The sequence below is a fragment of the Danio rerio genome, chromosome 23 (assembly GCF_052040795.2).
Source record: "Danio rerio strain M-AB ecotype USA chromosome 23, GRCz13ab, whole genome shotgun sequence".
NCBI classification, from domain to species: Eukaryota; Metazoa; Chordata; class Actinopteri; order Cypriniformes; family Danionidae; genus Danio; species Danio rerio.
In genome coordinates this window covers 43,783,912-43,856,000 of record NC_141043.1, presented here as the reverse complement: position 1 = coordinate 43,856,000, position 72,089 = coordinate 43,783,912, and the positions used below count along the sequence as shown (strand labels likewise).

Sequence of the window (72,089 nt, the reverse complement as noted above, 5' to 3'; positions counted from 1 at the left end):
GCAATATTCATTCATTCATTCATTCATTTTCTTTTTAGCTTAGTCCCTTTATTAATCTGGACTCGCCACAGTGGAATGAACCACTAACTGATCCAGCATGTTTTACGCAGTGGATGATCTTTTAGCCACAACCCATCACTGGGAAACATCCATACACTCTCATTCACACACGCACCCGGAGGAGAACATGCAAACTCCACACAGAAACGCCAACTGACCCAGCCGAGGCTCGAACCAGCATCCTTCTTGCTGTAAGGCGACAGAACTGAGTGTGTGTGGATGTTTCCCAGAGATGGGTTGCAGCTGGAAGGGCTCTCAGTGAACACCGTTGAATATAATTAGTCCAAAACGTATAATTTTGTACCTGACTTCCTTTAGTGTTCAGATTTTGTTCTATAGGCAAATTTACGAATTGACGGTTTGTAAACATTTAGGATGCGTGCACAGCGAGGTTGCAAAAAAAAAAAAACCGAGAGCGCTAACCTTTACAGTAAGGGAATGATATGCTATGCGGTACAGAGTTTGTTGTTGTTCAAGGAAAGAAGATGGAACTGAACAAGGCCCTACAATCTTCAATCATCAACAAGCAAAACTACTGCATTCTGACAGCGAACGGCACCTGTACAGCAGGGTATGTGAACTTACATTTTTACATTTCTTTCTAAGCTTCAGTGTCGGCAGTTTAATTCACCATAATTAACTATTTTTGCTGAAAATTTTGCTGCAATGAAAAATGAGTAATGTGTATGATTCAGCATAGCGTGAGCTTACCTGATTTAAACTGAGAACTGCAGATTCCAGCATTTTTATTTGGCGTTTTTCATTCAGCTCCCTTATAGCCAAAGATGTCTGCAGTTGGCATTAAAATCAGTGTGGTGTGCAGTAAAATTCGAATTTGGCATCCTACCGCACAACACGACTTGTTAGCTATTGCAACCGTTCTTTTTTTGCAACAGGGAACCCGTGTGACGTCATGTGTGACGTAGGTTGGTAATTCCTCTATTAATGTATTCCTTTTGCATGCCTTTAATGAAAACATGCCTCCTTTGCATATCTAAATATATAACTTAAAAATTGTAACACAGAAAATATTAGTGTGTTGCTTAATGTAATCAGTCAGCTAGCAAAGTATGGTGGTAACTTTTTTTATCCTGTTCACCTGCACCTGTCTCGTCATAATTTGAAACACCATGGCAACAGCTGACAGTCTAAACCAATCAGAGTGTGTGTTTTCAATAGTCCAGCTGTCATCAGCGCAGAAGCCCGTCAGAGTGACTGTCAGATGTGAGTATTGTACACAGGACTCTGCTATATCTGTTGTGAGGACAGTTCTGTGGATATAACTGTGCCATCAGCAACCTCTTTTAACCTGTCTGCGATGCAGCGCTAAATGGAAATGTCTGGAGAGTCTGTCAGTTGAGATATTGACAGGCTTTTTTTTAACCCATTAACTGTCACCCCGACTTTTTGGACATATGCATGACATGACAAGGAGGTTTATGCAAATACCGAACTACTGAAAGTCTTTAAATTGCATGTGTTTTTAAGGCCTGTGATTATCACAACAAATTTAAAACATTTGGGAATGTAGCTTAAAGAAAGAAGACAATACAGTATATTGTTTTACATTTGATTATTCAGTTTCTATAACTGAGGACTGTCTCAGGAAACCAAAGAGATATTTATTTCACTTTTACCTTTGCTCTGTTTTATCTATGCTTGCGAATTTGTTAATAGTACTCACCGGCCACTTTATAAGGTACACCTTACGAAAGTGGCCCAAGAAAATATCCCCCACACCATTACACCACCACCACTAGCCTGAACCGTTGATATAAGGCAGGATGGATCCATGCTTTCATGCTGTTGATGCCAAATTCTGACCCTATCATCTGAATGTTGCAGCAGATATCTAAACTCATCAGAGCAGGCAACGCTTTTCCAATCTTCTATTGTCCAATTTTGGTGAGCCTGTGCGAATTTTAACCTCAGTTTCCTGTTTTTAGCTGATAGGAGTGGCACCCGGTGTGATCTTCTGCTGCTGTAGCCCATCCGCCTCAAGGTTGGACATGTTTAGAGATGCTCTTCTGCATTCCTCAGTGGTAACGAGTGGTTATTTGAGTTACTGTTGCCTTTCTATCAGCTCGAACCAGTCTGGCCATTCTCCTCTAACCTCTGGCATCAACAAGGCACCCATAGAACTGCCGATCACTGGATATGTTTTCTCTTCCGGACCATTCTCTGTAAACCCTAGAGATGGTTGTGCGTAAAAATCCCAGTAGATCAGCAGTTTCTGAAATACTCAGACCAGCCCATCTGGCACAATCAACAATGCCACGTTCAAAGTCACTTAAATCCCCGTTTTTTCCCATTCTGATGCTCGGTTTGAACTGCAGCAGATGGTCCTGGAAGGCCGGTGTCCTGCAGATTTTAGCTCTAATCCTAATCAAACACACCTAAACAAGCTAATCATGGTCTTACTAGGTGTACTTGAAACATCCAGGCAGGTGTGTTGAGGCAAGTTGGAGCTAAACCCTGCAGGGACACTGGCCCTCCAGGACCGAGATTGGTGACCCCTGCTGTAGAATATTAAGTTCTTCCGTGTGTTTTGACCTTAGCCTTTTTGTCCCTGTTTGCCGCCTGCCTTTTGACCTCTCGCCTGATACTTTTGACTACGATTCTGGACTTCCTTTATACATCTGTTTCCGTCTGTGTTAACCATTGCTTGCCTGACTCCGAATAAACCTGTAATGTGGATCCAAACCTCAGTTGTCTCTGTCACTCCCCGTGTTACAAAAATGATTGTGAAGACAACAGCATCTCTTATATTCTTTAAGTAATTCAAAGCATCAATAAAATTAGTTTAAATATTTAGTAACATTTTAAATGTCTACACTGTTTCTGTTTATGAATAAGGAATGCATTATTTAAAAACGAAAGCATGTATTGCATGCATATGAAGAGTGATCATATTTGACAGGCGGCTAATTTTATGCATCTTTTTGTTTATATTTTTCACTCAATGTATCTACACTTATCAAATCTGCATTTTGGAAGGTTATGTTGTCAAATTTGGCATACAAAAATGTGCAGAAATTAGTCTGCAGATTATCATTACAGTTAAACATTCTCTGACAAAATAGCCGTCCTCCTTCAGGAATATGTTGTATGCAAGATCAAAGGCAACCGATGGGCTTTAGCTGTAATTTGGTGCTGATATGCAAATGATAGCAGCGGAATAGATAAAACACGGAAATCCACTGCATGCATGAATAGCAAATACGGTGCATTTACCGAAATAGCTGCAATTTAACAAGCCTCATGTGAAATTGGATATTATCCCTGACAACATGCAGCAGATGAAGTCAGTATAACTCATTTCAAACCCAACCTTCTTTAATATTTACATCTTCTAGAGATGTAATGGCCATAAACACCTTTAAATGCCTTCATGCGTGACAACAAAAATGGTCAGATCCCAGTTTTGTCTTTGAGGGCTTCTGGTTCTAGTTTGTGATATGAAAGTCAGCACTCGATAGTCAAATGTTAATGGAGATAATGGTCAGCGACAGGGGTGGACTGGGACCAAAAATCAGCCCTGGCACTGTAGCCACATTACCACACCGGCACAGCCCCATACACAGACACGCACATTTACTACTTATATTGGTGTACAGATGGTGAAATAATATAAGCACTACCATATTTAATAGATATTTAAACATTTAATGTATGTGAATGGAACAAAAACAGCTCATTTATAACAAATTTATACATGCAATCATTTCATTCATTCATTTTTTTGTTGGCTTAGTCCCTTTATTAATCTGGGATCACCACAGCGGAATGGACTGCCAACTTATCTAGCATATGTTTTACTCAGCAGATGCCCTCTAAGCTGCAACCCACTGGGAAACCCCTACACACACACACACACACACACACAAACATTCATCTACATGCACTACGGACAATTAAGCCTACCCAATTCACCTATAGCACATGTGTTTAGACTTGTCAGGGAAACCAGGAGGAAACCCACGAGAACATGCAAACTCCACACAGAAACACCAACTAACTCAGCCGAGGCTCGAAAAAAACGACCTTCTTGCGCCCCTGCGATGTGCCCTTTCGACACTATTTCAGTTAATTTTATGCATTTGGCAGCGTCTGATTTTAGAGACTTTTTTTTTTTTTGCTTTCTCTGAGCTTTTCAGCACCACCTTTCCTTTTTTACGGTCCATCTCTGACTGTTTATTTGACATTCTTGCCAGATTTTGATTACGCCTGTGTAAAGGGTCAATAAATATGTAATGTGTGCATATATATAAATGATGAAAAAAGGACCCCCCTACAAAAATTTAGCTGATTAAATGGATTTTTTTTTAATACAATAACTATAATGTATTGTTGGGCTAATCCCAAAGTTATTTTTTGTATATCCTGTAGAGGGCGCTTCATGCATAAAAGACAGAGCAGCTCGGGTCAGAGCTCATTAAAGACCATCAGAGCTTGTATTGATTTGTGTCTTTACTTTTCTGCAGGTAAGAGAAATAATAGTTTGCATAAACACTTAAAATGAAGTTAAATGAGTTAGTATGGGTTCGTTACACATGTGAATGCAGATTTCGACAGTCTTGTGTGATTAAATGCTTGTTTTGTGTGATTTTAGTGAACTAGTAATTAACTTGTGTAATCTGTCAACTAATGTGCAAAGAAACATCGCAGTATAAGCAAGTATGTACACAAAATGAGTTTGTGAGTGTGTGTGAAGAGTTTAAAGTGTGAATAATTGTAATTATTGTAAGAAATCGTCGTAAGATGAATGGGTGGTAAAAGTAGCAGTGTTGAGCCAAAATGGCGACCACAGTATGTGTGAGTTAGAGCCAAAATGGTGGCGGCCCATGTGAAACAACGTGAAACAAAAAGGCAGACTAGTTAAAGAAATATTAGCATTGAATTTCATGTTTTTGCTGTTTCCAGTATATAAAATGCTGATAAAATAATCAGTACATATGCCATCGGATCACAAAAATACAAGGACTTTATTATAGAGATGGACATTCAGTTACATAGAGTTTATTGCTCATTTTTTGTTTACAATGGTGACAGCCAAAACTGTTATGTTTCATTTAGTAGGAAAAATGGTTTTGTAATTCCTTTTGAAGAATTCAGAGTTCATTAAAGACCGTCAGAGCTCGTATTGATAGTGATGTGACGTTGTGCGCCGAGGCTTCGAAGCATGTATTAAAAAAACGATACATCTCGCAGTGAAGCAGTGTACCGGAGCTTTATTCGTTTTGCCATCATCACGTGATCAGTGACGTCCGAAGCTTCATTTTCGCCTTTACCCACGTGACTGCTTCGAATTTTGATTCAAAGGTTTAAACACCCTCTTAGTGATGTGTATAGCGAGAGAATTGGCGTCTATTACATACATTTGTTTCAAAGCACTGCACCAGTCCCACACACCAGTAATTAAACTAAACTACAATAGTATTTTTTAGTAAAAAGGTTTTGAACAATACTAAAGTGTATTCACATGGCGTCCTCCTAGAGCACTCGCCTACCAATCAGGAATCGCTGGTTCGATTCCCGCTTGGAGCGGGACTAATTGTGTTATGATAAACTTTTCAATACCTTGGATTTTACTACAATCATCAGTTGTGTAATGTAATATATCTTGTGTAAAAACTACAGTAATTGAGTAATTTGTTTATATTGCTGTTGTTGTATTACTACATGAATGAGTTGGTCAGTTGTGAACATTTGACATTATGGCAACACAGTGCTTTCCCACACTTTCACCAGAAGAGGTCCTCATCGAGCTCTGATTTAGAAAGCTTCGAGTAACGAACCTTTTTCCGATACAATTGAGTCGAGCGCTTCACTGGTTCAGAAAGCTTCATTTCACCATCACTACGTATTGATTTGTGTCTTTACTTCTCTGCAGTTTAAACATTTCACTTACCCGTTTGGGTCTCTTCAGCCGGAGGCGGGTAACACCTGCGTAACCTCTAATTGGATCAGCCCATCTCGAAACCAGCCGATCATTGTCGATTGGGCCAATGCTTAACATTTATTATTATTATTACTAGTATCATCATCATCATCATAATACTCATATCTCAAAAGAGATAAAAGCTGCCTGCATGTAAAACAATACATATAACAATTATATATATTTTTTTTAAATAGCTGACAGGCCCACATTTAAAGAGTGGTCCGGCCCTTCTGGCATTTGCCAGAATTGCCAGATGGCCAGTCCGCCCCTGGTCAGCGAGGTAAAGGAATAGTTCACACAAATATGAAAATTCATACTTCCCCATCATATCGGTTCAAACCCCTGAGACTTTCTTCATCTTCAAAACACATGTTAAGATATTCTGGATAAAATCCAAGAGCTTCCTGATTCTCCACAGACAACACTGCTCCCAACTCATGTATAAAGATAGCAAAAAAATTTGGTGATTGGATCGAAATACGAGGCTCAATAATTAATATCAGAATTAACATTTTTGGGTGAGCTCTTTATTTTCAATTGGCCCATTTAACTCTCCGGCTCCCTTTGATCTCCTGAAAGCCCCCATTCCTGCCTGTCATCTCCTAATGTCCTTTAGATATCATGTGGAGGTCAAAACATGCCCTGTCTATCCTCAACTGTCAGTCAAACACAGGCTATTTCTATTAAATAGCAGGCCTTTGCTCTCAGACATCTCTCCTATTGTACAGTATGTCCATCTTATTAGCATTTGAGATCCAGTGTCTGTCCTTCCCGCAGTTTAAAGGACTCTGGGATGAGTGTCTCCTTTCAAAGGGATGTTTAGTGACCTTTCTCTATTTTAGAAGTCTGAGTAGATATTCCCATGATCAGCTATCACCGCCACAAGCAGTTGTCAATATCAACAACCACTGTAAGTGTGGAAATGTCTCTGGTCATGACTTTTGTCTTCATAAGTCAGAATCAAGTTGCTATGTTTCTATCCAAGATCATAGATGTTAATGTATGCGCATACCTGTAAAATGCACAAACTCACCGGCCACTTTATTAGGTACACCTTACTAGTATCTGCAAACAGAACTGCCTTAATCCTTCATGGAATAGATTTAATAAGCTACTAGAAATGTTCCTCAGAGATTTTGCTCCATATTGACATGATAGCATCACACAGTTGCTGCCTATTTGTCGGCTGCACATCCATGATGTGAATCTCCCGTTCCACCAAATTACCAAAGGTTCCCTATTGGATTGAGATCTGTTGACTGGAGGCCATTTGAGTACAGTGAACTCATTGTCACGCTCAAGAAACCAGTGAGAGATTATTGGCACTTAATGATATGGTGCATCATCCTGCTGGAAGTAGCCATACTCGGGTAGCTCAGGTACTTAAGTACACTAAAAATATACTGAAATACAATTAAGTACAATCTTATTTTTTTGTACTAAATAAAGTAAAAATATATACACTCTAAATGTTCTAGATAAAAGTATACTTTTACTTAAGTAATACTTAAGAAACAACTGTGAAAGTATACTTAATACTACTGATATTGAAATTGATTTTTAGAATATAGCAATAAAGTTGTACTACTTGAAAATATGTTATAAATGTGTTTCTTAAAAGTATAATCTAAATGCATTGTAAAATAGTTCAAAGTTAGCACGCTTTTACATAGTTATTGTAAGTAAAAATTAAATTGAACTTTAAAAAATATATTTGAGTAGAATTTTTAGTGTATAGCAAAATGTACTACCTCAAAAATATTATAAGTGTAATGCTTAAAAGTATAGTTTGAATGCTATAGAATAGTTCAAAGTTAGTTACATGGTTTTCACAAGTATAAATTAAACTGAACTTTTAAAAAAATTATTTATATTATTTATATAGCAATAAAGTGTACTACTTCAAATTACCCTTTCAGGCATTACACACATGTTTGAACACATTTTACAGTATTACCCAGGTGCAGTGGCGTAGCGCAAAATGCAGAGGCCCCCCTGCAGGGATCGCTGACGGGGCCCCCTGATAAAGGGGGGGGGGGGGGATACGTCACACGTCAATTTGCATATCACTGGCGTCATCACGTTCTACCGTTTCTGTTTGTTTAACAGCCTATGGTTAATAAAGGGGTATTTATAATTGCACTACACTTTATATAAGCATGTTTATTTAACTAAATGTATTGCTGTTTGAATACAGTATGTCATTATAGATATGTAGTGAATGTGCAGTAATCTCTCATATGTAATAAACTCAGACAAGTTCAGAAACTGTCACTAATATCTGTGATTGTGAACAAGAAAAGAATAAACGGTCCAATTAAATTGTTAAAATAAAGTAGCAGTACATCGGTTTGACTGTACAAGGGAAATACCTTCACACTGCCTGTGCTAAATCATTTGTCGTCGGTACGCAGAGGGGTGATCTGCTCTCGGGCTGCAGGTGGGAGAGGCTGCTGTATGAGGACTGACTGGGCCGCCTGTCAGTGCTGTGAGGCGGGGGAGGGGCCGGCGGCATCACACGCAGCTCGTTGAGAAGAGTAGGGACGGTACAGTATGGACAAATGACAGTCTAAAAAAAATCTCCAATAACACAAAAAAAAGTCGCTAGATTTGTCGCTAAGGGGGTCTGAAAAGTCGCTAAATCTAGTGACAAAGTCGCTAAGTTGGCAACATTGGCGGCAAGCAATCAGAATGAAGTAGTCCACCGCTTGAGAGGTGTTCAGAGAACACAGACCTGTGAACTTTGGTTCCGACCACAGTTGTTCCCAAGAGTTTGATTATTGCGTTCGCCGGTGGATTTTTAATTATTGAAAATCACGACGACGCGGGGCCCCCTAATCACGCGGGGCCCCGCTACGCCACTGCCCATGTGAAAAAAAGAGTAAAAAGCGTTTTATTTAAGTCTACTTAGTGCAATTTTTACAATACACTTGAAGTGCTCTATTTTCGGCTACTAATGTTGTACTTAATGTGCTGATAGTTCATCTTTAGTAACGCTTAAAGTAAATTTAAGATGTAGTAAATGATCTTGACTGTGCTATTTTGACACATCATTACGTTGAACTAAATTGTACATTAAGATACAACTTTGATATTTAAAAACATATATTTTATAGTACTTTTAATACAACACTAACCATCTTTTATTGCACTTTTAAATATGCTCTCTTAACAAATAAAATGCACTTATAAATTATTTAAAAATATAACAATAGGCTGTAGCTTTGACACGGTGCTCAATTGGTACTAATGGGCACAAAGTGTGCCAAGAAAATATCCCCCACACCATTACACCACCAGCACCACCACCAACCTGAACTGTTGATAAAAGGCAGGAAGGATTCATGCTTTCATGTTGTAGACGCCAAATTCTGACCCCACCATCCGAATGTCAAAGCAGAAATCAACTCATCAGACCAGGCAACACTTTTCCAATGTTTCCAATTTCCTAAGCCTGTACGATTTGTAGCCTCAGTTTCCTGTTCTTAGCTGACAGGAGTGGCACCCGGTGTGGTCTTCTGCTTCTGTAGCCCATCTGCTTCAATGTTGGACATGTTGTGCATTCAGAGATGCTCTTCTGCAGACCTCCGTTGTTACGTGTGGCTATTTGAGTTACTGTTGCCTCTCTATCAGCTGGAACCAGTCCGGCTATTCTCCTCTGACCTCTGGCATCAACAAGGCATTTGTGCCCACAGAACTGCCGCTCACTGGATATTTTCTCTTTTGGTTGTGCGTGAAAATCCCAGTAGATCAGCAGTTTCTGAAATACTCAGACCAGCCCGTCTGGCACCAACAACCATACCACGTTCAAAGTCACTTAAATCACCTTTCTTTCCCATTCTGATGCTCGGTTTGAACTGCAGCAGATTTTCTTGACCATGTCTACATGCCTAAATGCATTGAGTTGCTGCCATGGGATTGGCTGATTAGAAATTTTTGTTAACGACAGGTGTACCTAATAAAGTGGCCGGTGAGTGTAAATCTTCTGTATATATCAGTATTCAATTACATCCTAATAATAGTAAATTATTTTATTTATTTATTTTTTTTATTTGATTAAGATTTTTTTGTGAAACATTCCCATTTTATAAAAATCTTTACATTTACTTCACTCGATTAATTTATTTTATTTATTAATTACTGATTTCTTGGTCAACGTTCCCATTCTGTAAAAACTTTTACATTCCCTTCACTGGATCCACTGTATGTGTCAGTACTCTATTACGCAAACACACTTTCTATTTCACTCTCTGTTGTGTCTCTCTGTTTTATTGGATGTCTATTTCAGTACTGAGTGAGGATGTGCGCGTGTTTGCATATGTGCATGTGTGTGTGACCCTAAACCGCAGGTCAGAGAGGGATGGGGTATCAACGTGAGGAGCACACGTGCCTGACCCACCTGTTCATGCCACAGTCATGCAATGTCCAGCATGCATAATATATCCCCTTCATACTGTCAGTTAACCCACACCCTCAGAGCTCCTGCCACCTTATTATCAGCTATTACAGCGATTAATAACTCTCTGGAGCCTTGTGCCTCTAATTGGCATTTGCCAGCACCTGTGACCATCACTTTCAGATAGAGATTTACAACAGATCTTAGATCAGTTTTTCTGCTAATATGATGTATAATGACATGGTCTCAGCCCACAATTTGGGTTTACAGCATGTTTAATGCCTGTAATTTATGCACACTAAATTTTGAGAATTATTTCCTGCCTATATGCAACATATATACAGTTGAAGTCAATATTATTCACCCTCCTGTGAATATTTTCATATATTTCCCAAATTATGTTTAACAGAGCAAGGAAATTTTCTCAGTATTTCCTATAATATTTTTTCTTCTGGAGAAAATCTTATTTGTTTTATTTCGGCGACAATAAAAGCAGTTTTTAATTTATTAATTGTTATTTTAAGGTAAATATTATATATATATATATATATATATATATATATATATATATATATATGTATTATTTTATATATTATTATAATATTATGTGCAGTTTTTGTTTTCGCAAATCTGCGAGTGGCAGATGTGCGCACTTTTTCAAGTCTCGAATGCTTCTCGCGAGCGTGCACCGTTCGCGCCCGTGCAGTTCTCACGTAAAAAGACGCCAGAGGCTGCTGTCGAGCGGCCGTCTGTCCATCTGACTGACTGACTGAATGACTTCGGCCGACCAAGCCACCCTCCTCCTCCTTCCCTAAACCCAAGTGATGATTAACAAAAGCCGTGCAGAAAAAGAAAAGCCCTCGGCTGATTTGACCGCGTTTTCGAATTTCACTGCATTCTCGCCCTTTTATGAACCCATTTGCTTTATTTTTTCGATTCTGTTTTTTGTCTTACCTGATTTCTGGAACCGCTCTTCCCCGGACTCGAACCCAGTCGTCGCCGCGACCTGCTTCTCTTCCTCCGGACCTCCGCTCCGCCGACAAGATAACACGACAAGATAACTGGACAAACTGATTGTAGCGGGTAAGCCCTCTACACGACGAGCATGAAGAGGAGCGGCGTCACACCGCGCTGTAGCGTTTGCTAAAAAAATAAAATGCAGCCATAAGTACCTCCGGCCACGTAAATTGTGGTCTCCAGAAACATCCACAGGGCTACGTTTTCAGAATGAGCTTGGGTTGACTTTAACATTTCAGTGTTTACGAATAGATTACATCAAAAAGAACATGAGTAATCTTCACAAAATATACGTCATTCCAAAGCTGCAAACCTCAAGCAGCCATTGTAGCTAGCTGTTTTTCAATGGGAAGCTTAAAAAGAATGTATTTGCTAAACATGTGTAAGTTATACAGATCTTATTAGATATGGAGTACATATCATCGTAATAACAGCACACAAATTCATTGCTGTACATCACAGTTTATTCAAAGCAATCTCACTGCAATTCGTAACTTTTTTTATTTAGTGGCTAATTGGTATGCATTCATGTGATCTAGTTTGTACAATTTACTATGATTTTGGGCTAGGGGTGGGGTTGGGTGCCACGCCTCCTTTTTAAAATCGTACATTTTCGTACAACTGAACTCGTACAAATTAGCCACCAAACTGACAAAACTTAAAATCCTTTCGTTTCCTTGTGAGATCAGGCTGGTTTATTAAAGGGGTGGTCCAGAGTGTATTTTTACGGCTTGGTTGTGTTAATGGGGTGCAAAGCAATGTGTGCTCATGCTTCTTTCGTAAAATACATGCTTTATATATATATAAATATATATATATATATATAAATATATATATATATATATATATATATATATATATATATATATATATATATATATATATATATATATATATATATATATATATATATATATTACTTCAATTATATACAGCTACTCAAAGCTACTGTCGTAATTCCTTGTTCGTCCAAAAGCTCGCCCTCAAGAGGCTCTGATTGGTCAGCTAACATAATATACTGAGATTCGCGGATTGGCTCCATGTACCAGGAAGCGTTTCTGCGATAACAACCAGGGCTGGTGCGTCCATAGAGGGTGGCGTTTGCCCCAACGCAATAATTCTGAATACAATTATATATATTTTAAACCCTCAGGTATTTTGAATCTGCCATACTTGGCCCAAAAATGTATGAATGTCAATGCATATTAAAACTGTAATACCCACCCCCCCACCAAAAAAAAAAAAAAAAAAGAAATATATATATATATATATATATATATATATATATATATATATATATATATAAATATAAATATATATATATATATATATATATATATATATATATTTATATATATATATATATATATATATATATATATATATATATATATATATATATATATATATATATATGAATATATTTGTTTTAACTATTTTTCTTCCAGGTGTTTTTTCCATTAGTGACCATTCCATTTTTTTTTTCACCAGAGCAACGTTTCCTGATGACATAACTGCAGTAAAAGTGTCGGTCAGTAATGTGAGGCCTGTAGGTGTAAAAATATATTGCCTGCAGGTGTTTTTGCTGCTGTAATATGTGAATGTGCTTTCGTCAATGAGGAACTTTCAGTCTAAGGGTTTTGTAATGCGCTTCATTAATTCTTTCCACAAGAAGCCTTGTACATTAATCACCATTACTTTAGAATATGAATTTACCCAAATTAGTAAAAGGGCTAGTTTTTATTTGTTGTTCTTTTTTTCAGATGTTATAGGCCAACAAAAAAAAACATAAAAAAAACACAAGACACAAAATACAAATGAATTATATCGGACTAAAAAATAATAATGTTATATATATATATATATATATATATATATATATATATATATATATATATATATATATATATATACAGTATATATATATATATATATATATATATATATATATATATATATATATATATATATATATATATATATATATATATTAATAATATATAATAATAATAATAATATCTTTACAATAAGGTTGTATTAGTAAATGTGAGTTAATCTTTTAGGTATAATATTAGGTATTTACTGACATGAACAAACAATGAAAAATAAAGTACATATATATTTTTTACTTTAGTTAATGGAAATAAAGTTGTTTATTGTTCATGTTAACTGGCAGTGCTTTAAGTAATGTTAACATGCACAAATTTAGATTTTAATAATGCATTAGTAAAGGTTGAACTATGATTAATAAATGCTGTATTGTTTATTATTAGTTCATGTAGCTAATACATTAACTAATCAGAATCAGTTTTATTGTCAAGTGTGCTTTACACACACAAGGATTTGTTTTGGCTACAGAAGCTTTCAGTGTACATAAAGTGACTACTGACAACACAAAATAAATATGAAAAAAGATGATAAACATTAAACAGATGCAGTTAGTCAAGAAATCTAGATGTTGAATTGTATGTACAAATTTGTTATAAATATACAGATTATAAGGTGCTGTGTACAAATGCGAATGTAGAAAGTATTGCATTGTATATTGATATAGGGTGCTGTGTACAAGTGTGTATGGGAAAGGATTGCACGTTTATTGCACAGTAGGGGAATGCATGAGGTAGATGGCCCGAGGAGTGAAACTTTTCCTGTGTTTGGATGTTTTTGTGCTTGGTACTCTGAAGCTCCGACCAGACGGTAACAGTTCGAAGAGGTAGTGTGCTGGGTGCGAGGCGTCCAGAGTGATTTTGCGAGCCCTTTTACTCACTCTGGAAGAGATCTTGAAGTGTAGGAAGGGTAGTGCCAGTGATTTGTTCAGCAGTCCAGACTATTCGCTGTAGTCTACGGAGGTCGTTTTTGGCATTGAGCCGAACCAGATGGTCATTGAAGTGCAGAGGATGGATTGGATGACAGCTGAGAAGAACTGTACAAGCGGCACCCATATTGAAACCATATTGTAAAGTGTGACCAAATATCATTAGAGCACCAAAATATTTAAATCTGGGCTAAACTTCTAATCATGTGGTCAAATTGCAACACATTCAAGTAAAGGATAACACTTTTGGCTGGCAGCCAGCTCTCACATGGTCACCCACTGAAGCAGGGCAGGGCTGTGCCTGGTCAGTACCTGGATGGGAGACCACATGGAAAAACTAGGTTGCTGCCTGAAAGTGGTGTTAGTGAGGCCAGCAGGGGGCGCCAAACCTGCAGTCTGTGTGGGATGCCCCATTACATTGATGGGGACTCTACACTGCTCAGTGAGCGCCGTCTTTTGGATGAAACGTTAAACCGAGGTCTTGACTCTCTGGTCGTTAAAAATCATTTGAAAAAAAGAGTAGGGGTTTCACCCTGGCATCCTGGCCAAATCTGCTCACTGGCTTCTGTCCATCATGGCCTCCTAAAGGCTGATTTATACTTCTGTGTCAAACACCGGCGTATGCTACGGCGTTGAAGCATAGCCCTTCGCCGTGGCCGTCGGCGTCGCTGACGTGCACCTCTCAAAAAATGTAACTACACGTCGCAACAACGCGTAGCGCAAGCTCTGTGATTGGTTGGCTTGGTAGCGCTGATGAGTCCGCGCGAGCGGCGCTAGCCCAATGGAGCGATTGTTTAAAAGTGTGGAGTCCCATGAAGGAGCTCCGGATGGAAAGTTTTGTTTTGTGTTTACCTCACAATTAAAGTTGTTGCACGTCCGCCGGTTCCTGCCTCAAAATGAGCGAGTTTGAGCCACTTGTACATCCCGGAAGTGTTCAGGAAAAGCAAAACAGCTGCGAAGAAACTCGACACAGAGGAACATTTACACCTCACTGCCAACTAGTATTTCGGAAGTGTTAAAGGGTCACGAAACACCAAAACATATTTTTTGAGCTGTTGACAGTCGTATATGTGTTCCACACTGCTAAAAACACTATTAGGACACCTATATTTCACTAAAAAGTGTAAATTGGTTGTTTTTGCGTTATTTCAAGCAAATTCGTACTTCCGGTTTGAAACGAATTTTTGAAGCTGCGTCACGACCATGACATAATAGCCTGTGTTCCAGTGTGTAGACTGGGCGTCTGTGCCAGAGTGTGTCTTATTACGTCTTACAGTGTGATACATTAATGCATGAGTAAGGCTTGGTTCAAACCAATCAGCGCGCTCTATTGTTCAACTTCATTAATATTCATTACTGTCAGAGTGTAGATGGCAGAGACGCCACGTTGTGTTGGCAAAACAAGCGTGAAGTGTTGCTTTTATAGTTTGCTGCAGTTAAGTTTAGTTTTCATTTTCTCTCTGTGAGAGCTCAGACTCACGTGTGGATTAACAGTGTACGCGACGCGCGACAACAATAACTTGCGTGTCCAAGGAGGATTATTGTTTACCTGAGAGCTGTTCTCATCTGCAAACGCTGAGATCCTGATTCGCTTTAGTCTCCTCTTAATGAGGACGCGGCTCTAGTTGCTGGTGATTGTCCTGTCTCTACAGATTTGGTAAGTGAGCGACCAGTGCTCTTTGTTTATTCAGTTCGTATTTTATTCGTATCAAACAAACTATTGCACCGAGCAGAGGTGGGACCAAGTCATTGTTTGGCAAGTCACAAGTAAGTCTCAATTCATTGCCCTCAAGTCCCGAGTCAAGTCCCGAGTCAAGACAGGCAAGTCCCGAGTCAAGTCCCGAGTCAAAGGCAACAAGTCTCAAGTCAAGTCCAAAGTCCTGCAGTTTGATTTTCGAGTCTTTTCGAGTCTTTTTAACAGAAAAATAAAATATATACAGATTAGGTATGGTTGTAAGATCTGTATTAATTAAACAAACCTTTTTTTATGAAAGAACATCGCTCAGATATATAAAAATACAAATGCAATTTTCTGAAAAAGTACTGAACAGTGCTGCGTCTCGTCTCCACAGCATAATGCACAAGAACGAGTTCCACCAAAAAAAGACTCCATTTTGCCTCACATCACACAGAAATTGCAGGTCTACTGCTGTCTAATTCATTAAGTTTAGTTGTGCTATGTTATGTCTTCGGTGATCAACTTGTGATTAACCAAAATTACATAACCTCAATGTGGTAGCAGTAGACCAACTCCTGTATATGCTGCAAAGTTAAATTGAGTGAAATTGGAATTTTGTCAATTGAATCTCGTGTGTGCTAAAGAGATGGAGTTGCAAATCTGTCTAGCAGCAATGTAAAATGGTAGCACATATTGTTAATGAAGTAGGCTACTTCATACAAACAATAAAGTTGTTTTCTTCACATAACGTTGAAGAGCTTTGCTCTCTACCTTGTGTGATGCTCGTGCACGGATTTCCTCTGTTTGTGGACAAAACTGATTGCGAGTTCTCAAATTTTCTCTCGCTCTCAAATATGCACTGCTCACACACAAATTTTCTTGAGCACTCTCAGAGATTATATGCAAACTCACAATTTGTGTCGTGTTCCCTCTTCCTTTCATGCTTTTTGATATGATTCATATTGCTGCACTGTTTAATAACAATAACCAAAATACTAAAATAGACTTACATATTAAATGTTTAATCTAATAAACCATAACATTTTTGGTTGTTTTATATGATGAGATATTTTCAGTTTCAAACACTTAAAGACAGAGAATAGACCAGTGGTGCCCCCCTGAAAATTTGCTTAGGGGGGCCAGAAGAGGCCAGCTACGTCAGTGGCACCAACCAATCCACAATAATTTAGTGGCTGCTATTTATTTATTAAAATATTGCATTGTATTGCATTTATGTAAGTAGATTTAAGTAAATAATGTCAACAGCAAAATCATATCGGGTTGGCCACAGGGGTGGCTAGAGTTTACACAGGGGAAACACCCCTTGTAAAGGGGTTTACACCACTATAAGGCACCTCTGGAATAGATGTTGGATGTAAAGAATACATTTTATTTTAAAAGCATTTAAACAAAAACTAATGCAAGCAGAAATGTAACTGTGATAAAAATAAGGAAACACTTGATAAGGTATTATAGCCTACTGTACTATTCACTCTTCAAATAAATCTCACTATCAATCTCATTTTATCATGGCAGCTAAAATAAAGTAAACTAGTGTCTGCTGGCTTCCACTTTACTGATGAGATTGTGGAGGACATTTTCCATGTCATCCTCTTCATTTTGAGGAAAGCTGTTCCACAGGGCCCCTGAACACGTATATTGGCATGTACTGTGTTTTGAACAGTAGCCTACTACAGTAAAGAACTTCAATTGATCAGTTGTGGTAATACTATAATTGCTATGGTAACACAAGTGTAATATAAACAAATTACCCAGTGCTGTATTATTTTACAATATAGGGTATTTTATACTACAAATCACTACACCTTTACTGTAGTAAAACTACACTTTGTATTATTTTATCTGTTCACTATTGGTAATACTACTGTATTATGAAGCATTAATTAACAAGTCATAAATAATACTAGCCTAAAACATAAGTAAAATACAAGTATACAACAAGTATAATACTCAAAAACACTAGAATTTATTAAAGAATTTACCTTAACCTTTTAGTTTTTTGTGTATTGTTAATAAATAGTAAAGCAAGAAAGAAACCATATTAACATTCTTGGAATAACCCTTCGCTAAGCCTCGCCCTTCTTAGTTACTGTTGCCACGCCTGTCAAGCTTTCATGCCTGGCACATCTATTACAGTGTGTATGCGCTGGTGTCAGACATTCCCAAGGATTTAATTAGTCATTTTTGGCAAACAGGTGAGATATCTGAGAAAGCCAGACAAAAGAGGACTGCAGTATACATTACAGGGGTATATTCACAACATAATAGCAACTGATTAGAAAATAATTTTATCAAAATTGAAGCAAGGTTAGCCTAGCCACCTCATACGCTGAACATTCAACAGCATAGTTCATGCACAGCAGGAGAGGTGAAATTATAAAATAATCTAATAACCTAAGAAACTGATGGATTTGTGCCGAATATTAGCATCATTGACCCATAACAGTGTACAGTACCTATTACTGTCAGCATGTTTGTGTGCTCTTTATCCACTTATATTTATTAAGTGGAAGAAAAAAAATTGAAATGCACATTAAAGTATAAATAACAGAAGTGAACAAATAGATTTTTCCTACCAGCAAATATTAGTGTATGTATTTATATGCGTTACAATAGCGAGGGTTTAAACTAAGCAGTGCTCACAGGGTTCAACGCTAAGGATTTTTTCTACTGGCCCGATCGGGCCAGTGGTTCTGATTTTTACTTGCCCTGCCCAAATTTTCACTGGCCCCACCAAAAAAAAAAAGAAGTTAATCGCTATTTGAATGTGCGTGTGTGTATGTGTCACACACAGTTGATTTCAGAATTATTAGTTCCCCTAAATTATTAGCACCCCTGTTTATTTTTTCCCCAATTTCTATTTAACAGAGAACAGATTTTCTCAGCACATTTCTAAACATAATAGTTTTAATAACTCATTTTTAAAAATGATTTATTTTATCTTTGCAGTGATGTCAGTTAATAATATTAGACTAGATATTCTTCAAGACACTTCTATACAGCTTAAAGTGACATTTAAAGGCTTAACTAGGGTAATTAGGTTAACTAGGCAGGTTAGGGTAATTGGGCTAGTTATTGTATACTGATGGTTTGTTCTGTAGACAGTCTGAAAAACAATTAGCTTAAGAGGCTAATAAATTTTACCTTAAAATGGTTAAAAAATGTTTTTATTCTAGCCAAAATAAAACAAATAAGATTTTGTTCAGAGGAAAAAATATTATCAGACAAAATATCAACATTTCTTTGCTTTGTTAAACATCATTTAGGAAATATTTTAAAAAGAAAAAAACAACAAAAGAGGGCTAATAACTCTGTATATATATTTACGGTAATTTTTAAAATGTTTAAGGAAAACTATTCAGTTCATCAAGGCTATATTTATAAATGTAAAAAACGTGTAATTGTTAAATATTTATTAAAATTTTAAATAACTGCTTTGTTATTGTATTTAGTTTCAAATAAAATAATTCCTCCAGACATTATTGATTTTATAACTATTACCATTAATAAATATAATAATAATTAATATTAGTGATTTCTGAAGGATCATGTGACTGGAGTAATGAAGCTGAAATTTTATCTTTAAAATCACTGGAATAAATGAATAAATTAAATGATAAACTACTTTTGAACAGTTATTTTATAGTGCAACATTTCACAATTTGTATTTATGATGAAATAATTGCAGCCCTGGTGAGAAGAAGAAGCTTGTTTTAACATATTTAATCACACTGACCCCAAACTTTTGTGTATTGTGTATAGAATATTTTATAAGTGAAAATGTGCACTTTAATTTTAACAACCCACAGACATCGTCACCGAATACAAATCGAGGTCAGACTTTCTCATATATACAGAGCCTCATTTCAATTGTCAGGTTTTGTAGAAATCGATCAATTGAATTAATCAATCTATTAAAGAAACGTTGACTTTAATTCTGTATTTTAGGCTTAAATTATAGAGAGACATAGCAGATGAACCGAGACTGCATCAGATCAATGTAAATCTTTCTTTCGAGCTGTCAGTGCGGAAATGAACAAAACAACAGGCCTAATACAACATAGGCCTATTATACGATTAAAATATGGAAAAATTAACAGATAGTAATTTCGGTCAATTTTCCTGACGGATAAACCGAGATCAGGCTGGATAAACAGCTCTCGGTAATATTTCAGCATGCTTTCACTTTCGCATTTACCGGTAAGAATGACATCTCGCCCTGCTCATCATTCCCTCTTCATATAGCCGTATATATGGCTATTACACGATCATGATACACTGTGATATAGCCTGGGTCGTTAGTTCGTTGCATTGTTTTGTTTTCTCGCTACAATCGATCCGCTCAATAGGACAGAGACCGCGTCTTATTCAGGCGATCTTGGACTGATTGATTTGGCGCAGAAGCGAGCGCAACTGCTGAATATATGCCAAAAAAAAAAAAAAAAACGCGCTAACGGGTGAAACGAGACAGATTCCGAAACAAACGTCTATGTGTGAAAGCACCGTAAGATTGTATTTGCACACAATTGACAGACAGTCGCAGCACGCAGCTCTGGCTCGATCTGGCAGGCAAAAAGGCAGCAGCTGGCCCGATCAAGCCAGTAACATTTTGTACACTGGCCCGAGTGTCTCGCACGCTGGCCCCGGGCCATCGGGCAGTCCTTATTGTCGAGCCCTGGCTCATAATATCGAGTGGAAAAAAAGAAAAAGACCGCTGGGAAACATAACCTGCTTTGTTTTGTTTTTATTTTTTTTATAAGAAACACAGTTTAGATCTGTTTAGGATAAGAGGAGTGTGAGTTATTAGCACCTATCACTGAATGTGAATATCGAAAACAAAACCAACTTAGCTTAACTCCTTTACCGCCCCTCACACAGCTTGATCCACGCTGGCATTTCTCCTCTTGGGCTTTGGTTTTGAAAAGGGAAAAAAATCCCACCACCCAGTCCAAACTTTTAGGATAGCGGGTGTCAGATTTTCACAATCCAATTGCGCAACGATTTGGCTTGTTTCCCTCGCTCGAAAGCTTGACAGAGCCTCTGCCCGTAGCTACGATTGGTAAGCCGCAATTGGTGGGTGGCAGTTTTTGGGCGTGGCTTAGCGAAGGGTCAGTTTAACACGAGGATCCCGTGAGAGCAAAAGCACTAAAGGTATGAGACGCCATCGTAAACAAAAGTCAAGCGAACGCAAAGAGACTGAATGCACGAGAGAGAGAGAGAGAGAGAGGTGTATGTTGTATGTGAGAGAGAGAGAGAGAGAGAGAGAGAGCGAGTATTGGCACGCGAGTATTGGCTCGATCTCAAGTTCAAATTCAAATTCTCTCTGCGTTCGCTTGATTTTGTCCACTCCGGCGCCTCATAGTAGTCACGTTGGATACTGTCGAATCAAAACAATCTACCGTGCTTCGATTGGACGTCATGCCGAAAGCGCGCATGCTCACACACACGCGCGCGCGCATGCTGTCACACACACGCGGCATGCTGTCACACACACACACACACACACACACACACACACATAAACGGAGAGAGAGAGAGAGCGGTCCATGTCAACATACTTTTTTATCGTTGGGCTTTTCATGGGAAGCAGCAAGTCTTTACAAGTCAATAGGGGCAAGTCCTAGTCAAAGTCCGAGTCATTTATGTTCAAGTCCAAGTCGAGTTGCAAGTCTTTTTATATTTTGTCAAGTCGAGTCTAAAGTCATCAAATTCATGACTCGAGTCTGACTCGAGTCCAAGTCACATGACTCGAGTCCACACCTCTGGCACCGAGTGTAAACAAGTTAGCACTAACAGTTACAACCAAACTATAACCTCATGTTGGATTGTGTGACCGGAATAACACACGCGGCTTTCTGACGCTACCTGCCGTGTGCATCTAAGTTTCCGGGAAATGCTGAGTTTTTTTTCTCTCATTCGCCGTGCGGTATCAAACATTGCATGAAAAATACACGCTTAGAGCAGTTCCTCGAATCAAATATCACGTTTGTCGGGAGGGACATGAAGGAATTCCCTGAATGAAAGAGCCAAACTGCAGTTAAAGTCCACCATTTAATAATCTGGCAAATAATTTGACTACAGATGTCCATTTAAACACAGTCACATTGTCCGCTGTGGTTGTGTGTTTTGACTCTGAAATTCAGCGCGCCCAAATAGACACTCCCACACCAAGCCTCTTTTCTTCCTCCGACACTCCCCCCTAAACAGAGCTGGACACGCCCACTTTTCTGACTTTTTCCAAAGTAGAGGTGTGAAAACACCCTGCTGAAACGAGGGGGTTTCATGGCCCTTTAATGCAGACCAACAGAGACAGCGCGCAGAAGTATAATTGCACGGCTACGCGCATTGCATGTGCCGTGGGTTACACCGGTCACTTGACGCAGAAGTATAAACCAGGCTTAAGCGTCCCCATATCATAATTGGCTTTATCGCTCTGTTTCCTCTCCACCAATCAGCTGGTGTGTGGTGTGCGGTCTGGCGCTAAAATGGCTGCCGTCGCGTCATCCCGGTGGATGCTATACACTAGTGTTGGATGAGGAGAAAAGTTACTTTTGAAAGTAATGCATTACAAAACTCAGTTACTCCCTCAAGAATAACTAGTTTCACTACTTTTTTAATGGTAAGTAATGTGTTACGTTACTTTTAGGTTAATTGTTTGTATTACTTTAACTTACCTGACTGAGGGTTAATCTCTTTCAGAGCTTGCAGGGATTTATTTTCTTCTTTTTTTTTCTTTTTTATAAAGTGGTGTTTGTTTTGACTTCAAATTCATCGGAGGATGGCAATGATCTCTGTACAGAACTATATTGCATTGTGTATTTAGCTATTAGTGATTGACTTATGATAGTTCATCCAGCTTCATATCCAAACAGGCCATTTTTAGAGCTTTATCAAGTAAAGGCTTCTTTTATATTTAAAATTAGTTAAATGTTTGATTGCTGCAAAGACCTTCGAACTGTCAAGAGTAAAACATTTTTGATATCTCATTTAGTTCAGCCCGACACTAAAATTCTGTTATCACTAATTCACTCTCATGTTTTTGCCCATTTGTTCAAATTATATCTCAGAGATTTATAATACGCATGATAAATAAAAGCTGAAATTAAATCTGTTTGTCTTCTAAATCAAAACCAAATTCTTATTAAACTGCTCAGTTCACATCACACAGTATCTCTTAATGAACAATTTCTGAGTGTTAGGGAAATAAATATTCAACAGAGGAGAAGATTAACAGATCTTTTTTGTTCGGAAGATCAATGTATTTCTTATGGGTTTAGATTTTTCCAAGACTTGAGGGTGAATAAATGATGAGAGAATGCTCCTTTCGTGGTGAACTTACTCTTAAAGATGCAGTTTAGGACAAAGACATCTTGTTTCAAATGTTAATAGCATTAAATAAGTAGGGAGAAATGTGGGAGTTTGAAAGTGTGCAAGTAATCAAGCACAAATAAGTTAAAGGTGCAGTAGGTGATCTTCCACAATGCTAACAGCTTAGCATAAATCTCTGAATCACAGTCCCTCTCCTGTCGTCTAGAGCCATGCCTCCTTAAAGGTTCAGGACACCCTGAAGAACTTTTTTTTTTATATTAACAGATTTGTGTGTGTTGAGCATCAGTTAAGGCAATGTTAGCACCTGTCAGCTTTAATTGTGGGGAAAACTGGATAATTTTGAGCTTTTGTCAGCTAATTTCAGCTTCCGGGTTTAAAATGATTTTTAGGGCGGGATAAAAATCGGCGACGTGGCGCAGAACTGCAAGTGCGATGATAACGCGTCGGTTTCTCATTATTATTCATAGCGGAGTTTTCTTATCCTATGAGAAGAGCCGGCTGCTTAATTATTCATGAGACCTGCCAGACCTGCCAGAGTCAAGTCCGAGCTGTGAGACACAGACCGACAGTTCATGAAGGCTCATATGCGTTTGTTTCCATGATCCACGGGGTTTGTTGCATGTTTTCCCCCGCGATCTTGTCAGGGCCGATCATACAGCAAAGCTGTGTGTGTGCTGCTAGCATTTTTGTCGGGAGAGCAGCACGAGAATTAGAGAATGGCGGATGCTGTCTTTTATCAGGAGTTCGTTCACATTCAGACACATCACTGTGCTGCTGTGTTTGCCTAAATCCTCCAGATTACCAGCAGGGCTAACGGTTAAAATAGACAGGTCAGGAGACCTGCTGCACTGAGTCTGCTGGATACGGGGATTGAGGTAGAAGTCTTTGGTAAGGGTTTACATGAACACATTTATCTTTATAATGATATAAATTGTGGTTATGTGTATATGAAATAACGAATAACAAATGTAGCAGGGCATTAAATTACTGTTAATTTCTTTGCATTTTAACTTTGTGAACTATAAACTCATGCGTCTCCTCACGGTTTGTCTCATTTTGTGAGCTGACTGACAACAACAGTTGTTCGCTCCCCTTCTCCCCTGCTGGCTACGCCCACTCCTGCCCGATGCTCGCGGAGCTCCACGCCCATTAATCATGCATCTTTTGAAAAAATTCTGAAGTAGACTTTAACCGAAAGTGGGAGGTGTCATGGCCCTTTAAACACGAGCACAGCAAAAGAACCCTCTCTTATGTGTTAAAAGCGACTAGTGCTTTTCCGGCGGCGTGCAAGCCAAACTGACATGCTATTTCAGAGCGATTATTAGAGTTGCATGGTAAACAATATAGGGAGAGACTATAGGCGGAATAGCGGTGTTTACTTGTGTTTTGTTGTTAAACTAATTAAAATCTACATTATCTATGCTGTAAAAGGTCCCTTATGAAACTAAAAATAGTCTTATCAATCTTTCATCTGAAGATTTTAGTGGCTGAACAACACTTCTTTGAAGATATAACCCATTTGTAACAACAACATCTACAATTACATTAGCTTTGCGTGAAGCTAAAACAGTTTTAAAACAATACCTGTCTAAGAGAAATCCTTCAGACATGGTGTCATCCTTTCTCCAGCGTGCAAAGGTAACTCCTATATTGATTTAGGTTTTTAAAAGGTTTTGATTCAGCAGGTTTTTACCGATCGCGCATGGTCTCTCTCGTGAACGCACGGCGGTCGGCGGAGCTGTGTACAAAAGGCTGCACAGTTGTTCAAATCTGCAGTTGCTGACAGACAGATTGGGCTACTTATCGGAATTATTATGAGAGATGTCGGCCCGACTCTATTTAATTGGATGAACATTTTTTTGTTTTATGCCTCACCCAAAATATAAAAATACATAAAAATTCATTTAGATCATTTACTTTAATCATTACTATTAGACTGTCAAGAGACTTTCAACCAGCACAACTAAAAATGCTTCTGAAGACAATCACCTACTGCACCTTTAAATAATTAGGTTAGCACTGTTTATTGGCATTTCTATGGGGAATTTTTAAAGTATATGGACACATCAGTAATAACAAAAGATTGATTATAGTGTTCAAATGCTCTTACCGAATTAGTTCATCTAAAAAATTTTAATAATAATATTATAGTACCATAGTAAACTCTCACCCTGACCTGATGCAGGAGAAAAAACTCACAAAATCACATTCATACAGTGCATCCGTATCTCACCATTTTTAAGACACTTGCACTACAATAAAGCTTTTCTTACTTAGAGTTTTTGTCTTGTTTCAATTCCAAATATCAAAAAAAGTCTTAAATGAAGAAGCATTTTCTAGTCAAGTAAAAATAATTGTCTTGTGTTCAGAAACAATGTCAAAATTAAGTGAGTTTTTCCTTAAAACAAGCAAAATAATCAATGGGGTAAGTAAAATAATCTAGATTTCTCTTTGAATACAGATTTGCTTACCCCACTGGCAGATTATTCTGCTTGTTTAAAAAAAAAATTCTAAAAACAAAACAATATTTTTGCTTGTCTAGAAAATGCTTCTTAAGTTTTTAGTTATTTACACTAGAAACAAAACAAAAACTCAGTGTAGTTATTGCATTCTCGGAGTTGCCACTAGGAGTGCTATAGTGGACATTGGCAAGGCAAGTTTATTTATATAGCACATTTCATACACAGTGGCAATTCAAAGTGCTTTTCATAAACAAGAATTAAAGAAACAAGTAAAAAAATAAATAAATAAAAACAAATAATAAAACTGATTAAAAAAAACATAAAAACAGGTAAAATGTGATATAAAAGAATGAACAAGAAGAGAAAAACATGATAGTGCGATCTGTCGGACGCAGCACAGTGCTCATTCAGTAAAGGCACAGCTAAACAGATGTGTTTTCAGTCTTGATTTGAACGTGCCTAATGTTGGAGCACATCTGATCATTTCTGGAAGCTGATTCCAGCAGTGAGGGTCACAGTGGCTGAAGGCAGATTCACCCTGCTTTGACTGAACTCTTGGAATTTCTAGTTTATATGATCCTAATGATCTGAGTGATCTGTTGGGTTTGTATTCAGTGAGCATATCTGTAATGTATTGAGGTCCTAGGCCATTTAGTGATTTATAGACCAGTAATAATACTTTAAAATCTATTCTGAATGTAACTGGGAGCCAGTGTAGAGACCTGAGGACAGGTGTGATGTGACCTGATTTTCTGGTTCTGGTCAGAATTCTGGCTGCAGCATTCTGGATGAGTTGTAACTGTCTGACTGTCTTTTTAGGAAGGCCAGTGAGGAGGCCGTTACAGTAATCCACCCTGCTGCTGATAAAAGCATGAACAAGTTTTTCTAAATCTTCACTGGAAACAAAGCATCTGATTCTTGCAATGTTTTTGAGATGATAGTATGCTGATTTACTGACTGCTTTGACATGACTATTGAAACTCAGATCTCACTCCAGAGTCACACCAAGATTCTTGACCTTATTTTTTGTAATGATCTTTATGATCTTCTTAAATGAATGGCCGTGTTAACAACATTCCCCTGAGTGCTGAGGTTTATTTAACTCAATAGCATGCCAGTATATTTGGTTTGTCTACAACAGGACACACCGTTCTCTTGTGTCTGCCAGGCATTCACTTGTAAATATTTATGCATTACTGGCTAAATAATCACAGGCTCTGGAGATTATGTAACACATTTTTGATTAACTCTATAAATGCATCTTTCACCTCCATGGCATGTGATTTAAACATTTTCCCCTCCAGACAAGGCCTTTCGGCGTCATACTGCCCGAAGCGTTCGTTTTAAAGATAAAATGCAGCCAAACGTACTTCTGGCTACATAATTTGCGATCTCCAAAAATGTATATAGGGCTACATTAATGTATAATGTACGTTACTTGGGAGGCAGAGCGGAGCAGACTGAGGTTCAAGTCCGACAGGGAACACCTTCAGAGGTCGCAGTAGAAGCACCAATCCAACATAGGCTCATTCTGAAAACATAGCCCTATACCTTTTTTTAGATCGCAAATTATGTAGCTCAGTGGTTAGCACTGTCTCCTCACAGCAAGAATGTCATTGGTTCGAGTCCCAGCTGGCATGTCTATCGAGCTTCAGTGCTGTAGATATTGGATCCTTCCTCTGTGTTCTAATGTCCAGATTTTTAGACTCTCCAGCACCAGAATCTGATCATTTATTTTGGATGTAACATCTCTCTTTATTATGTAATGTACTCCAGGAGGAGATGCTTTGCAAGACATCTAAAGGACTTCTTACTGGTCGTCTTTCCTCTCTGACATCACAAGTGTGTTACTGGGCAGCTCTTACACATTCAAGCAGATCTCCATACATGACGCTGACCGAGATGATCTGAGACCAGTGTTCCTTTACTGTGCTTTATATAGCCAAATGGTCGGTGTGCTGTTGTGCAGGATTAGACATCAGTAGTTCACCAATACCTCAGAGACGTCTTTGTGATGTCATGGAGACGGTACAGCTGCCTTGTTATCATTCCTTGTAAGCAGCCATTGCAAAGGGGTTGCCATTGCTATAACTTCAGTGTATCTTAAAGAATAGACTGTTCTACTTGGCAACTGAAAGATCACATGCAAACATCCTCTATAATATCAGCAGGTTTTGGCAAGCATTACTCGGAAAATATTCAGGTTTTCATAGTAATGAAGGTGGAAGTTAAAGAGACATTACACTTTTTTTTTTTTTTTGGAAATTTTTGGCTAATTTTACAAATGCCCTATAGATAAAATGTTGAGTTTTATTATTTTTACTGCATTAAGCTGATATCTGGGTCTGGCAGGAGCACTTTTACCTTAGCTTCCCTACTGAAAAAACAGCTTAAACCAGCCTAGGCTGTTTGGCTGGTTTTAGCTGGTCAACCCGGCTGGTTTTAGAGGGATTTTGGCCACTTCCAAGCTGGTTTACAGCCATTTCCAGTTTGATTTTAGCTGGTCAGGCTGGGTAATGACCAGCTAAAACCAGCTATGTCCAGCTTAAACCAGGATGGACAAGCTGGTTGTAGCTGGTTTTAGGTGGTTATTTACTTCACTACCCTAATGAAAATTTAGAGATATTTTACTCACCTGTTTTTGAGGAAAACATGTCAGGATTAGTTAGACCAGGGATGTCCAGACTTGGTCCTGGAGGGCCGGTGTCCTGCAAAATTTAGTTCCTACCCCAATCAGACACAGCTGGCCTAGCTAATCAAGCTCTTACCAGGCTTTCTAGAAACATTCTTGCTGGTGTGTTGAAGCAAGTTGGAGCTAAGATCTGCAGGACACCAGCCCTCCAGGACAGAGTTTGGACACCCCTGAGTTAGACCTTTAAGTTCAGAGCTGGAAACCAGAGGGACTGCAGTTTGAACCACACAATGTGTGAGTGGTGAACTATCACTGTTGTGCAACAAACAATAATTCCAGATTAATCAAAATAAATCATGGCACATATATTGTGCAGACTTCATATGTGATCCTGGATCACAAATCTTATGTTGGTATGTTTGTGGGAATAGCTAAAAAAAATCCTTGTGTGGGTCAAAAATCATGCGATTATTAAGTAAAGATCATATTCCCTGAAGGTATTTTGTAATTTTCCTACTGTAAGTCTGTCAAAGCTTACTTTTTAGTTATAATATGACTTGCAAAGCACATAATTTGAACATCCTTAAATAAAAAATTCTCAATATATATATATATATATATATATATATATATATATATATATATATATATATATATATATATATATATATATATATATATATTGAGAACCCTGATTACAGATGTTTAATTACTTGTTGATTGGCCAAATATCATATATCACATCAATGCAATGCTTATGTATCTGCTTTCAGATGAAGTAAAGTACTCATTTTTAAAAGATTTGCCCTTCTTGTGGTTTTATGGTCATATATAAACATCTAAAGATCTCATTAAGATACCATAACATGCTTCAAGGGACTCATTATGATGCAGAAAAGCCTTTATTACTCATTTACATGTACAGATTCAGAGTAAGGGAGAAAGAAATGGCCCCTGGACACCATAGTCCCCCCTCAGCCCTCCACTGACGGGTCTAAGATTTCTGGCACCAAAACAACGTCACGCTTCCTATTTCAGGCACAGGTGCAACATTTCAGCAGCGGGTCGAGTGACCGGGAGAGAGAGAGAGCAAAGCTCAGTAAGAGTGGGTTACATTAGGACTCTGAATGAGGAATAGGATGCTTCCTGATAGCTTTTAGTAACATAGGGCAAGAGCGATGTTAATGCTGCTTAACAAGGAGCTAATTAAAGAGAGGCTGTTTTACTGTTGACGTGAAGCACATTATGTTGGTTTTTAGAGAATGATGAAGCGGGAATTGCCACGTTTTAGTTTGAAGAATACATGCTGCATGCCATTGCAACAGTTACTGTGGATGGTTGTGGGAACATGTGGTTAGCGCCGTGTTCAGAGTGGATGCTAACACATTCCCGTCATGTGGTCCAGTCAATAGAAACCAATCCTATGTCTTTATGACTCTCAGGAGACTCCATGAGTCGGCGGATTTGTTGTGTGTCTGTCCACCAGGTGAAAACCAGCTAGCCAGACTGCAAGGAAAAGTAACAGCACACAAAGCAGAAAAGGAAGATTAGCGGTAGCATTAGCAATCAGCGCTAAATCCAGAAAGCAAGATTTCAGATTGGGCTAAATTGTCAAAGCACTTGTGTTTATTATCCAGAGAAAGGGAAAACACAAAGCATCACTTGTTTTGTTGTTGTAAGGATCATATCACAACATTAAATTAACATTCCAAAAGCATTTCGTCGTTATAATATGGTCAAAAGAAATCATATACTTGTCACAGATGTCGAAAGGTTAATTCACTTCATTTGGCGTTTGTTTTTTTACAAGGCTGGAGAATACAGACATGTTCCCGCAAAAAAGAAAAATTACATAGTTACATCCCACGTCAGGCGCAGTCAAATAAGGCTTATAAAAATATCATGAGCCATTATGACTTGTCAATATTATGAAGCACTAATGCAGGACCGAAATGGACAGAACATCAAAACATTTGCACACACCTGTACAGATAATGCATAATAGATAAGGCTCAAGAAGTCGTTGCCATGTATGTTCAAATACATGTTATGCGTGTAGCATACATGCGCACTGTATACGGTTACAAAAATGCCCTACATGACACCGCATGAAATGCACTGTACACAAAGCACTCAGGAAGAATAGAAAAGAAGAATAAAAGAATACAAAACCGAATGAGAAATGGCAGAACGAAATGAAAAGGCAATGAAGGGTTCATAGGCACAGAAGTTCACCAGGTCGGAGAATCTCCACTGGAGTTTCTTTCCAAAGCACTTCAAACAGCGCAGAGTTGAATGAAAACATCGTCCTTTTGAAGTTAAGTAAAACGCCACGGGCCATCCGAGTGGGCTGCAATAAGATTCTTTGAAATCACATTGTGGTGATGCTTCTGTATATATAAAAAAGTCGATTGTGTTCTACAAATGTCAAAGGTTTGTCTCTTCCGTTAAGTGTCCTTTGAAGTGTCCGTTCAAGTGTGTTCTATCCTGGTCGGTCACATGATGATGGTTTCTGTGTGCTGCGAATATGAATTCAAGAACCGTTTGGCTTTCAGGCCAGGGCTTGTGTGAATGATCTTGCATGGTGGGTTGTGTTTAGCCCATCTAGATGGACGGCGCTGATTGGCTGGTCGAGCAGGACGTGAAAAATTGCTACTGCTGTGGACAGGAGACGACTCACGTTGGACCTGGAAGGGAACAAGTTTTAATGTAAGTATCTTCATGGATACATGATCAACAATTAGTTAAGTATATTCGATTTTTGTGTCAACATATTATGCCCTTTTTTATTTGTTGGTTAGTTAGAAAAAACTGAATATGTAGCAGAGAATGGGAAAGAGCACAGTTTCAATCCTGGAGAACACATTACCCTGCAGAGTTGAGTTCTAACCTAGTCAGATCAAGAGGTGTGTCCCAAATCACATTGTTGCTCCCTTTTCTACACTATTTTGTACACTCAAGGCTGATTTATACTTCTGCATCAAGTGCATGCCTTTGGTCTGGCGCAGTCTTCGCGTGGTCTTAAAGCCCTTGGCATGGCTGACGCACACCTCTCAAAAGATGTAACTACACGTCACAAAGTGTACCCTGCTGAAAAAAACAGCTTAAACCAGACTAGGCTGGTTGGGTGGTTTTAGCTGGTCGACCAGGCTTGTTTTAGAGGGGTTTTGGCCATTTCCAGGCTGGTTTACAGCTATTTCCAGCCTGGTCTTAGCTGGTCAGGCTGGGAGATGACCAGCTAAAACCAGCTTGACCAGCCTAGCCAGGCTGGGAGCCCAGCCAAAACTAGCTTAAATGTCCAGCTTAAACAAGGCTGGTCAAGCTGGTTTTAGCTGGTCATTTTCCAGCCTGACCAGCTAAGACCAGGCTGGAAATCAGCCTGGAAATGGTCAAAACCCCTATAAAACCATCCTGGGCGACCAGCTAAAACCAGCCAACCAGCCTAGGCTGGTTTAAGCTGTATTTTTCAGCAGGGTAGTGCAAGCTCTGTGATTGGTCAGCTTGGTAGAGGTGGTGCCGAGAGCTGTGAGCCCGATGACGCAAGAGTATCGAGTCCAATAAAGAAGCTCCAGATGGAAACTTTTGTTTTCTGTTTACCTTATGATTAAAGTTGTTGCTCATCCACCAATTTATACCTCTGAATAAGCAAGTTTTAGCTACTTGTACATTAAGGTAGTGTTCAGAAAAACAAACATCCGTACAACTCAACAAAGAGGAACATAAAAACTCACTTGCACGACTACGAGCAAGGCATGCGCCATGGGTTACGATGATCACTCAACGCAGAAGTATAAATCAGTCTTCAGAAGTGTGGAATAGTGAACATTTCATGAACTTATCACTCACAGTTTTAAGTAGAGGAAGGGGTGGAGCTACTGGGCACTGAGGTTGCATTACTTTGTTTATTTTGGATTGTGCAAACAAAATTCTTCTATGTAAGTGATTATGCTACCTTTTAATGGTGAATGCAGTTGTACTCATCACAGGTACTATTTGGTAGTTTTGTACTTTATTTCACTGATCGGACAAATATTTTCAGGGAAACGGATTAAATTTCTGTTTAGTAAAAAGTTAGTGTTCCAATTGAGATGACACTAAACTCAGAATACTACACCAGGGGTGTTCAACCATGTTCCTGGGAATCTACGCTCCTGCAGAGTTCAGCGGTAATCTTGATCAAGCACTCTTGTCTTTAATTATCAAGTCCTCCTTTAGATCCTGCTTAGTTGTGTTTGGTTGGGGCTTGAGCTAAACTCTGCAAGAAGTTAGATCTCCAGGAACATGGTTGAGCACCCTTGCACTACACAGTTGAATGCTTTAGAGTGCACTTACACTATGATAACTGAACCATGTCCAGGCGTGTTTCTCTTTTCATTTGACAAGTGTGAATGCTCTGAATCGGCGCAGTTCAGCGGGCTGGCCCTGGCCTGGTTGGAAGAGTGTGGTTCAGTTGGGCTTTGGTGCGGTATGCTTGTAGTGTGAGTGCAAAGCGTACCTGATCCTGAAACTGAAGACGCAACGCTACTTTCATAAGGATTTATTAATCATTCTTACTTTTTAATGAACACTAACTGTCATAATTTATTAAAGATGCAAACCCCTCGCTGCACTTAAGCTGCACCTTCAGCCAAACCTTCTAATTTGTACAGCACAAGGATCTTTATGATAATCTATGAGAGTCAAAAGTTGTGGATCTGTTCGGCAAAATATTTGACTGTGTGTTACTGCATCCCAAATGACTTAAACGATATAACTAGAGCAATGTCCACTATGCTAAGCGAGAGCGCGTCTCTTCCTGTTAAACTGAACAGTCGTATTATTGATGAGGCAAGCGTGCTTGGGCTCGGAATGTAAAGATGCAGTGTTAGTGCGGGATTTCAGAGGAAAGTGGAGGGGGGACAACTGCACTTCTGGTTCGGTTCAAGGTAACCATGCCTAGTGCATTGCACCAAACCTGCAATTTAGGTACCATAAAGGTAGGTCATCTTTAATTATTCTTTCTTGCCAGGGTCTCTTACAATGCAAAGCTAAATTAACCCAGTATTGGTGCAGACAAAACTGAAACTTGACTGGTTAACCAGCTAATCTGGCTTAATGGTACAGGCCCTTGGTGTGGTGGAACACTTAACTGAACACTTTGGGAAATTGGTTCTTCAGGACCTTCTTCAGGACATTGGCTTAGAGCATGTGATGTGTTATAATTGCATCATGATTTAGACAAAGATTAATATTGCACTGTAATTTGGTATGTGTGTAGATAATATTTATATGAGCTCTTCACCTGCTTTGTGTCCATTTGCGGGGCGAATGTGGCCTTCTGACTTCTGTTGTTCTCCAATTCCATCATTTCCAGAAGTTGCTCCAAGTTGTCACTTCCCTGTCTCATTCTATCCACACCGATCCCTGCCTGTACCTTACTTAAGTTTTGAGATCCTGCTCTAAGAATGCTCTCCACCATCTGGTATTCAGAAAGTAGATCCTCCCCTTGGAAGCCTGCTTTGTGGGATTTAGACCCTGGAGGTACCTTCTGATAACCCGATTTAAGGTGAGACGGTGATGGGCTTAAGTTATAGGACAGGCCATGCTGTTCAAGAGTACAACCACCCCTCCCACTGTCTCTGTCTCCATTCAGGAGGTTTCTAGAAGGACCAGCTGCCCGAGGCTGCTCCTGGCTGGGCTCCAGTCTTGCTGCCAGTACATCACAGTCTGTGAGGCATTTCTGCACGGGACGTGTGGATACCCGCTTGGGGTCAAACTTGCTCTGGCAAATGGGAGTGTTTGTGTGCCTTGGAGGATCATTGGAGACAACTTTGGTCACAAGGCCATCCTCTATCAGGGTTTTCCCTTCATTCTCCTGCAACATGGCACCAAACTTGCGCAACACAGATGGGCTTTCAGCTTTCTTGTCAAGCAAGAGGCACTTTCTGTCAGGTTGCTGTGGTGATTCTTGGTAAGCGGTTCGAGAGCTTACAGGTGAAGCATCTCTCTTTTTGATTGACAGTTTGGAAGTTTTGGGTGGGAGGTCATTTGATGAAACAGGCTCTTTCCAGCTAACATGGCGGGTTTGGCAGTCATCCCAACTTGATTTCTTGTTCTTCTTGTTCTCAACCTCCTCAAACTCATCCGATATTACACAAGAGGCAGTCCTGGAGTGATAAAACAAGTAGTAGTAGTTATAGATAAGCATCACCAAAAGCAAGAAACACCACAATCATGCGTTTCTTGCAGAGTTTTTGTCTTGTTTCTAGTCCAGGGGTTTTCAAAGTGTGGCGCCCTGGGGGGCGCCAGAGCATGTCAGGGGAGGTGCGGGAAAAAATATTATATAATAAAAATATAATTATTAAGTTTAATTATTATATGTATTTCTTATTATATTTAAACGTTTTAATTAAACAAAGCTAAAAAAATTAACACGTCAAAAATAAGAAAACCTTTTTTACCCAGAAGGCCATAGCTGTGAATTCGCTTCTGTTTGGCAAGCCCGCCAATACAGGTATATGCCTGCTAATACAATGGATCGGTTTCTGAGACCCCCCGATTCAAAGCCTTCAAGTTCAGGGCTTAAACCCAAAAGACGGCGATATGATGATCAGTATTTGAGTTTAGGATTTATGTGGACAGGACCAGCTGATGAACCATGACCTTTATGTGTGGTTTGTCAAGATATTTTGGCTAATGACAGCATGAGACCCGCTAAACTTCGACTGTTTTGACTGGGATGGACAGTTCTTGGATCTGTTCTATTCATATTGAACAATCATCCTAGTTTTAAAAACGTTATATTAAAATACTTCTTATTACTCTGTAAATAATTGCACTTTCAAGCAATAGATGATAAAAGTGAGTTAACAGTCTGACATCTGTCTGTGTCTTTATATATACACATATGTGTGTGTGTGTGTTTGGGAGGAGGGGGGCACCAATGGATAAGTTGTGTCAAAAGGGAGGCCCACTGTCTTAGACTTTGAAAAACCCTGTTGTAGTCCAAATATCTTAAATGAAGAAGGATTTTCTAGACAATTTTAAAATATTGTGTCGTTTTCAGAAATACTAAGTCGAAATTAAGTGAGTTTTTCCTTAAAACAAGCAAGATAATCTGCCAGGGGGGTAAGTGAAATATTCTTATTTGTTCCAAAGGTAATTTTGCTTACCTCCGACTGGCAAATAATTGAGCTTGTTTAAAAAAAAAAAACACTTAATTTTAACTTATTATTACTTAAAACAAAGCATCTGACTCGTCTTGAAAATGCTCAAAATTTAAGATTTTTAGATATTTAGATTAGAAACAAGACCAAGATTCAAATTGGTATTGGATTCGGAGAATGATTTACCTGTTTGTCACAGGACTAGTCTTCATGTTATTTTGATAACTGTTTGTAACTGGATATACCTTGGGGCTCTAAGTGCAAAAAAGAGGGGTTATAATGGTAAGTAAGGTGAATATATATATATATATATATATATATATATATATATATATATATATATATATATATATATATATGCAAGAATATACTCTTGATGCAGAGAGATTGATCAATCGTAAAATACTCACTGCATTTTGAGCCCCATTGTTTCCTAGGGTCTTTCCAAAATACTGGCCCTTTTGGAGGTATCCATTAAGGATTTGTAGGGTGGCATCTTTCCTTGCATAATCGTGACAACTGGCAGGATAATGGCTGTCGTTGCTCATGGAATCAAGCATGTAATTATTGGAGCCATTACAGTAATCACTGGAGTGGTGAAACCCAAGGCTTTGCATAGCTGAAGGATCCGCTCTTACTTCATTGCATCGACGAATCATGAGATTGTTGCTGGGGTGACCATGAGCTTCATGATAGCCATTGGCCTGTTGGCTGTACTGAGAGTTGACTGGTAGCAATGTAATGTCCAGACTTTTGTTGTTTGTGCTGGACTCACTGGCTTCTCTTCTGGCTTTCACTTCATTATACAACTGAAATATAAATACACAATATTAGAGACAAAGCAGTGGGGAAGTGTGATTTCTTTGCTCACCAACATAAAAGAAAAATATCTGTAATGCACAAGTCAGCAAATACAACTTGCATAATCTACTGCATGAATAAACAACATGCGGTTTCTCCATTAGAAAAGGGTCAAACAGAGGGAAGGGGGTTACTTGCCCAGGGGTTAATTCAACCACCAATAGGAACGTACTTGATTGGCCTATTTCAACATGAATGCTTTGGCATTCTGTGTGTTTTAGTGTGTGAGAGAGAGTTTGTGTACGTTCTTGGGTTGTTGACACTTCCCTTTGGGTTTAGTAAACATCTGTCAAAGTCATGATTCCAGATGGAGAGCAAAGCAACTATTATTAAATCCAAGAGATGCAGCCAATTTAGGCAACAGGGGGTCAGGATTCTTTCAGTCAAACGCAATCTTATTTAGCGGCCACTATCAAAACATCAACAACTCTGTGGCCTGTAGTATTTACAAAATTGCATTGATGTTAGATCTGTTTTGGAATATAGACCCATTTTACATCTCCCCTAGAATTAAACAGTCGAGTTTAACCATTGAATACAATTAGATGATCTCTGGGTTTGGCGGTAGATCTTTTAGCTAAGCATAGATCACTGAATTAAATAAGACTATTAGCATCTGAAAGTGCCTGAAAATAGTTGTGAATCATTTCCATGGTTGCAAAATTTTCAACCACTGTTTAACATCATTGTGCCAGTCCTACACCAGCCAACCCGCTTTGAGCTGGGATCGAACCAGCAACTCTCTGCATAGGAGTCGGTTGCTCTAGCAAGTAGGCTAAAGTCCATGGTCTCTAGTGTCTGTCGCTAGTAGGGCTGCTCGATTATGGGAAAAATCATAATCACGATTATTTTGGTCATAATTGTAATCACGATTATTCAAAACGATTATCAGTTGAAGTCAAACATATTCCTCTTCCAGTGAATTTATTTTTATATATAAATATTTCCCAAATGATGTTTAACGGAGGGATTTCTACACAGTATTTCCTATAATATTTTTTTCTTCTTATTTGTTTTGTTTCAGCTAGAATAAAAGCAGGTTTGAATATTTTGAAATCTATTTTAATAGCTCGATATTATTAGCCCCTTTAAGCAATACATATGTTTGATTGTCTGCAGAAGAAACTACTGTTATACAATGACTTGTCTATTTACCCTTATTAAGCCTTTGAATGTCACTTTAAGCTGAATACTTGTATCTTGAAAAACATCTAGTAAAATATAATGTGCTGTCGTCATAGCAAAGATAAAAGAAATCAGTTATTAGAAATGAGTTATTAAATCTGTTATGTTAAAACTGTGCTTTAAGCATCTTCACTGTATTTTCAATTTTATTATTAATTAATAAAAAAACAGTCGGCAGCAGCAGGAATACCGCACCCTGTCATTTTAAGAATAGTGCGGCTCTGATATGGTTTCTCTTTCTCGTGTCTTTTGATTCTCAACTTGTTTCTTTATTACACAAATGAGGGTTAATATGAATAATCACTAAACACTGCGCTCTGACACGTGAGATGTGTGTGTGCTCTGCTGTCCAAGGCTAAGCGCGGCACGCGCGCAAACACACACACAAACGCTATCTGTCCGAGGCTAAGCACGGCGCGCACACACACAACAGCACGTGCTCTTTTGCGCTTTTAAAAATATGAATGATGCGCATCCCGTGCTGCAAAAGTTACATTACAGCACATGCTTTTAGTCATTTTCACGTGGAACTGAGCTTTGCAGAGGCAAAGAGTTTTCACACGTGTACAACTGGAAAGGGGGCAGTATGTGATGGAATAATCGTTTATCTCGATTAATGGTTTTTCATAATCGTTAAAAGCCAAAATCGAAATCGGATTTCGATTAATTGTACAGCCCTAGTCGCTAGAGCACCGTTTCAGGTTCAGAGGAATGGGGTTTATCTGCAAAGCACTTCACTAGCTGGCCTCTGTTACAATCACCCCCCTAAACCTCACTCCCATGTAGTTCATGGCACCAATATAACCCCGCCAGTCTTGCACCACCCAACTCGCCTCGAGCTGAGATTGAACCGGCGACACTCCGCATGGGAGTCGGTTGCTCTAACAAGAAGGCTAAAAACCATGACCTGTAGCATTTGTCAGGTTTAGAGAAGTGAGGTTTACCTGCACAGCACGCCATTAGTTGGCCTCTGTTCCACCAGTTCCACCAGATTCAGCCATTTATCTATCTTTAAAAGGAAAATTATCAACACTCTGGTCATTTTTGAACGAGATGCTAATGGTCTAATCTGATTCAATGATCTATGCTAAGCTAAGCTGATATTGCTCCTGTCAGACCCAGAGATCGTCTGAAAGGATTCAGCAATGGGAAAACTCAGTTGTTTAACTAGTAAAAACAAATGCAGTGTTTATAGTCAATGACATTTTTAAATAAGGACTCTACATATAGAGAAGGATGGAAGTCGATCTTGTCTAGCATCACTGCAGATGAAAGTTTGTCTCACCTCTTCAATCTTCTTCTGCATATCCTGTAGCTGATCTTCCCATTCCTGCATCTCTGAGTCAAAATTGTCAGGCAGGTCAGCTCTCTCTCCACCCCACACGCAAGTCCCAGGCTCCAGCCCACGGTGCAATTCCAATGTGGCCATTCTTTAGCCTATGAGCGCTCAGAAACCTATGCAGCAATTTCTGAAAGGTCACTGGAGTGACCACGTTGGAAAGTCCACCAAGACCTCTATAAAGACAAAAAAAGAGATTCATCACTGAGAAACAGAAACAGAGAGTAGTTCGGTATTTCTGGGGGATTCCACCGTGGCTTTGTAGTTTGTTTTTTCAAGTTAAATCTTATTCTGTTGCATTTCAGATAGACTCGTAGAAGGAAGCAAAATCCCAGCTGTGTGGTCTGGACACCTGCTTTAAAACTCTTGACGCTTTTCTATATGCATTCCTTGTCCTTCAAAGTAGCTCTTACCTGTCAAAATTGTCAGCACGTTCTTTAGACACCAACTTCATTAGACATGCTCAAATTACCTAAAGGGACTTCAGGGATTTTGAAGTCAGTTTTATATCATGTTCAGTCTCCCCAGAGCCTGATCTATCTTAATCAAGGGCACGGTAGGAGTAAACGGTTTCCCCTTGCAAGATTTAAAAACACTTAGTCTAGAGATTTACCATTTCTTTTGGGCTAAGGATGAGGTGAAAGTTCCAAACAGTTGCGGGAAGTTTTACCCGCTTGGGTAAGCTTAAAATAGTAGCATCCTTTCCATGGTAACGTCACTGAGATTTTCTGCAGCACAGCTTTGATTTACGACAGGTATAAGGGAACTTGACACCCAGTTTAAGGCATTGAATTTCCGCAATGAACAGCCAGATGATGTAAGGACGGAGACTATTTATACACCATGCGATATACATCATAAGCTTTAAAACATAAAGGGTTGGTATGTGTTTTCTTTACAACAAGCATGTATTGTTATTGAACACAAATGTAACTGATTAAAATAGTACTATTACCAACGATATTTAAGTGACCGTTCCATCAATTATTCACAAGAGGTAGTAACCTAAATACATAGTGTAAGCTGTAAGGATGTTAAGACTCTTCATGTTAGGAGATCTAATAACGTCAACCCAAGTTAAATATCACAGAAAAGTGAAATACTGTAGCTTCAAAAGAGTTATTAGCAATTATTTCATACTTTAAGAGATTTAAAAGTAGAGGTTTCTGTTCTTGCCTACGTGCTTTCTCAATCCTTACCAGTTAGATCTTATTATTGGTTCCTCCAGAAACTTGCGATGCTCTGAAACAGCTGCTCCAGAACGTACGTATGTTGTTCACGTACAGATTTGTCGCATGTATGAAGATCACTCCTGTTTCAGTACCACCTCCCCTTTGACTGCTCCTGCGTGTAACTGTGGAAAGACCACTGATGTTCGTACCCCACAGCGTGATGTTAAAAATCCTGTGTATTAGATCCTAAATGTTTCCTCTGTCCGGCCCTATGGCCCTGTCCGGAGCTCGGGGGTAAACAACTGTAGTCCTGAGAGGGCCCTGGGGCTTTATAGTCACTAAAGTATTTACCCCTGCGACGTCAGACCTGCCAGGTGTCCGGTGTCATAATGTCAGATTTATTCCAGCATTCATGGTCTCCATGCAGGAGACCGACGTCACTGACATTCTAGGTTAAAATTACAAAGGCAGAAGGAGAGTGTTTACATGTCTATTTTAAAATGCCCAGTTCTCCCCTATCTCTGTCAAACTGCCTTGTTGCTAGTCTGCTTTTAGGGCTTGGCAGATTGTGGTCTTGTGACTCCTTTTCCAGTTGTTTCAACCTCTAATGCCAACAGGCAACTGCGCTATTTGTGACTCTCAAAACACTGTTCATTTTATTTTTAAGATACCACCGACGGAATTAGCAGATACTAAGTGTGCTGTCCGCGGTTCCTAATGGACGCCTCACACTTGTATTTATTTGACGCATGAGGCTGTTGCGCAATAAACAGACGGCCGATGGTTCAGCCCTAATATTGGCCGCTGACTCAAATAGTTTCCGGGCACAATAATGCAGGAAGAAAACAACAAAGCAAAAGCCACTGAGATGGAGAGACTGTGGGACTTGGCACAATATGGCGCAAGTCTCACGCAAGTTTTTATTGCTAGTTTCTGCCGGGCCAGATGTCAAGTTTTACATCCTGAGCCACATTGTTTAATTTGCATTTGCATAGCCTATGGGCATGCTGGTGGTAAAGTCTAGATCGGGTATGCGGCAGGCCGGAAGTGCAATATGCACATTAATAAAGCAGTATTTTTTTATGACACTGTATTACAATAATTAATATTTTTACAGTACTGTGAGGGTTGGGTTTAGGGTTGGGGTGGGGTTAAAGGGTGTTAAAGGTTCAGGACACCCTGGAGAACTTTTTTTTATATATTAACAGATTTGTGTGTGTTGAGCATCAGTTAAGACAATGTTAGCACCTGTCAGCTTTAATTGTGGGGAAAACTGGATAATTTTGAGCTTTTGTCAGCTCATTTCAGCTTCCGGGTTTAAAATGATTTTTGAGGCGGGATCAAAATCGGCGACGTGGCGCAGTACTGCAAGTGCAATGATGACGCGTCGGTTTCTCATTATTATTCATAGCGGAGTTTTCTTATCCTATGAGAAGAGCCGGCTGCTTAATTATTCATGAGAGCACATGCTTTCCGAAGGCAAGACAGACCTGCCAGTTTCAAGCAAGCTGTGAGACACGGAGTCACGGACCCACGGCACGCTGTAGCCGTTCATGAAGGCTCGTATGTGTTTGTTTCCATGATCCACGGGGTTTGTTGCATGTTTTTTCCCCGCGATCTTGTCTGGGCCGATCATACAGCAAAGCTGTGTGTGTGCTGCAAACATTTTTGTCGGGAGAGCAGTGCGAGAATTGGAAAATGGCGGACGTTGACTTTTATCAGGAGTTCGTTCACATTCAGACACATCACTGTGCTGCTGTGTTTGCCTAAATCCTCCAGATTACCAGCAGGGCTAATGGTTAAAATAGGCAGGTCAGGAGACCTGCTGCACTGAGTCTGCATTCAGATCTATAATAGACCCGGGGATTGAGGGAGAATCCTCATTTATATTGTTTACATGAACACACTTATCTTTATAATGATATAAATTATGGTTATGTGTATATAATATTACGAATAACAAATGTTGCAGGGCATTAAATTACTGTTTATTTCTTTGCATTTTAACTTTGTGAACTATAAACTCATGCGTCTCCTCACGGTTTGTGTCTCATTTTGTGAGCTAAGTGTCAACAGCAGTTGTTCTCTCCCCTGCTGGCCACGCCCACTCCTGCCCTATGCTCGCTGAGCTCCACGCCCATTAATCATGCATCTTTTGAAAAAATTCTGAAGTAGACTTAAACTGAAAGTGGGGGTGTCATGGCCCTTTAAAAATACATTTTATTGAGTAATTTAATAGATAACATAACTAATACTCGATACAACAACTGTTTTTAAATTACTGTGACGGTTTGTTTTAGGGTTGGGGTGGGGGTAGACGTTAATAAAATACAACAAATGAGAAATTTAATAACTAATAGAAATAATTCTTGTTAACTTCTGGCCGCAAACGTATCCGCTCTAGCAACAACCCATGCTGGTCTGAAAAAGTGTTTTAAGGCACATTGTTGACATGTTGCTTTTTTATTGACCAACTAAAAGCTTGTCTAAAATGAATTGTACAGTTATTTATTTCTTTTTTTAAAGACTGCTTTAGTGATCGGTGGGTCCATAATAAATAGATTATTATTGTATATATTGCATTTTTTCATTAATTTTCTTTGGTTTAGTCCCTTTAGGGGCCGATTACACTAAACGATTGATTGAACTAACGATTTACGAATCGAACTGAATGATTTACTAATGGCCATGAGCATTTTGCATCCTGCTTATGCGCCCTGCGTGCCTCACGTTTTAACCGCCTGCTGCGCCTCGCGTTTTTGCATGTGTGCACTGTACGCTCACAGTTGAAAAACAGTCAGGGGCGCAACTGCACATTTACTGATGGGTATGCGGCTTCAACTTTTGTGCGGCCCCCTTCAATCCAACTATATTTTATAACAGGCAAGTGATAAAATGTGGAAAATATTTCAATCAACAAATTAAAGATATTTTTTCATAAAGATATCAACATGCTTCAAAAAATACAGTTTCGCAGTTCTGAACACAACTGAAATAGTATGAAGTAGTAAAAGGTATAATTACATTAAGCATGTTAAGTCGCAAAGAAATTCATCTCATACCACCCCAAAATCTTTTCTCAATTTAATTTTCCCTCACTAAATGATTATAGGGCGAGGCAGTGGTGCAGATAGGGATTTGGACATACTACTCTTCTCACATACTGTTTTTAGAAAGAATTATGGAAGTATGCGATTTCGGAAGCAGCCAATACACTTAGATCATTAAAAACTATGAAATATAAGAAACGCAGTGTTCTTTTAGCTGGCAAGTTTCCCTAAACATTCCCTAAAAGAAACCTGCTCTAAAAAATATGATTATTTTTTAGTGTTATCTCCCAAAACAAATATTTGTAATCACAATAAATTGTAATTCAGTGTTTCCACAGATTTTCATTATGGATTTCCATCTGCCAATTACTTAAGAAGGCTCAAATCCGTCTTCTAAGACTGAGATTGAAGATGCCATCAATCTGAATAAACTCATAAATAGCTCTGATGTTCAAACTGCTGATCATCATGGGGCAATATATCCCAACCGCTCTGTGACATGCTTGCAGGCATGAGGAGCACGTTCAGCAGTAGACTGATCCTGCTCTGGTGCAATAGAGAAGGTAATTTGTGCATACTAATATCATGTACAAAATCACTTAAGGTAAAGCTTTGGACTCCATCCACAAGCAAGCCACAGCTGTTCTTTAGCATGTCACATGAATATTTATGTGCAACATTTTGGTTCAGGTTCAAGTTGCAACCTTATATAATCTGTATTCTATATCTGTTGATGCAACATCGTTGTTCTTGAAAATCAGTCCAAGATTCCTGCTTCTTCAGTCCAATGCTAACTTTTTTTTGAAAGTAGGTCCATTTTACAACTCATCTAGAGTTAAACAGTTGTGTTTTACCTTGTTTTAAAATCCATTAAGCCGATCTCCTGCTCTGGCGGGAGCACTTTTAGCCTAATTAGCTAAATTTGCTAAATTAGCATCTCACTCGAAAGATAAAAAAACAACAACACTTTTCATTAGTTACTCACCTTTGCATGCTTCTGACAGGCGGTCATTCCAGCTGATGTGACTGGAATTCTGGCTGATATACCCTAAAATGGTTTCTTAACTGTTCCATTGCAAAATCTTTGGTTGCACAGCAAGCATCATTGTGACTTGTAGCCATAGTTCTGAATAAATGCCTTCTTGGTAATGCCGTTTCCAGAGGTTTAAGGGTCTTGATGTCTTCACAAACGCAGATATTCTGATGTTGTATAGTAGTCTTTAGTTGCAAAAATAAAACTCTTGATAATGTACCTTCCAACGGCAGCCATATATATGTGATTTGGGTAAAACAGTCTCCAGCATTTATGCAGTCTTCTGTGCTTAAGCGTGCTGTCTGTGCTTGGAAAGTGACCATCCTGAGATTCTTCGACCATGGTGACATACACAACATTGACAAACAAACGAAAACAAAGGGCGAAACTATGCTAATGAGTGGAAGGATGGTAATCACAGGACAAAAAAGAGGGTAAAAAGAAATACAAGTTTAAAAATGGTGGCATAAGAGAGCGAGGAGAACAACACTAGGATGAGGATGAATAAAATGATGGGCTGAAACATCTGGGGTGAATAATCGACAGGATTAACAAACATGCATTAAAAAACAAGGGTGCGTGGGAAGACAGGATCAGAAAGAAAGAGAAAAAGGTTCAGACATTATGGCCATTAACATTTTCTATTTGCATAGTTTACAATTCTTGGCAAGTTATAAAACTATTCTGTTACTTTGTTAAATGTTCAAGCAGTCAGGAAATAAACCTTGAAATATGTGGTGCTAGTTTGCAGTGCATTGTAATTTAATTCTCTTTTTAAATGCTGAATTTAAATAAAGGTCTGCATTGTCCATTACCCTGCTAAAAAAATCCAGCTTAAACCAGCCTAGGCTGGTTGGCTGGTTTTAGCTGGTTAACCAGGCTGGTTTTAGAGGGGTTTTGGCCACTTTCAGGCTGGTTTCCAGTCATTTCCACTCTGGTCTTAGCTGGTCAGGCTGGAAAATAACCAGCTAAATCCAGCTAAAACCAGCTTGACCAGCCTGGTTTAAGCTGGACATAGCTGGTTTTGGCTGGGCTCCCAGCCTGCTCGGCTGGTCAAGCTGGTTTTAGCTGGAAATGGCTGGAAACCAGCCTGGAAGTGGCCAAAACCCCTCTAAAACCAGCCTGGTTGACCAGCTAAAACCAGCCAACCAGCCTAGGCTGGTTTCAGCTGGATTTTCCAGCAGGGAAGGCTTTAGGACAGTGGTCTCAGACTCAAATCCTGAAGGACCACATACATATTGAGATTTTAACCAAGGCTCATTCTGAAAATGTAGCCCTGTGGACGTTTCTGGAAACCGTGAAATAAGTCCCGGGAGGTACTTTATTTTTGCAGTTTTTGTTTACGCGAATCAGTGAGAAGCTGTGCTCTTTTTCGCATCTCAAATGCCTCTCACGAGTGCCGTTTGTGCCCGTGCTGTTCCCATGTGAACCCACCAGAGGCTGCTGTTGAATGACCGTCTGTCCAACTGGCTGAATGATTGACTGGGCGACCGGCCAATCGGCTGACCCACCCTCCTCCTTCCCTGAACCCAACCAATTTTACCAATTGACCCACCGCCCACCTGCTTACTTTACTAAACCCAACCAAAAATTTACAAAAGCTGTCCAGAAAAAAAAAGCCCTTGTCTGATTTTTGGTGATTCTTGTCTGATTATTTTTTGGATTCTGTTTTTGTCTTATCTGATATCTGGAAACGCTCTTCCCCGGACTCAAACCCTGATCATCATCGGTGTCGTGGTCAGCTCCTCTCTGCGTCTCAAGTCCGGCAACGTATACGATGAGCTAACTGGATAAACTGGTTGCAGCGGGAAAGCCATCCACATGAAGGTAAGCAGTCAGCCGGTAAGCGCCAAAATGAATGGCGACAAACCGCCCCGTAGCGTTCGCTGTACCTGTATGTACCTTCGGCTACATAATTCTTGGTCTCCAGAAACATTTTCAGAATGAGCCTGAGTTATGAAATTTAGTAACCAGCTCTAACCTGCTGACGTTTCTATAATGATGTCTCTGAAATTTCCCATATGTCTATTAGTAATAAAACAAAGTAGAGACCTACAAACAAAGGACTCTGCTGTGGGTCCATCTTGCGGAAATAATTTTGGACGCCACTACACATGGATGCTCCCTCGAATAGTGCATTATTTAAGGGTATAGGGCCACCTTTGAATAAAGTCTAGTAATCATGAAACCCTGATTAGCTGGATCCGGTGTGTTTAGTTAGGGTTGGAGAAAAATTGTGTAGACCTGTAGCCCTCAAGTAATTGTGTTTGAGACTTCTTTCTTAAACTTCTTTAGGACAGTGGTCCACTTTAGCCCCGGTCACACTGCACTTTTCGCCCAATAGACTTCCATTCATACGCATGTGAACGCAAAGAACCGGAAACGCAAGCTCATGTGACAAGTTTTGCAGTCCGCTGTAGGGCTGCAATTAACGATTATTTTAATAATCGATTAATCGGTTGATAATTTCTTCGATTAATTGATGAATCGGATAAAAAAACCAAACAAACAAGAAGAGCATTCATTTTCAACCCCTTATTCAAAAAAGCTTGCGCATTTGTCTGATATGAATGAATCACATCTGCAAATTATATTTGAATGGATTGTTAGACTCCCTGGTGTGTTTTACAAACTCTAAATGTACTGTTCTGCTAGTAGTTGTGTATATTTACATGTCTAAAACATAAACACTGCATAATTGTGATAATATGACACGTCTTGAGTTTAAATTTTTAAGTTGCCGCTGTAAGCTAACACTAACTGGTCTTGCTTGTCAAGCTGGATAACAAGTAAAACATCAGCACCAGGAACTTTACGGTCCTCACTTCAAAACGGAACAAAAGTAGGATTCTTTAGTGATGCACCCAGCTGTTGAACTCTCTTCCTCTTCAACCCTGTCTATGAGGCACCAAACTCTGTATCAGTGCGCGAGAGAGGCAGAGTGCTTTCACTCTGCTCTTTACTGCCACTAAACTGTTTTTTTGTTTTGTTTTGTTTTTAATAATCAAACGTCCCCATGTCGCGCGACACATTAAGTCGATTATGAAATTTGTTGCCAACGCTTGTAGTAATCGATTTTAATCGATTTAATCCATTCATTGTTCCAGCCCAAGTTCGCTGTGTTGGAAAGTTCTAGCTTGGTGAACTCTGACCTGCAAAATCAAATCACGTGATTGCGTGAGACCAATCAACGATCAAAACATGACCACTCTGGACAGAAATTTAAAATAGGGACCAGATTTTTTAATGTTTAATCATCTTACTTAATCCCAGCCCTTTTCACAACGCCATTCAACAGAAGTACCCAAACTCTAGTGTGACCGTGGCACTTATTGTAGAATTTTGCTCCAACACTAATCAAACACCTTAACATGCTAATCAATGTCTTCAGAATTGCTAGAAAGTGACAGGTAGGTGCATTTGATCCAGGTTGGGCCTAAATACCTGCTGAAATGGGTTGGGAGCCTGTGCTTTAGGAGCTTTCCACCAAAGTTTTATTTTATGAAGCAGAAGTGCCCAATCCTGCTCCAGAAGGACCAATGTCATCCAAATTTTGACTCCAATGGTCAAAAAAATTTAATGTTGCAATAGTGACACCAAAGAAGCATCACACTTGGTTTCCCAAAGAACTTTCGGAAAATAGCTCTGAAGAGAACCATTTTTGTGGGGATAAATTATATAGTTTTTTACTACTAGAAAGACCCTTTTGTGGAATGGAAAAATTATTTGTATGTTAAAGGTTCTTGGAACCACTGATGTCTATAAAGATACTCTTTTTTTAAGAGTAAACCTTGTGAAGTGTGTGAAGAAGTACTTGATTAGCTGTTTCGGTAATTAGGTTTTGAGCTAATTTCTGTTAAACAGTGGTCCTGCAGAAACAATTCTGGACAACCCGGTGTTCTGACGATTTGTCCTACCTTGTCAGATTGTTCTGCCTCCCATTCAAAAAGTAGGTAGCACATTTTGATGACGCAATATGCTACTCATCAGATTTGCTACCAGTGTAAATATTAGTCAATTTGGAGTAGTGCGATATGAAGCTGTAATATTGCCCTAACCTACCTAATCAATAACCCCTACCTCAGAACCATTTAAATAAAGTGTTGCTAGCGTAATCTGATGGGTAGAATAGAATGTCAGGACACCGGCTTTAAAGCGTACCATTAATTTTTGCACACAAACAATACATATTCTTCACATAGACACACAGATTCTTGCCAGACTCACAGATAATGGTTCTTCTGAATCTCTTTCCTCAGGTTTTGGGACTTCCAGCCGGTCTATAAACCCTTGGAGCTCCTTCCTGAAGGTCTTCATTTGAGAGTTGATGCGGAAGAGTAGCTCATGCTCTCTGATCCGACCACCATCATCCTCATCTTCCATACGACCAAAAAGATCGCCGTTAGCCACAAAGACCCGAGCCTCTGCGATGATGTTACTAGTGTCGGCTATAAGACGGTCAATGGTCCGTCCCAATCGCTCTGCCTCAGCACGGATGTCAATCATCTGTTGCCTGTCCCGTATGGAGCGTGAGAGGAGGCGGGCAGATTCAGGAGAATAAAGCGAACGAGTTGGCGTGAGGCACCGAGCATTGCGGACCTCCTCCGAGTCACTTTCTCCTCCAACTGGACCCTCGCGTTTTCGATGGGGAGGGAGGCGAGATGAGGAAGAGTCATCATCACTTCCTCTACGTCCTCCGATTGCAGGACCACCATCACTTTCTGCATCACTGTCACGTGGCGTCACGGCTAGATGAGATGCTAGGTCATATCGTTGCATGTTAGAAAGCAGCACACGGTTCTCATATTGTAGTTGCATCACTTTCCCGCTCAGTTCATTGATCTGCTTCCTTGCCGCCTTCAGCTCCTCCTGCAAGGCCTCAGATTTGGAGCTGTCTCCTCCACCATTATTGGAACCTGTTGCATTACTACCTGAAGCATGCCTTGTACCCTCTTTAAAGCGCAATTTATTCAGCTCACTTGTCACTCTCTTATTCTGTTCCTCTACATCCGCGAGGTTCCTCCTCAGAAGTTCGGCCTCATCCTCCACCAACTGCAGTTGTTGCCTCAGCTCCGACAGCTCTGAACCCTGTTCGCGCCCTATTCCTCCTTCCGCACCGGACAAGCCCCCATTAGAGGATTCATCCCCACGAAGATCATCCAATTCTGCTCTCAGACCACGGTTCTCGACCTCCAGTTCCACAATTTTTCGTCCAAGGATGTTGGCCTCTTCTTCCACCAGCCGCAAGCGGAGTTTCAGTTCTGATTCCCTTGTAGTGGGTGGACCACCAGCTTCCCCCTTTGGATGAGGGCTATCCAAATCCCCATAGAAGGATCGATACTTCTGAAGTTCTTGCTCCAGGCGGTCCTTTTCCTTGTCGATTTTTGCCATTTTCTTTCTCATTAAGGTAGCCTCCTCTTTAATGAAGGCCAGCTGGCATTTCAGGTCCTCACTGTCCTCCTGTTGTGTTGAAGGTATGTGGATGTTAGATTCAGAGACATTTAATAGACATTTAAAAGGTCAATATTTATGCACAGAAACCTGTAACGAATACCATGAAAGTCATTGGTTACAGGTTTCCATTATTCTTTGCAACAGGTTTCAAACAAGGGTGAGTGAATTGTTATTTTTGGGTGAATACAATTTTTGTTGGTTGAAATTTTGTTTTAATACTTTATATATCTTTCCAAATAATGGCATAACCTTGAAACTTCATCACTTTTTAATCGCTTAAAACAAACGACCACATACTGATCAACGTTATTGCATTGTTCTTACCTCTGTAGGAGTCTGGGTCTTCCTCTCAGGCTTTTGTGCATCTTTGCTTCCTCTTCGTTTCTGAGACTGGATACAACAGACATATATCTATGTATACATATATATAGTTATATTAAAGCATATTTAGATGCATTTGTATCCCCCCTACCTCTTTGGCCTTATCTAGCTCAAGTTGCAGGGCCTGTTTGGTGACTTCCACCTCGATAAGTTTCTGTCTCAGCCTTTCGTTTTCATCTTCAGTCTTTGTTCGTTTCTCCTCCACGTTTTCCAGCTCATGGTGGAGTCTCACAGAAACATCTTTGGCAACCTGTGGTTAAATATCATAAATATCATTGTTGTTCTCTTGAGAAAAACACTTAACCTTAGGTTACTCGGGGGAGACTGTAATAAATGCACTGATGCTTTTGGATAAATGACAAGTTAGTAATTAAATGTAAATTCCCTGGGGGACGGATAATTAATCATGAACTATCTCTGAATGCCAGATAAAAACATGGGTACTTGCCTTTAAATCTTGTTCTAAGCTCCTCAGGAGGTCCTCGTCGATTTCTCCGGTCTGCGCATAGCGTAGTCGTTTACGCTCTGCTTTGCGGAGTCGATACTGAAGGATGCGACAGTTCTTATTCGCTCTTTCCAGCTCACGCCGCATTTCATCTAGCTGACACGTGTCTTCCTCGTAGAAGGTGTCGCGCATCTCCTCCATCTCCGTCCGCATCTCTTCAATCGTGCTCTATGAAAAACCAGAGCATGCTTATTAATAAGAATAAAAGATGGGTGGGTGGATGGGTGGAGGGGTTAGTGATATCTTATTGTTTTGCATTATACTGGTGTACAGTTGAAGAAAGAATTATTTGCCCTTGTGAATTATTAGCTCCCCTATTTTTTCCCCCAATTTTTGTTTAATAGAAAGATGTTTAACACTTTTCTAAACATAATAGTTTTAATAATTGTTAAGAACTTTCTAGATATAGTACTTAGCTTAAAGTAACAATTAAAGGCTTAACAAGGTTAACTAGGTTAATTAGGCAAGCCATTGTATGGATTGTTTGTTCTGTAGACCATTAAAAATGATGTGTGTTATCAGTCACCTTTGAGGAAGCATTGCACGTCTTTTTTAATCTATATTGTTTGGTTTGTATTGTTCTGTTGTTGTATGTCTTCTGTTGCTAATGGACTTAGTGTCTGGAAATTAAGTTAAACAATTACAGTAGCACGACTTTATAGTATATAATCACTCGAGTACTGAAAATACACAAAACTATGTTTTTTTGAAACCCAATGTGGTTTTAAATCTCAGAATGAAGAAGAAATCAACATTTTACAGTATTCAATACACCGATAGAGGCTAGATCAATTAGATTTCCATTATAAATATACATTCACCGGCCATTAGGTACTGCTCATTAACACAAATGTCTAATCAGCCAATCACATGCCTGCTGCAACATTCGAATGGTGGGGTCAGAATTTGGCATCAACAACATGAAAGCATGGATCCTTCCTGCCTCATCAACAGTTCAGGCTGCTGGTGCAATGGTGTGGGGGATATTTTCTTGGACAACTTGGGGCCGATTAGTACCAATTGAGCATTGTGTCAACGCGACATCCTACCTGAGTATTGTTGCTGACCACGTCCATTCCTTTATGACAGTTGTACCATCTTCTGATAGCTACTTTCAGCAGGATAACTCACCATGTCATAAAGCACAAATCATCTCAGACTGGTTTCTTGAACATGACAATCAGTTCACTGTACTCAAATGGCCTCCAATAGAGCACCTTTGGATGTGGTGAAACGGGAGATTCACATCATGGATGTGCAGCCGGCAAATCTGCAGCAACTACGTAATGCTATCATGTCATTATGGGCCAAAATCTCTGAGGAATATTTCCAGTACCTTGTTGAATCTATGCCACGAAGGTTTAAGACAGTTCTGAAGGCAAAAGGGGGTTTATCCCGGTACTAGTCAGGTGTACCTAATAAAGTGGCCGGTCCCAAGTCTTATTAAAATACTTGGGACTACTTGAACACAAATAATCTATATATTGCCACACGCATTTGTTTATTGTCCTCATGTTTGAACAATTTATCATCTTTCTTCCATCACTTCTTTTCCTCTGTAATGCAAATACAGTATGTTGTTTATGTGTGATGGCGCCCCTAGAGTCTAGTAGGTATTAAACAGAAATAACATTAGAGTGTGTGATCACAACACCAACATCTTGAGATCTGCTGCTGGAGGCCCTCTGCCCTGCAAAGTGTATTTCCAACCAGCTTCAGCACATCTGCTTGTGTATTTTATATGATCCTGAAAAGCTTGATTAGCTGTTTCAGGGTGAGGGTGTTTGTTTATGGTTGATGCTAAGCTCAGCAGGATAATAGGCATGCAGGAGCAAGGTTGAAAACATTTGGTGTATTTTTTTTTTTATTAAAAAATATATGAAAACGTATACATTTAGGTTCGGGACTTTTTTGTCTCTTGACGATGCATATAAATGATTGTCATTATTAATATTGTTATCACAATAAATACCAGAACATATTGTTATTATATTTTAAGTCCATATAAAAAAAATCCCTTATAAAAATAAAATGTTATTAAAAGCTTATTTTTTTTTAGCTTTCTGCTCTACAATTATTGCAGCTCTAAGAAGAAAATACATTTCCATATTGTTTTAATAAACAGCGCAATATTCCACAAATAACATGTAACGAGTGTTTGCCAAACTCTTGAGGGCGTATTTTGCATATACCAAGGCCATTTTCATAACTGTAGTATGCTTTGTGCTCCAACAGGAACTAAATTGTTACAATATTTTATTTCTAGTATGGTTATGAGCAATTTCAGAAGGAAGCATTTTTTTATGAAAGTCACATGAGCATCTTTCAGTCAAAATATTTTGAGATAATGATGACATCAGAGTATTATTATCAAACCTCTTTACAGGTGACAGGTTTGTTAGTCTGTCTGTCTGTCTGTTTATTTTTCTATTTGTCTATTTATCTATGTCTCCCTTCATCCATCCCTCTATCGATCCATCCATCGATCCATCCATCCAGCTGTCTGTCTGTATGTCTATTTATCTTTCTATTTGTCTATGTATCTATTAATCTGTCTGCCTCTGTCTGTCTGTCTGTCTGTATGGATGGCTGGCAGTTACTTTATTTTTTTTTATCTTTCAGTGTATTTTTCTGTCTATCAATCTGTTTCTGTCTGTCTATCGGTTAATCAATATATTTATTTGTCTGTCTGTCTGTTTATATCTATCTATCTATCTATCTATCTATCTATCTATCTGTCTGTCTGTCTGTCTGTCTGTCTGTCTGTCTGTCTGTTTATCTTTCTATTTGTCTATTTATCTATTGATCTATGTCTGCCTCCATCCATCCATCCAACCGTCTATCTGTCTGTCTGTCTGTCTGTCTGTCTGTCTGTCTGTCTGTCTATCTATCTACACTGTAAAAAATTTGACCTTAAATTCACAGTAAATTACTGGCTAATAATTGCATTACTTTCACAGTAAATTACTGTATGTAAATTCACAGTAAATTATTGTGAGGTAGTTCACAGTAATTTACTGTGGTTTTGTCACATAAAATTATTGTGAAATTACAACCATATATTGTAACTTTACAGTAGATAATAAAGTCCGTTACTGTAATTTCACAGTATTATCTTGTAGAATTAACTATATTTTACTGTGAATTTGCAAAACGATTACTGTGATTTAGCAGTAGGTTGCAGTTTAAATACCTGATTTAACTGTAAAGTTACAGTTATATCCCGGATTACTGTAATTTAACAGTTTGGTGCTGTAAAATTTAAAAGCAATTTTAGGTCACACAAAAATGAAAATTCTATCTTGATTTACTCACCCTCAGGTTGTTCCAGCTCTGTTAAAAACGTTTTTTTTTTGTTAAACACAGGAATAAAAATATCAAATATTCCTCTTTGTGTCCAAACAACCTGAGGATGCGTAAATGACGACAGAATCTTCATTATTGGGTGATCTGAAAAGACTCTAAAATCAAAATAAAAACAAACACACATACATTTTACAGATTTATTTAACAGCTTAATGACATCTGTGTAAACATTTAGAAAACTTTCAAAAGGTGAAGGTGAAGCCTCAAAAAATACTATAAGAACATAAGAACAAAAAAATCTGACATCATATGTAGCATACATATAAAAAGCAGTGCTTCAGAGTGCGCTCTCTCTCTCATTTTATATATATATATATATATATATATATATATATATATATATATATATATATATATATATACACACACATGAGAGAGAGAGAGACAAAACTTCTTGCTAAATTAGGCAGTCGTCTATTCAAGGTCAATAATTTTCCTGATCATTGTACACACTTGCTGGTTGATGTGTCTTCTCTGCTTCTTTGACTTTGTCTGTCTTCCATCTCCAAACTGGTTCCCAAAAAGAACCTATAAGCAAAAGAGCAGACAAACAGTTAGCTTCGTACAACACTACTGGGACACTACTGCTGCACTACAGAGCAAAATTACTGTTAGCTCAGTTTGAACATGCTGACAATACTGTAGCTCAGTCAAACTGCAATCATTTAAACAAAAACATCTGAAAAACATTTCCATCACAAACACACAATCAAGAACAGTCCAACAACAAATAGTGGTTTTAATGACCTAGGCAGAGCATTTTAAAACAGTTGATTTGATTTACACCTTTTGTTTACAGACTATAATCTAATGCTGGGTTCACACTTATTGCAAAGTTAACACATGCATCACAGTACTTGCTCTTGAATACTAGCAGGATGTTTCTTGCATCAAGCTAATTTTTCATGATTTGAATATTAGGAAAATTTTGCAAAAAAAAACTTGATTGAAGTGATACAGCACTTGTGTTGTATTCATTTCAATCAAGTTTTTTGCAAATATTCCAAATATTTTTCAACGTTTTTTGAGTTTCACTTAATTTGTGCTGCCCAGTAAAAAATTCCCACTATTTATGCATTTGCAATGACTTGCATGTAATCCACTCACCTGAATAGGTAACTTCACATATGGTATAAGAGCCCCATCCTTTTAAAGACAGCTTCCCCTCTGGTCTCCAGCACAGACAAGCAAATTGTGTCTGCAACACGGCCCTTTATAACAAGGGGAGTCATGACTTGTGCTCCTATACATTCCTTGTTTAACCCCCCCAAAACAAGCCCTCAGTTACAATATTTATTGTTGACATTACCTTAAATTCCAGAGTGCAAAAGGCATCTTCAGCATACTTCAGTTTCAGACCAGATCCAAAGTCAGTTGTGAAATCCAGGTGAGGTCCCATGACCACTCGACCCTCCGAGTCCAAGGAATAAGACTAAAAGGGGTAAAGAAGGACTAAATTAGAGGTGTTTGTGAATAATTACATTTTTTTGTAGAAACAAAGTTGACATTCCATGCTCTGCCTATTGAAAACCAAGCAAACAAACACACATGCCCAGTAAAATTGCTAATAAAAATAAAAACTATAGTTTAAAAAAATCTTTGTCTAATATTTACTACTACTGGAGGTACTGGTGGAACTTCTGGAAGAAGAAAAAGAGTTTGTACAAGAAACTGCTCACAACAAATCTGTAAAAAACCTGACATTTAAAAATCTAATAAAATGAGGAAGGCATCAACATTACCTTTAATAATCAAGCGAGGGTTGATTGGTAGCATCAGTGTTTCAACATCAATGGCTGTGGCTGCAAAAAAATATGAATATAATAAGATTAGAATAAGACTCAACCTAACACACGCACACACATACTCTCTCTCTCTCTCTCTCTCTCTCTCTCTCTCTCTCTCTCTATATATATATATATATATATATATATATATATATATATATATATATATATATATATATATATAGGTTTAGATTGTGATAATGAATTTAGGTTATATTTGTGTGCTCAGAATTTACACTCACCTCACACTTCAGCTATTATCAGGTACACCTGAACACCAAAAAATAAAATCTACAGTTAGTGACAATATACAATTAGTTCTCATTAGTAAATGTTAGCACTGCATTAACACCAGTGAGAAATATACAATATGTACTGTGTTAGTGTTAGTTTAAAAGAATACAACTGAATTGTATTATAAGCCTCATTTAATAAAACAGTTAAGACTTGTTTCATAATGAGTTTATTTAACTAACTTAACGTTAACGTTACAGTGAAAAAAATTAACGTAACTTACATGATGGTGACTAACCGTAACGTTAACTTAAGTGAAGGCCAGAGCTTACCTTAACTTTAGTCATTTCACCTTTACTTCAGTCTTGTACTGAAACAGAAAATGCAGTTAACAAGAAGTTAATTAAAGAAAATTCCCTTTCTTTTTTCAGGAACTAACGTTAACGTTATGCTAATACCTCAGAAAACACTACAATCACCATCTGGCGTCGTTAATTTCTTGTTTTAAAAAAAGGCGCGCTTAAACCCTGTACGTGCGAGTACAACTGAAGTACTCGGTAAATTCCTGCTAAATGACATGCACTATACAGAAATACACATTTAACGGACAAAAGCCATATTTTAACACTTACCTAGGATGAATCCGTTGGGTGAAGAGTTGACGAGTTGTCTTTGGTGATGGCGCTTGTTTGCGGTTGAGTCGAGTCAGTTCTGTTAAATGAATCGGCTCCTTTAAATGAACAGTAAAGAGTTGAATTCGGCTCCTTTAAGTGAACAGTAAAGAGTCGAATTCGCCTGAAAACGATTCCGTTTTGTATAATATTGTAAGACGCAAACATATAATTCATTAATATTTCATCATATTGCTTGGTTCGTGTACTGCTTGTACACGAATTGCTTGTTGATGACTATGAGCTCATGAACACGTCTGATAAAATTTCTGAATCTGATTCAATGTCACACGAGTCCTGAACCGAAGCAGTGCAAAAGTAATATATTGATTGAAATATAAAGTCAATTATTTTCTTCGCCATTCAAAATATTACATATATCTGATTTCAACAATAAGAATAAAGTTCGTTTGGAGTGTATTAATTGAGAATTATTATTTTTTCCTCCCAGGATTCATTTTGCACCAAGCTGCATTAAGCTGTAATGGTGGATGAGAAGGCACATAATATTATAAATATTGCTTGTAATATGTAATGAAATAAAGTTTTAACACTTTTTCATGCGAGAATGTAGTTCTTCAAAACTCAAATCTGTGGATTGTTAGTAAAGATTGTGTGTAATTTTAAGTGTGTTTTGCCGGTAGCGGAGATCTATGACCTCCAGGCGGTAACGGCGCTCATTACTCATGTATCCGCCGAGAGGCGCCTGTCTTCAGGCTAGACATTGGGACAATTGCCCCGTCTTCGATGGCTCTATATGCGTCCGAAAATGATGTTTTAACTGTTTTTCATGCTAGAATGTAGTTGGTTAAAACTCTAATCTGTGGTTTATTTATATAAATAAATTTATATATATATATATATATATATATATATATATATATATATATATATATATATATATATATATATATATATATATATATATATATATATTTAATTCTAAATTAAAGATTAGTGACCTCCAGGCGATGACAGGTGCCCAATACTCATGAAACCGTCTAAAGCAGACATTTACCCTGACATTGAAATAATTGTTGGCTGTTTAACAGTCTTTGGTTTCATTAATTAATTACTTTTTATTCCAGTTGATTATGTTTTGGCTAAGCACACAGTTATGTTCATTAAATATTATTTCCTATTCTATGTTAACTGTATAAAATTAAATAAAGGTGCAGTACAACCAAAAAGATGTTGGTAACCAAATCGTTTTGGGGGCTATAACATTCTGTTATTATCTGTTAAAAGTTCATTTGTATTAATTTCTACGTTGAATTAAAAAAGGTTTGAATTTCTATAACTAACGTGCAAAAGATATAGCCCTTTTCACAGTAATTTGCTGTAATCATGCTACCTGCCGTAATTTCTCAATAAAATTATGAATACAACATATTACTGTGAATTTTTCAGTTAAATACTGTGAAGGGATACTAATGTAATTTACTGTGAAAAATTACAGTAACTTGTTGTGAAAACCTGGAAATTTTTTACAGTGTATCTATCTATCTATCTTTTCCCCACAATGACGACGTTTTATACAGTTTGCAATTATATCCAAAATAATCCTGTTACACAATAACGGCATGGCTTTCAAACCTTAAGCTCGTCGTTTTCGTCCTCCAGCCTTTCGATCTCCTCCTGCAGGGCTTCATCCTGCTGTGTCATAACCTCTTCGGCCTGCGCTCCCGATCCCGGTTGCGTCTCTCCCGGTGTCTGCCGCTGCATCCTACCGCTTTTCCTCAAGCGCTTGTTAATGTGATATTGGATGAGCTCTGACTGCAAACAGCCTCCGCCCCAGAAGGCCGGTCCGCAGCCCACGTACTCTCCTCCCGCAGCGGCCTGTCCCCCCCTCACGCCACCGGGCGCTCCGTCGAGTTTCTCCGCAGACGAGTCTCTTTTTACGCACGGAAAACGCAGCGCGCGGCGGGTGTCCGGTGGCGGAGCGCGGTCAATCCGCTCCTCGGTTTCCAAAATCGCCTCAGTTTCAGCACCACGAACAGCTGCCGCACCCCTCAGCTTCACCACACGCGTGTCCTGCTCTCCTTCACGTCCTTTAGTGGATTTTGCTCCTGGCTTTGACGCAGTGGATGATGCGGAGCGGCTGCCGCGGGGGTTTAAGGCCGGTTTGGCGGAGGTTTGTCCGGGAGATGGTCGCCTCCTCCCCTCGGTACCATCCGCTGATGATGGTGGAAAATCCGCAGCGCCACTTGCGGCAGAACTCATCATGTCATCATAACAGACCTCCAACAACACTTTAGTGCCATTTACAAAGGGGATAAAGATCAATATCGAATTGAATAATGTAAAAGTACAGTCATTTAAACAGTACGCGAATTATTAATGTAAATATATAAGCATTTGTATCTATTACACCCAAAAGCTCTTTACAATTGTGTCTATTAAGATAAAATAATGTAACTTTATTTATTTTAAATAATATTCAACTAGAAACTGCTGTTGTAGAGGGGAACCCCATTTAAATAGGAGTGTGAAAAGTTAATTTAGAATTCTCTAAAGCTTTTTTTCTACATGAAAACGTTTATTGACATCTATCCCACAGCATTAGGCTTTACCGTAAGTTGTTTATCTGACAAGTTTGGACAGCTATCTCCCTGTATAAATGTAGCATACTAGTATAATGATCACTGTACATCTTTGGTGCAGTTACTGTCATAAAAGCATTAAATATCGCGATGTTTCCTTACCTGTTTTGTGAACTGTTCATGTATTCTCCAGTGTGAGTGAGACCGTCAACTTAATCTCTTTGAGTACCAGGCACTGCTTATGCACACGAGACGCTGAATATTCATGAGGTGACGTCAGAGGGGAAGTGTGAGTAGTAGAGCTGCTCTAAATAATGTAATACATTTAAAGATTGCTGTTTAAAATTAGGATGCGTTTTATGATTTGCATTATTTGCTTTTATGATATTGATGTTTTGTTGTCTTTCAAGTCACAGTTGTATTGTCCCCTTTAAAAGCTGAGGAGGTAGAAGACTGAATGCTGCTGTTTGCTGTTTCACACAGAAATGCAGCGTCATTGCGTCATTCCCCCACACTATTATGCACGAATAGATACTAAAGGTCAGTCAGTTTGTGACACAGAAAGGCAATTATTTAAAGTACCACTTGGAAATATTTATTGCACCTCTGCAAAGAACTTTCTGTAAAAAAATGCTGGGTTCCATACAATTCCTGCGTGTTGTCTCAACACAAATCGCTTAAGTTCACTTAATTGTTTTTAACAAATGTAAGTGTATTGAACATAAAGCAATTAAGCGCCCCCCCTTCCCAGTTAAAAATAGTGTTCTCAATTCATTTTAAATGAGTATTTTGAACAAGCAGCAAAAGTACAGAAAAAAATTATGAAATGTTAATGGTTATACACACACTGTTCAACTACCTATTGCACCACTGTGTCGCCCAGTAGTATATAATTTAATTTAATAATTTATTCCAGTGACTTTAAAGATTTCAATAACTGTTCAACAGTAGTATATATTCATTTCTTCATTTTCTTGTCAGCTTAGTCCCTTTATTAGTCCGGGGTCTCCACAGCGGAATGAACCGCCAACTTATCCAGCACATTTTAATGCAGCGGATGCCCTTCCAGCCGCAACCCATCTCTGGGAACCATCCACACACACATTTAGACACACTCATTACACTACGGACAATATAGCCTACCCAATTCACCTGTACCGCATGTCTTTGAAATCCACGCGAACCCAGGGAGAACATGTAAACTCCACACAGAAACACCAACTGAGCCGAGGATCGAACCAGCGACTTTTTTGCTGTGAGGCGACAGCACTACCTACTGCGCCACTGTGTCGCCCAGTAGTATATAATTTAATTTAATAATTTATTCCAGTGATTTTAAAGATTTTTCAGCTTCATAACCCCAGTCTTCAGAGTCACATGATCGTTCTGAAATCAGTCTAATATTAATTATTATTATTATTAATATTATTGTTGAGATTATTATTGATATTAATATTATTATTATTTATACTATTATTGTTGTTGTTATTAATATTATTGTTATTAATGATGATAATAATAATAATATTGTTGTTATTGTTATTAATATTATTATTGTTGTTTCCTAATACTAATTTGCAGTGGTAATAGTAATAAAAACAATGATGACTGGAGTAATAATTTTATTTGAAATTACATACAATAAGAAAACAGTTATTTAAAATTATAATAAATATTTTACAATTTTATATATATATATATATATATATATATATATATATATATATATATATATATATATATATATATATATATATATATATATATATTTCTAAGCATAATAATTTTAAAAACTCATTTCTAATAACTAATTTATTTTATCTTTGCCATGATGACAGTAAATAATATTTTACTTGATATTTTTCAAGACACTTCTATACAGCTTAAAGTGACATTTAAAGGCTTAATTAGGTTAATTAGGTTAACTAGGCAGGTTAGGGTAATTAGGCAAGTTATTGTATAATGATGGTTTGCTCTGTAGATTATCGAAAAAAAATTTGCTTAAAGGGGCTAATAATTTTGTCCCAAAAATGTTTGTTTTTTTTAAATTAATAACTGCTTTTATTCTAGCTGAAATAAAAAAAATAAGACTTTCTCCAGAAAAAAAAATATTATCAGACATACTGTAAAAATATCCTTGCTCTGTTAAAAATAATTTGGGAAATATAAAAAAAATAAAATAAATAAAAACAAAAGGAGGCTAATAATTCTGACTTCAACTATATATATATATATATATATATATATATATATATATATATATATATATATATATATATATATATATATATATATATATATATATAATTTTTTTTAATTATAAGTTTCTACTTTTACCAAAGCATGCCAGTAAGTAGTGTTGGGTGACCAAAATACCATTAGATCCTTCTCTTACAAAGCGAAGAGGTCAGATTCATAGAAGTGTATCGTGCTTGAGTCCGATTCAGCGCACTCACACTTCTCAAACGATCCGGGAAACGGGCCTGGGCACGGTACAGATGGCATAGTGTGAGTAGGCCCTTATACAAGCTAAACGTATTATTGTTCTTAATTGGAAAAATATAAATAAACCTAGAATAGGAAAGTGGATTACTGAAATGGCATCACATATGTCAATGGAAAAGATCACATACATTGTCAAAAAGAAACAAAATATGTTTGAAGATATCTGGAGACCTTTTAATAACTTCATGAAGTACTATTTTGAATGTTAGCAGTCTACTACAAAAAGAACAAGCTTAGGACTATGGGGAGTATCATATTCTAGACATAGACTCAAGAAACACTCTTTACCTGATTTAAACATATAATTTTTTTTCTCGTTTATTTGTTTATTAATTTTTGAAAGGAATGGGTTGATGTGAGGGAGAATAGGGGATAAAAAGTTAGCTGCGTCTTCATGATTATTATTTTATAATTGTGTAATCTGTTGTGATATGCAATTTGGGAAAAGTAATAAATATATTGTACAAAAAAAATAGTGTTAGGCAAAGTTAGTTTTTAAAGTAACATATTACTTTACATGACTACAAATGTGTTACATTACTTTTAGGACAGGATTCAGGATTGTTATATTTTTAAAGTAACTTTAAGTAAAAAAGTAAATATTCCATTAAATATGTCTTTCACACATACTTTTTTTTTGCAGAGGGGATTTTGAGAATCTCTTTTTATCAGCCAATAAAACATTTATATATAATCAGGCAATTAATGTATAAAAAATGATCTGTAAAAACAATTACTTGACAGTATAAATCTGTTATTTCCTGTTTAAGTGGAAAATAATAGTTTATTTGTATAAAATTGTCATATAAAATATGTATGCAAGCAGTAGTTGAACTATTTTGATCAAATGTGATAAAAGAAATACTTAAAAGTGTATTTTAGGCTATTTTTAGATTTGAAAATCTAAAGAGCTCAAATTTAAAATATAGCATTTTAAATTGAATAAAAGAGAATTATAAATAAAAAGTATTATTATTATTATTTTAATTAATATTATTATTATTATTAAAATTTTTACATTTTAATAATAATACTATAAATAATAATACTATCATAATAAAAACTATGTGTTTTTGCATTTACTGTCTCCTTTACCAATGTTTAGGAAATGTACTGTTAAAAATTTTCATAATTTCTCTTAAAATTTTCACTTTTACATCAAACTCCTCCAGGTTAAACCTTTAAATTTGCCATCAATTTGATTAAGGTATTTCCCTTGTATTCCATTATAAATAAAGAAGTATTATGCAATACTGCCCGGGAACACTAGAGAGAGCTGTCCGCCTTCCACAGTTTTTTTTTTTTTTTTGACAAATGATTCAAGCTTTGCTTTACCTCAGCTCTGTTAAGTTTAAAAGTACAAGCAAATTACTCCAATATCTGCCCACTCTTCTGTTAATTCTACGGTAAGCGTTTGTGCTCAGAAATGTACTTGAGAGTTGTGTACTATGTAGTGTACACTTTAAAAATGTATTCGCGTCGAATTTGCGCTGCTATATACACGAAAACCATACAATGTGGCATTTTGTGTAGACAAAGACGAGCTAATTATCCCATGGAGTGTTTGTAGCGTATTTTATGAGTGGAACAGGCTGAGAGAAAGGTGAAACCACTTTCTGTTAATAGGGCCAGTGGAAATCTCTGGCCTGTGCTCAATCCTCTTACTGACTAACATCCTTGGTCAAGCACTCCAAGAGAAAGGGTTTGTAAAAGTCTGGAGAGGGCAGCTAACTTAGTCAAATAAATGTTTGCTAACACGTTAGTTTGCGTAACAATTTACACCGTTTACCACTAACTTACTACCTGCATTTTATTAAGATATACTGTTTATTTGTATGTATAAAGTATGATCTTGTTTTACATTTCTAATCCAACCCAATACCTAAACCAAAATACTACATTGCTAACTATTAATAAGCAGCTAAATGGTAGTTTATTGAACGTCTTAGCAGGCCTGGATTATAAATTCAGAGGCCCCTGGGCACAATGTCTTGTAGGCCCCATACCTAGTCGCACCCCTATAGTTGAATTAAAAAATGATTAATGTAATATTTGTTAAATACAATTAATCTATAATGTATTGCCCACATTTTTTTAAACAAATGGTAAACAGTACATATATTTCTAGTCTACTAAGAGTATTTAACTCATTTTTAAAGCATTTAAAGCACACTTTGAAAACAAAAATACTAATACAACTAGTGAAAGTTAGAGGATTTTAATATACTTGTTCAAGTTCAAGGAAGCAGAACTAAAATTTAAATTTAAGGGTATTTTTAATTTAATGTATTACTTCTACAAACTTATAATCAGTGTTGGGTAAGCTACTTAGAAAATGTAGCGAGCTAAGCTATTAGCTACTCTACTTAAAACGTAGCTTAACTACACTAAAAGCTACCCTCTGGGAAATGTAGCAAGCTAAGCTAAAAGCTACATGGCAAAAGTAGCTTAGCTACATCTAAGCTATTTTTGCAATTTATATTTTTAAATCGTAGCAACTTAAATCCAAGTCAATCATATCTTAGGGATCAATAAAAACTGCCAATGAAACATATGAGGCATAATAGTTTAGTTTAGTTATTTACTGTAAATAATATGCTGTAACAGAAACACATTATAGTATATAACAGCTAAAACAAAAAGTCTAATGAAAGCAGGTGTTACACATTTAAAATTCTATAGTCATTTACAGTAAAGAGAAATATTTTGACATAAGTGTAACAGGTATGAAAATTATAATTCGCTTCAAGTATAGAATCACACAAAATATGTATTTTATCTAATGTGTTAGTAAGTATACCTGAGGTGTTTGTTAGTGTGTGTCTTTTCCTTTAAATTTCTAAGGGAGCTCACGCTGTTTAATTTCCTGTTTTGCGCCCGCCTCTTCCCTTTCTGCACTGACTGCGCATGGGAGAGGTGGGTGTCTGCTAAGCTCCAATTAATCTTTAATCATCTTTACTTTATAAATAACTTTTAAAGTTAGATTTCATGTTTAAATAATATTTATATGATATTATATAAATAATATTTAATGAGTCCTACTTGTCTTCCTCGTGATAAAGAATAGGCAAAATCTGATATGTAGTTTGGGAAAAAAAGAAGAACGTGTTCATCAGACGGTGGATCCGAACCGGGTTCACGATCAGTCGTGTCAAAAGATGTTACCATGCGCCTTACAAGATACGCCACTCAGACTGCTGTCTGTTGCGCTCTTTAGTTATGTTGTCAAACGGTGTTAAGCGGGAACCGCTTAACTAGTTTGTTCCAGCGAGAGGCGCTACTTGCACTTATCCTAAGTAGACCCCCTACAAGCGGACGGGCCCCTGGGCCTGTGCCCGTAATGCCCATTGATTAATCCGGCCCTGTGTCTTAGTTATTGAAAAAAAGAGTGTGACCAAATGTTTTTTCCTACTAAAGATTAGCTTGTACAGTTAATATATAAGATACAAGTTGGAAGTTCTATATCTTGCCACAATATTCTGGAGTAAATACAAATTTAAGAGATGCTCCGATTGATCCGCCGGAGATGATCTCATTTCATAACCTGATCGTACTTGCCAATCTGGCAGATAACAAGTGTTGGTTTACGAGTTTACAAGCAGAGGAAGACACATTTTAACTTCTTATGCATCAAATATGTTCTCCAAACTGTTTGTTGATTGAGACTCGTTAAATTATTCTTCCATCACTTGCACTGTGATTGCGTTTAGTCATTTTTCTGACCAATTGTTTCAGTTAAAGTTTACTGAATTGAATTGAACTGTTTATTTTCTGTAAAGCTGCCTCTGACATGACATGTCCACAGTAAATGTTTATACGAGACATGTTTGAGGGATTAAATGCAACATCATTTATTCTCTTAGGTAAGAAGAGATCTCCACTTAAGTATCATACTTAGAGGGAAAAAGAGCTTTATACAATGGCAAAGTCATAGCTTGAAGCATCAGAATTGGTACGTGGTATCGGCTGATCACCATGATGAGGAATCGATACTCCGTATCGGCTGCAAAGCAAATTTGTTTAGATTTTTTTTGCACTTAGGTATTTAAAAAAAGGTTTTAAAAAAATAATAAAAATAAAGAAATTATATATATATATATATATATATATATATATATATATATATATATATATATATATATATATATGTAGTCATTACCAATGGTTATAATTAAATATATTATTTAAAGACAATATTATATATCAAAGGCTGTACATTTTGTTTATGCTAAAGTGCTATCATTAAAAATAAATTTTATTAATTGACAAGTTATGTTAGTCCTATATATATATATATATATATATATATATATATATATATATATATATATATATATATATATATATATATATATATATATATATATAGTCTTAGTATAGAGGAATATCAACCTACGTCACATATGAAGTCACGTGGGTCCCAGTTGCAAAAAAAGACCGATTGCAATAGCAAACATGTCGTGTTTTGCAGTAAGATGCCAAAAACGTAACTTTTATATTACAAAACACTGCTTTTAATGTCAACCGCAGACGTCTTTGACTGAAAGGGAGCTGAATGGAGTGAGGACCTAATTAAAAATGCTCGACCCTGCAGTTCTCATGTTATATTAGGTAAGTCCATGTTATGCTAAATCATACACAATACTCGCTTTTGATTGCAGAAATAATTTTAACAAAAACAGGCAAATAAGGTGAAATAAGCTGCGGAAACTGAATGCTGAGAATGAAATGTAATTATGTACGTTCACATACTCTGCCGTACAGGTGTAGTTCGCTGTCAGAATGCAGTTGTTTTGCTTGTTGATGATTAATTACCCAGGCCTTGTTCAGTTCCATCTTCTTTCCTTGTCTTTGGCTAGGCATAATCTCGATAATTTTTGTAGTGCTAATAATTTTTAGCACTACAAAGTTTTGAATCTGGTAATCATGGAACGTTTTTTCTACACACTTCAATGAGATTGTTGTATATTTCGGGCTGGGTGCTTGGCGATTTCGTCTTATCCAATATCCATTGGGAGGGTGCTATGGCAAATGGACCTGTCAGGTAAACGCCGCTCACTTTAACGTTAATTTTGCAGAATAACTGTGCTTATCACTGGGTGACAAGCTGTTATAATACGCTGAAAGCATTATGTAAATAACATGTAATCAATATAACTTATTTCTAAGACAACAACAAACTCTGTACTGCATCAATGTCATTCCCTCGCTGTAAATGCTAGCACACCTATTTGTTTTCTGCAATCTCACTGTGCGCGCATCCTGAATGTTTACAAACAGGTAATTCATTTATTTAATGAAACGCTGCATTAAATTACATTTTCTCCCGCCATGTCTTTAAAATATGAACATTTATTTTACCCCAGTATATTCAATGGAGCTTCTGCGATAGCCTGCCGATTCTGATGGGCGCGTGCAAATAAACGGCTTTTGTCTCGTTTTATGCTTGAGCAACTAAATGAATGCCAAAGTCTATTTAATTGATTGTATTTTATGTATATTACAACATTGATGCTGTAAAAGGAACCGTATAAAATGTAAAAAAGTCACATTAACTCTTCACCGGAAGTTTTATCAGTATTGGAAGAAACACTAGCTCCGCATATACCCTATAGACAGTGTATTTATTGTTTTAGTTTTTATTATTAATAGCTTTTATATTAGTTTTTGGATTTATTTATTCAGTATAATATTATTACAAAGATGTATAATATTTAGGTCCAATCACAATTCTATTTTTGTACCCCTTTCCTTTTCCCTTGGCTCTTAAAACAGAGTGTGAAGGGGAAGAGCTTCAAAATGTGCCCCTAAAAAATGGGACAGCACTACAGCTCCTGCACACCTCACCATACAGTACGTCATCGTGATCTCTTGCTTCATATGAGATCAGACGATCGCGACTGCAGTAGTTATCTGCTGTAGGACATTACTGAAGGCATGTATCATGTTATCATAAAGATATAATGTGGCAATGCGATCGTAACTGTACTGCGCATTTAAGCCATGTTCATATTCATCTATGTAAACACACAAAAACAGCTTTAACATTATTCACCTTATTCTCAGCTGTCGTGCGGGCGCTGCCATTTGAATCTTTTTGTCTCGCGACTTCCGGTCACATTCACTTCCATTCATTTTTTGACGTTAACAACTGCTCGTTACGCTGCTTGATGTTGCAATTTAATATTTTCTTATTATATTATGCTACTTGGTCTGTGTAGTCATGCAAACATTTGTTTGTTGAGCAAGTAGTTTGGCCATTTTCTGCCGTTTATTATTCCTTGTCATTTCTCCCATAGGCGACTGAATCGGAAGTTCTAAGACAATCGCGAAAACAGGCGCACTTCCGCATTTTAGAATAAGGTCAATAGCAGACACTGTAAAAAGCTCATTCCCAGCCACTAGACTTTTCTGATGGTATTCGAATGTCATCGAGTGAAAGAATGTTGTGGGGCAGAAGTTATTATTAGGGATTAGATACTGAAATTTTGCAGTTTTTGTTTATATTTTAGGTTTTTTTTTAAGGCATGACGGTAAAACACGAACGCGGTTATGAATATATTAAAATGTGTTTGTTTGTTGTAAAAATGCATAATAATAATAGAAACTACTATTTGTGGATCTCCGTACTTCCGGTTGCAGCTATGCTGCCGTTGTAGCTGCTGTATTCTGGGAACATTTCTTACCCCTTGGTTTCGAGTGTGGTCCTGAAAAATCTCCTTTCAAAGGGCTATCTACCCCTTCCCTCATTGCCCCTTCCCCTTAGCCCCACACCTTTAAGCTTAAGAGAATTGGGACACCCCTGACCCTTCACAGGAACGCGCAAAACGAGGGGAAAGAGCAAAGGGGTAGAATTGGGATTGGGCCTAGTAACGGCTTACAACATCTTTAATTTGATGAGATGGTTAACTACATTAGTCAGCATGAACTAACAAAGTGATTTATTAATCACTATTTGCACAAATATTTTTTTTAGATCAAAATTTTTGTTACGTTAATTAATGCAACGTGAACTAATATGAATATGAGCATTTTTATTAACATTATTAAGTAAATGCTGTTAAACTATCACACTTATCTCACTTTACAATAAGGTGTTATCAGTTAATGTGTTTACTAACATGACCTAAAAATAAACACTACTAGTACAGAACTAATTAATTATAGTATAACATTTACTAACGCATTATTATAATCCATATTCATGTTTGTTAACATTAGTTAATAAGCTGTAAGTTAACATGAAATAACACTGAAGGACTTTCTCGTTGTATAACGTTAACGAAAATTGAAAAATTCTGTAATAAATAGATTGTTCATCATTTGTTCATGTTAGTAAATACAATAACTAATGGAATCGTGTTACCAAAAAATATTAGACATTATTAGCTTGTTAGTTGCACTTAATAATGTTAGCAAACGAGACTTATGAAATGTGCACTTGTAAAAATTGTATTATTTTTTTCTAAGAGAATACTTTTATTATTATTTTCATTTTATAATGCACATTCATGTCCTTGTTTTGAACATTTATATCTTTAATAAACATCTGCATGTAAAAACAAATTACAGTCAAATATTTTTGCATCGGTTTGCAACTATTTAATAGTTTTAGTTCGATACTGGTGTAGCTTTTCCCCCCACCGTGACCTGAATAGCGCTACAAACTCTGACGTGGATATAAGCTCTTTTACAGCGAAAGCCAATTTGCAGCCTGATTAGACTAGATCTGTCTGTCCAACCCCTCAAAGCTCTGGCCTGCTCCATCATGGCCACAAGACATTAATTAGAGCTCCAGCAAGGAAAAACTAAGATAAAGGTGAAAGACCATTCTCAACTTACTATAACAATACACAATGTTTTGTTAGCATTTGTTTAGTAGTTTCTAGAGTGTTCAGGATATGAAAGAAAAGAAAATAATATATATAGAGGTCACAAATAGTACATTATATTGCATAATTCGTAGGTAAATACAGTGCTCAGCATAATTGAGCACACCCCATTTTGAAAAATGAATATGTTGATCCATTTCTCGGTGAATATAGGCAGTGTATTTTGGTGCATTTAATCAAAACAGATTTATTAAACAGATATAGTTATTAAAGTAATATTTTAGTCACCAAACGTATTTAGAAATTGAATACAATTAAATTCAAGCAAAATACTGCACAAATAAATTACAACCTAAAAAAATTTCAACTAATTTTTTTCATTTTTTTGCTTTTCTTGATTTTTCCTCCTTTTAAAATATGCATGTAATTTATTTTCATAACATAAATTTAAGTGTACTAGTTTTTGGACCTACATTGTTTATTATTTTGTTAAATAAGCTTCAGATTTGGCTTCAGTACTGGCTAATCTACTGTATACACACACATATAATATTGTATAGCTTCCTATTAAAACATGAATTTAAAAGATAGATTTGTGAGGGGTGTACTTATATATGCTGAGCACCGTGTGTGCTGTTTATGCCTTACATCTGTACACAACACCTTATATGTTAACTGTAATGTAATAACATGCACCTTTTGTAAAGTACAAAAAATGATTAGGGTCAAGTAATAATAAAAAAATAAAACCATATTGAGATTAAACTTGTTAAATTCTGAGAAAAAAAGATGTCAACATGAAAAAAATGTTGGGAATAAATATTTTAATTTCTGAGAAAAAAGTTGTTAATTTTCATGAATAAGGTCGTAAATATTAGAAAAAATATATATATATTATATTAAATAGAAGGGGCAGCTCGGTGGCACAGTGGGTAGCACGATCCCCTCACAGCAAGAAGGTTGCTGGTTCGAGCCTTGGCTAGGGCATTTCTGTTTGCATGTTCTCCCTATGTTTGCATGGGTTTTCTACGGATTTTTCGGTTTCCCCCACAGTCCAAACACATGCGGTATAGGTGAAATGAAGAAACTAAATTGTCTGTAGTGTGTGTGGGAATGCAAGAGTGTGTGGGTGTTTCCCAGTGTATTATAAAGGGACTAAGTGGAAAATAAAATAAATGAATTTTAAATTATATATATATATATATATATATATATATATATATATATATATATATATATATATATATATATATATATATATATATATATATTATTATTATTATTTTTTTTAGATGAACTACAATTCGAAAGTATTCTTTGATACATATTGCAATACCTCATCTGGCCTACAGGGGTCTATATGGAGCAGTTAAACTGATATTTTGTAATTATATTATTTTTGTTTTTATGTATTGTCATAAACACACTTGTTTGTAGAGCCCGTAGTTTGACCGTTTTCTGCCATTTGTTATTTAGCCATTTTCTCCCATTGGCAACTGAATCTGATGCTCTAAAACTGGGTGCCCAAACATGGTCTAAAATGCTTGAGGATGCACCGATGCAGACTTGAGCACCAAACTTGCTCTAGAAGTCCCAGAAGTCATTGCGACTGGAGGTGGGAAGTGCTTCCTTTTATTTAGATTTATTATTAAAGTTCAGAGATATCACTTATTTACCTCAAGAGCTTCACTAAATGAAACGGTGAATTTAAACATCACCATGGACATCTTAATAAAGGAATAAACACATTAAGTAAACACATGGCCACAGCCATGTCACCCTGCAGCCCAAGACCGGTTACTCACTGAAGCTAAGCAGGGCTGAGCCTGGTCAGTACCTGGATGGGAGACCACTAGGGAACACTAGGTTGCTGTTGGAAGTGGTGTTAGTGAGGCCAGCAGGGGGCGCTCAACCTGTGGTCTGCGTGAGTCCTAATGCCCCAGTAAAAGTGATGGGGACACTACACTGTCAGTGGGCGCCGTCTTTCGGATGAGACGTTAAACCGAGGTCCTGACTCTCTGTGGTCATTAAAAATCCCAAGGCACTTCTCGTGAAAGAGCAGGGGTGTAACCCCGGTGTCCTGGCCAAAGTCCCTCTATCACGGCCTCCCAATCATCCCCTCTCCACCGAATTGGCTCTATCACTGTCCCTCCACTCCACCAATAGCTGGTGTGTGGTGAGCGCACTGGCGCCGTTGTCCTGTGGCAGCCGTCGCATCATCCAAGTGGATGCTGCACACTGGTGGTGGTGTGGAGAGACCCCCCCTCATGATTGTGAAGCGCTTTGGGTGTATGGCCATACACAATAAATGCGCTATATAAATACACATTACATTACAAGTTTGCTGAAATTTATATTAAAATCTATTTTATTTTTATTGTGCAACGTATATTTATAATGTTTTAATGCAGCAGAGTATATAAATTGAAAAGGGGGGAACAATAAATCGTGTTATGAGTGTTGTAATGTTAAAATAATTTACCATTTAAAATGCGTGAAGGTCATGTGACCATCAGGAAGAACGCAGCATCTCAATTCTCACAGAACGCGTTCTCTGTCCTCGCGGTCTCTCGAGTAAGTTCTTCCGAGGACACCTAGCAAGACTGGTCTCCACAAAAACGCAAAAAAGTCCCTTCTCTGCGATGTTGGAAGTGAGAAACAGCCACTGCTCT

The 72,089-nt window shown here is 37.8% G+C and overlaps 2 protein-coding genes and 3 long non-coding RNA genes across 10 annotated transcripts; 1 reads left to right on the top strand and 4 right to left on the bottom strand.

The window, feature by feature from the left end:
* Positions 1-29,234: 29,234 nt before the first annotated feature.
* Positions 29,235-59,351, bottom strand: mtcl3b (MTCL family member 3b). Of its 3 annotated transcripts, none has more exons than XM_087305266.1 (7): positions 59,243-59,351; positions 58,134-58,789; positions 50,423-50,647; positions 50,066-50,224; positions 49,918-49,983; positions 48,367-49,599; positions 29,235-29,860 (listed from the first exon to the last, which is right to left on the bottom strand). In XM_087305266.1, exons 2-7 carry the CDS (start codon positions 58,761-58,763, stop codon positions 29,852-29,854), a joined length of 2,322 nt encoding a protein of 773 aa, XP_087161392.1. In that variant the 5' UTR covers positions 58,764-58,789; positions 59,243-59,351; the 3' UTR covers positions 29,235-29,851. The 3 variants fall into 3 exon arrangements, with proteins under 3 accessions (XP_087161392.1, NP_001232887.2, XP_087161391.1); NM_001245958.2 differs by lacking the exon at positions 29,235-29,860 and adding an exon at positions 42,659-44,665 and having other exon boundaries at positions 59,243-59,294; XM_087305265.1 differs by lacking the exon at positions 29,235-29,860 and adding an exon at positions 44,290-44,532.
* On the bottom strand, positions 29,959-44,532 carry LOC143528988 (uncharacterized 143528988). 2 transcript variants are annotated; one of them, XM_087305019.1, is made up of 6 exons: positions 44,092-44,532; positions 38,831-39,060; positions 35,910-36,308; positions 35,686-35,753; positions 33,636-34,500; positions 29,959-31,041 (listed from the first exon to the last, which is right to left on the bottom strand). In XM_087305019.1, exons 2-6 carry the CDS (start codon positions 38,972-38,974, stop codon positions 30,850-30,852), a joined length of 1,668 nt encoding a protein of 555 aa, XP_087161145.1. In that variant the 5' UTR covers positions 38,975-39,060; positions 44,092-44,532; the 3' UTR covers positions 29,959-30,849. The 2 variants fall into 2 exon arrangements, with proteins under 2 accessions (XP_087161145.1, NP_001430435.1); NM_001443506.1 differs by lacking the exon at positions 44,092-44,532 and adding an exon at positions 40,084-40,360 and having other exon boundaries at positions 29,960-31,041.
* On the top strand, positions 36,333-41,180 carry LOC147831363 (uncharacterized). Its single transcript, XR_015524096.1, has 3 exons — positions 36,333-37,600; positions 37,670-38,069; positions 38,131-41,180. It is a non-coding gene; the product is annotated as an uncharacterized LOC147831363 (long non-coding RNA).
* LOC137489148 (uncharacterized) lies at positions 54,237-56,573 on the bottom strand. Of its 3 annotated transcripts, none has more exons than XR_015524024.1 (7): positions 56,499-56,573; positions 56,199-56,236; positions 55,875-55,902; positions 55,588-55,647; positions 55,155-55,277; positions 54,953-55,056; positions 54,237-54,373 (listed from the first exon to the last, which is right to left on the bottom strand). It is a non-coding gene; the product is annotated as an uncharacterized LOC137489148 (long non-coding RNA). The 3 variants fall into 3 exon arrangements; XR_015524025.1 differs by lacking the exon at positions 56,499-56,573 and adding an exon at positions 56,325-56,432; XR_015524023.1 differs by lacking the exon at positions 56,499-56,573 and having other exon boundaries at positions 56,199-56,300.
* A 6,739-nt stretch (positions 59,352-66,090) lies between the features above and the next one.
* Positions 66,091-70,127, bottom strand: LOC147831362 (uncharacterized). Its single transcript, XR_015524119.1, has 3 exons — positions 67,958-70,127; positions 66,836-67,640; positions 66,091-66,749 (listed from the first exon to the last, which is right to left on the bottom strand). It is a non-coding gene; the product is annotated as an uncharacterized LOC147831362 (long non-coding RNA).
* Positions 70,128-72,089: the final 1,962 nt, after the last annotated feature.

Excerpts from the sequence above, each read along its gene's own strand:
- mtcl3b (XM_087305265.1), bottom strand. The coding sequence starts at position 58,763 with ATGATGAGTTCTGCCGCAAGTGGCGCTGCGGATTTTCCACCATCATCA. Across the intron at positions 50,648-58,133 it reads ACGAAAACGACGAGCTTAAG|AGCACGATTGAAGAGATGCG; the intron begins GTTTGAAAGCCA and ends GGTTTTTCATAG. Across the intron at positions 50,225-50,422 it reads GCTTAGAACAAGATTTAAAG|GTTGCCAAAGATGTTTCTGT; the intron begins GCAAGTACCCAT and ends ATTTAACCACAG.
- LOC143528988 (XM_087305019.1), bottom strand. The coding sequence starts at position 38,974 with ATGGCCACATTGGAATTGCACCGTGGGCTGGAGCCTGGGACTTGCGTG. Across the intron at positions 36,309-38,830 it reads TGCAGAAGAAGATTGAAGAG|TTGTATAATGAAGTGAAAGC; the intron begins GTGAGACAAACT and ends TTTATATTTCAG. Across the intron at positions 35,754-35,909 it reads ACAATGGGGCTCAAAATGCA|AGCCCCAAGGTATATCCAGT; the intron begins GTGAGTATTTTA and ends TTTTGCACTTAG.